This window comes from Antechinus flavipes, chromosome 1, assembly GCF_016432865.1.
Source record: "Antechinus flavipes isolate AdamAnt ecotype Samford, QLD, Australia chromosome 1, AdamAnt_v2, whole genome shotgun sequence".
Lineage (NCBI taxonomy): Eukaryota > Metazoa > Chordata > Mammalia > Dasyuromorphia > Dasyuridae > Antechinus > Antechinus flavipes.
This window is the reverse complement of record NC_067398.1, coordinates 615,973,129-616,045,217: the sequence shown is the minus strand read 5'-3', so window position 1 is coordinate 616,045,217 and position 72,089 is coordinate 615,973,129. Positions and strand designations below refer to the sequence as shown.

The window sequence follows — 72,089 nt, the reverse complement described above, 5'->3', positions numbered from 1 at the left end:
TCCCACTCCTAGTCACAGAGGTTGGTGTTTGTCCTACATTCTGGAAGAAGACCATGAGATGATATCACGACGTACAAATCCAAATATGGGGCTAGGGACTGAATCTGTTTCATCTATTCAGGTTACTTCCTGATGAATAAACTCCCTCTACTGATGCAGATGACCATATTCTCCGCAACTATGAGTTACCTGGAACGCTATGAAATTAAGTGATTTACTCAAGTCACACAGCAAGTTTGTTAGGCACAAAACTCAAATCTAGATCTTCCCAGCTCTGAGGATACTATAATAGCTAGTATTTGTTTACCTTGTTTGTGGTTTATAAAAATATACTTTATTTATGTTAACCTATTTGATCCTCACTCACAACAACCCTATGAGGTAGAAACTGTTATTATCCCCATTTCACAGATGAAGACACTGAGGCTGAGGGAAATGTTGAGGTTCATACTCACCCCCCTCATAAGTAGATTTGAATTCAGGTTTCTCTGATTCCAATACCAGTGCTCTATCTACTACGACATCTACCTATACTGACTCTCATGTAAATATACACATACACACACACACAATGTCATTTCAACTTCATAGTTCATAAAAATTCATATTTATTCAGTAATGAGAGTGTTAACATTCTCATTTTATAAATGAGATTCAGAGAAATGACTTGTCCACAGTCACACCACCAATACATGTAAGAGCCAAATTTTTCCTGACTCCAAGTCTAGTGAATTCTTTCCACTATGACACAACTGTCCTGATCTTCAATTTCTCCAAAATTCCTTCTCAAAGACTATTAGTATTAGTTTCCTTAAGTCAAGTATTGATCTTTCCTATTCCAGAGATTTACAAAGCTCTCTTGACTCTTCTTGGAAATAACATGTAAGACTCATAAAACTCAGACATGCTTTTGAAATGCAAATGCAAGATTATCTAACAATGGTCAATAATAGCTTTATTATTGCTACAGGTACACCTGCTAATGTACCCTCCTAATTGGGCTCTCTGATTGCTCTTTCTTTTCTCATTAATCTTTTCCACAGCTGTCAAAATATCCTACCTACATAGTTCTGCAGGGCTTATTTCTCTCTTTCTACTTGTATCTCCAGTGCCTGCCTGACACATACTAAGCACTTACTATGTGCTTGATAACAGACTGACTAATGTCACTCCCTTGCTTGAAAATCTTCCATGGCTCCCCATGGTCTCTAAGTTAAAATAGATATTCATCAGTTTAATGCTCTCCGTGACCTATCTCAAAATTCCCTTTGCAGGGTTAATTCACATGATTCCCTTTCCCAAATGCTATGTTCCAACCAGCCTAGATTTTTAATTTTTCTCTGAAGTTAACTTTCCATTCACTGCCTCTCTGTGTTGACAAACTTCTTCCCCCTACCTGGAATAAATGTACTCCCTCCGTCCTGTCTGTCAGCATATCTGTCATCCTCATCATTCACATGCACACACACATACACATGGATGAGACCAGGTGAAGTTTTCTCAAAAAGTCTATGAGACGAGTAGATCAGACCTTAGGCCTGAGACACATGACCCCTATGCCCAGACTTATTCTGGAAGGTGGGGCCTCAGGCCCAGGACACAGGAAGTCCCATGATCTCACGGCCTCGTGTTCTCTAGGCAAGAAAGGTCAGAACCTAGGGTTAAGCTTCAGAAAGTGACAGAAAGTGATGGGACTCACAGGAAGCAGACATTGGTGACCGTTGGTTACTTCCTTTTTAGTCCATCCAATGAAAGGACTTGGGTCTTTTGCTAGTTAAACAGCTTTTCTATTTCTGGCTTCCCAGGTCGAGTACATGTGGGGAACTGGGATGTCTCCCAGGTGTGTCTGGGCCTGTTATGCCACAGTTCTCAGTTTCCATATTTATCCTGACCCAGTCCTGACTCAGTTTCCCTGCTTCTCAGTCCTACAAAACCTCCCCTCCTTCTTTATCAGGATATTTGATAAGGATAAAAGATCTTATATTTTAGAATATCAGAATGTCTCTCCTCATCCCAAGGTATCGAAATATCAGATACCATCTTATCAAGCTGTCTCTCCCCATGTCAGGGGTGCATCCCCCTATTATGTTATCCCTTTCCTGAGGCTCACCCCACCCTGTCAGAGTCTCATTCCGGCTCTCAGTACCCTGACTCTGCCCCTACCTCAGTATACCCCCTGAGTCTGAGCCAAGTGTTTATATTGAGAACTCACATTGTTGGCTGGATTCTTGGAGACAATAGTCTCATTCAGCCCTGGGACCAAACCATGGAACCATTTGGTCCCAGTAAATCTCTCCCTTTCAAATAAATTATTAAATACTCTCTAATCTCTATCCTGCCTCAGTTTTTTCAGCATTATAGGCCTCTCCCTGCAGGGACTAAATAAATGCTTTCTCTTTGTATCTGAAGATGTCTCTGATTAATTAATTAGTTAATAAGAGGATCTAGCACCCATCCCCTCCCACATACATATATACATATACACACACACTATGCATACATAGTATTATACATATATATAATCAGTTTAAGATTTGCATTGTTCTTTTCCTTTTCTCCCTAGAGTTTCAAAAGTTAGCACTGAATTCTCATCTTATCACCTGGCCCTCTTCCTTAAAGCTCTTTCAGAGCTCTTTCTCAGAAGAAGGGAGGGAAGAAGGAAGGAAGGAAGGAAGGAAGGAAGGAAGGAAGGAAGGAAGGAAGGAAGGAAGGAAGGAAGGAAGGAAGGAAGGAAGGAAGGAAGGAAGGAAGGAAGGAAGGAAGGAAGGAAGAAGGGAGGGAGGGAGGAAGGAAGGAAGGAAGGAAGGAGGAAGGAAGGAAGGAAGGAAGGAAGGAAGGAAGGAAGGAAGGAAGGAAGGAAGGAAGGAAGGAAGAAAAGGAGGGAGGGAGGGAGGAAGGAAGGAAGGGAGGGAGGAAGGAGGGAGGAAGGAAGGAAGGAAGGAAGGAAGGACGGAAGGAAGGAAGGAAGGAAGGAAGGAAGGAAGAAAAGGAGGGAGGGAGGGAGGGAGGGAGGAGGAAGGAAGGAAGGAAGGAAGGAAGGAAGGAAGGAAGGAAGAAAAGGAGGGAGGGAGGGAGGAGGAAGGAAGGAAGGAAGAAAGGAAGGAAGGGAGGGAGGAAGGAGGAAGGAAGGGAGGGAGGGAGGAAGGAAGGAAGAAGGAAGGAAGGAAGAAAAGGAGGGAGGAAGGAGGAAGGAAGGAAGAAGGAAGGAAGGAAAGGAGGGAGGGAGGGAGGGAGGAGGGAGGAAGGAAGGAAGGGAGGGAGGGACAGAGGAAGGAAGGAAGGAAGGAAGGAAGAAGGAAGGAAGAAGGAAGGAAGGAAGGAAGAAAAGGAGGGAGGAGGGAGGGGAAAGGAGGGAGAGAAGGAGGGGAAAGGAGGGAGGGAAAGAGGAGGAAATGGAAAGAAAGGGAGAGGGAGGGATACAAAGAGGGAGGAAAGGAGGAAGGAGGGAAAGAAAAAAGAAAGTAAGAAAAGAAAGAAAACATTCAATATTAGAAATTAACTATTGAAAAAGTCTGACAATATATGCATATTCCATGCCATGGACTCCTACGTCAGTAAGGGCAGGTCCCTTCCCATATCTCTCTTTGTGGCCAAACTTAGTCACATTACTTTATAATTATAGTTTATATATCCATCTCCAGAAGATTTTTGAAAGTGTTTTGGAAAATACAAGTTATAAAAAAGAGATAACAGAGAAGGGAAAATATATCATATAACCTATAAATTAGTCTTCCTAATAGAAAAGAGACTGTTCCTGATCAAATGAGAAGAATAATGGGGAAAAAAAGCAATGAAACAAACTAGGGAAAGAAATGCTAGTTGTCTTCAGAAAAACATCCCTCTAGGAACCAAATGTCAAAGCCCCAGGAACATGATAGTCCCAAGGAAAATTCAACCTTCTATGTTCCAAAGAGAATTTTTTAAAGGCAGTTGTCTGGTGCTGAAGTACAGAGCTTGAGTTAAAGCTCTCATGGACTCTTTAGAGGAAAGTCTAATATAAAACACTCCTACATACAACAGAACAAACTATGTCCCTAACCAGTTTATAGCCAATAAAAATTTCTCAAGTGAACCCCGGGCCAACCTCCTGCTTTGAACCAGATAAGGCACATTAACAAGGGCGTCTGAAAACCAGAAATGTATTCATTCCCCCAGAGCCAACAGGGAAGATGTTTCCATATCTGCATGGCTCCTCAGTTCAAGATGAGATCTCTAGTTGGAGCCCTCATGTCCCTGACTCTTCTTGGAGGATCAGAGCTGGGGAGGTCAGAAGAACAAGCTTGACGGTCATGGAGTTAAAGGGAGAGGAAGAGACCAGCCTAGAGGGAGGACTCCTCGATAGCTTCCAGTGAGAAGAAAGCTAACAGGAGGGGCGCTGGCAGGGGGAAGTAGGCGATCCAAAGTGGCAGAGCCGGCTCTGCCCCCATGTGCCAGGCTGAGGCACAGAGCAGGGGACTGGCCTCTCCCCAACTAGACACCTGGCAGGTTCACGCTGGTTCTCGTGTACCTGCCAGTCTCCACGTGGACGGTATTGTGACTATGATTCTCCTAGTTGGTGATAGTCATCTGTGCCAACAGGTGTGGCTGAACCAGTTCTATCATCCCTTTTGTTCTAAGATATCTGGCTTTCAAGGATCTCAAAGGGCTTTCAGAAAATCCTGAGATCCCCTGGAAAGGGAGAAAAAGAGCCTGATAAAGCTTAATGGGAGGCTGGGGAAATTGAGGCAATGAACATATTACGGTTTATCTCTCTCATCTGTAGATTTCAAACTAGAAAACAAGGCCCTGAGTGAAGTGTTTTTCCTATTCTACCTGGTTTGAGGATCCAAGCTGGAAGGAGAGGCTTATTTTATTTTATTTTTTCAGTTTAGGAATAAGAAAGAATTGTTTGTTTATACACAGGTGCCATCCCAGAAGGGTGCCTAAATCAGATGCTGGCAGAGTGACAACAAGGTCATTGTGTCATCCCTCACAACGCGGTTCCAAAGGCTTATTATATGCTATATTCCTCTTAATGCAAGCTGGATATTAAAGAGATAGTTCTTCTTATTTCTCCTCCTCTCTTCCCAGAAGAGGAAGGGAAGGGAATAGGGCAGAGTTCAAATCTGACCTCAGACACTTCTTACTGTGTGACCCTGGGTAAGTCACTTAACCCTGTCTGCCTCAGTTTCCTCATTTATAAAATGAGCTGGAGAAGGAAATAGCAAACCACTCCAGTATCTTAGATAAAAAAAAAATGCTGAATGGAATCACAGAGAGTCAAACACAACTAGAACGACTCAACAATAACATAGCACCTACTACATGCCAGGAACTGTGCTGACAATTTTTTTTATTAAAGCTTTTTATTTACAAAACATATGCATGGGTAATTTTTCAACTTGATACTTAAAAAGCCTTCTGTTCCAAATTATCCCCTCTTCCCCACCCCCTTCCCTAGATGGCAGGTAGTCTAATATATGTTAAATATGTTAAAATATATATTAAATCCAACATATGTATACATATTTATATAGTTATCTTGCTGCACAAGAAAAATTGGATCAAGAAAAAAAAAAACTGGGAAAGAAAACGAAATGCAAGCAAACAACAACAGAAAGAGTAAGAATGCTATGTTGTGGTCCACACCCAGCTCCCACCGTTCTTTCTTTGGGTATAGATGGCTCTCTTCACCACTGAACAATTGGAATTGGTTTGAATCATCTCATTGACTAACAACTTTTTTAAAAATACAAATATTTTATTTGATCCTTAGAGGTAGATGCTGAGTTTAAGTGACTTGCCCAAGATCACATAGCTAGGAAGTATCTGAGGCTGGGCTTGAACTCAGACCCAGTAGTCTATCCACTATACAACCAACTGCCCTTTTGGAAGGTCTCCTTTCCTTCTAAGTTCAGTTCAAGCTTTACTCCCTATAAGAACTTTTTTATTATTTTTCCTCCATGAATATATTTCTACCAAATTACTTTGTATTTACTTTGAATGTATTTTGTATGTATACATATTTATTATATGCATATACAATATTTATAGCTTAAATATATGCATGCATATTGTGTATTTTATGTATTTAAATATAAATGTGGGTTTATATATAAACACATGTATATAGTATGTGTGTGAGCAAATGAAATCATCTGTCCAATTCTTATTCCTATAAGTATATATGCTACTTCATCTAAATGAAAGTAGGCTCCCTGATTACTAAGTCCCTTTCATTTTTGTTTTTTTATTTCCAGTGCCTAGCATATAGTGGGAGCCATAAATGCTTGTTGCTTATCAGTATTTAATTCTCCCAGAAATTCTCCGTTGGGAATCATTCAAAAAAGCAGTGTGTTACAGAGCTTTTGTACTCAGAGATGGAAGTAGTACAGGAACTTCAGCTCATAGATTTAAAGAAAAGTCTCTCACAGGTCATTTGTGAAGTCATTACACCTAATAGAAACCATACTGGACTCATTCAGCCCTATGAGATCTGGGTTCAAGTCTAATAATAATTATTATCAATGCTATTATTAATATTACATAGGGTGTTATTTATGATTTACAAGGCATTTTATAAATATTTTTCTCATTTTATCCTCATAACAACCCTGAGAAGTAGGTGCTCTTATTATCCCCATTCTCATGTAAGAAAACTGAAATAGGGTTTAAAGTTTCTTCCCAAGGGTCACACAGCTAATAAGAGGCAGAAGCTGAATTTGAACTCAGGGCTTCTTGACTCCAGGTCCAGTGCTCTACCCAATCTGTCATCTACTTGTCTCTAGTGTAGATAAGGACACTTAAGTAATCACTTTCTGAGTTTTATTTTCCTAATCTGAAAAAAGGAGCTAGGTAGCAATATTTATAATATTGATATGAGAAAACTACTTGTGATATGTTATAAGAAAGAACTACACAGATGTGTACTTTTGTTCCATTATCTCCTTAGCTATATTTTGCCATTATGAAACCATTAAGCAAAATAATAATAGTCACCATATAACTCTTACTATATGATAGGTACTGTGTGAAATACTTTATGATTGTTATTTCATTTGAACTTCACAAGAACTTCAGGAGACGTAAAGGCTATTATTATCCCCATTTTACAGATGTAGAAATTGAGGCAAATAGAGGTTAAATGACTACATAGAGCCATACAACTAGTATGTGTATGGGACTGGATTTGAATTTAGATGTTCCTGACTCTAGACCCCAGCTCTCTGTCCACTGTGCTTCCTATCTGTCCTTATCAAAAGATAAAACAACAGTAATCAATTAAGTTCTGAGTAAAAAAAGAATATTTGTAAAAAAAATTTTTAAATGAGTATTTTTTTTTTTACTGAACTGAGAATGGAGACAAAAGATATTTTTTCCTAAACATATGAATAATATTTATGAATATATTTATGAAGCCATGTATCAATAAAGGGGAATAATTCCTGATTCCATTCATTTAATACTTTAAACTCAAAAACAATTTTAATATGCTTCTGGCTAGTGGTATGGAGCATAAGCATTATTACCCCACTTAAGAGATGGGAAAACTGAGAATGCAAAAGATTAACCAGAGCTTTTGACTCTACCACCAGCGCTTTATCCACAACATCATGTTGCCTGTCCAATTATTTCAAACCAGATCTGGGTCTTTAAAGTTTCCCAAATTATATACCAGATCAAAATCAGAAAATCAAGTTTTCCAATATTTCAAAATCAATAAGCAGTTATTAACATCATAAGCTATACTGGCTATGGAAATACAAAGACTCAAGTGAGATGGCCACTGTCCAAAAAGCTTTTAGTATATCTATCCATATTATTTTCCTCGAATTCTTTTATCTATAAGGAACAAAGAAGATTATTATTGGACTAGAGATTTTTTCCTAGTTGATGAATTTAGCAGTTAATTTCATCTTACCTTGTTTTTTCTGTGCTAAGGGCTTAGCTATGAAATGGGAAATAATTAAGTTGATCTCCCTTTTGGGGGTTACTATGAGCTAAGAAGATGGATTATCTATAAAGAGATCTATAAACATTTCTTACAAAAAGGAAGATTTAATACTTCTGCCACACAACAGTGGGGCAGCTAAGACCAAAGTTCTGGGCTTGGAATCAAAATACTCATTTTTCTGAGTTCAAATCTGACCTCAGACATTTACTAGCTGTAAGACTCTGAGTAAGTCACTTAACTCTGTTTTATTTCAATTTCTTTATTTGCTGAATAAACTGGAGAAGGAAAGGGCAAACTATTCCAGTATCTTTGCCAAGAAAGCCCCAAATGGGATCACAAAGAGTCAAACATGACTAAAAAACAACTAGTGCAAAGCAGCATGGTGAATAAAGTGCTGTGCTTAATTAAGGTCAAGAAGATTTGTGTTCAAATCCCACTTCTGATATTTAATAGCCATGATTCAGGACAAGCTAACTTGACCTCTGCATGTTTATAGTAAGTAAATTTTGTGGTGTTCCAGACTGCCAAATCCACTTCCAGGCAGAGTGGAAACAGTATTGGACCTAGAGAAAGAAAGACCAGAATTTCTATCCTAACTTAGACACTTTGTGACTGTGACATTGGGCAAATCACTTAACCTCTGCCTCAATTTTCTCAAGTATGCAATAGGGATAATAATAGCATTTGTGAGAAAAAGCACAAATGAGTGTCTGGAACATAGGAGGTATGTGATAAATGCTTGTTCCCTTACTCTTTTCTTATTAAGTTATAGATGGGTTTCAGTCTGAATTGGTGCAGGGAATCCTCCAAATTGACAAAAGCAAGGATTCTGCCTACATTTGAGCCTGGCAGCAAGGCACTAAGTAGAAATGTTCATGGTTTCCAGAACCCAAGGCAGTCATATTTCTTGCAGAAATCATGCTTGACACAAAGCATCAAATTTGATAATGTTTATAAAGAAGCTATGAGGATCAAATGAGATATTTGTAAAGCACTTAGCATGGTAATTGCCATTTTGTTGTTATTCAGTTGTGTCCCATTCTTCATGACCCCATGGATTATAGGATGCCAGTACTGTACATGAGGTTTTCTTAGCAAGATTTTGAAGGACTTTGCCATTTCCTTATCCAATGTGTAAAAAACAAAATATCTTATCAAAAATTCAACTAACTCACTGATGAATGCAGGAAAAATTCTATTTTATATTCTTGCAAGATTGAGTATCTAGGTTAGTATACACATCTTTGAAACTCCAAAGGCCACATTTTATTTCCTATGCTGAAGCACAAGTCCCTCCCCTGACTCCTCATTAATTGGATGTTACAGAAGTTACTTGACATGAATCTCCACCCCTCAATACACAGCCAGTCCCTGCCCCAAAGAAACTTACTTTTAAAAGCGGGAAGATAACAGAGGAGGGCTAAGAAAAAAGAACAAAAGATTTTTTTTTTCAAATCTCAGGTCACTATCCCCAATTACAAAAGTCAGTTCCTGCCCCCAAGGAGCTTACACTCTTTTGTGGGAAGATAACCTCTCCCGATGATTATTCTTTAATGTCCTTGTGGGTTTCAGTTTTCTAATTTAAGTTTCAATTCTCAGTTTAATTTAATTATATGCCCATCCATTTCCCACGAGTGAATTAAGGCAAACAGAGGTTAAATTACTTATCCAGGATCATACAGCTCAGAGTTGGATTTAAATTCAGGTCTTGCTGGCTCCAGCTACCTAGTTGTCTCCAACTGACACGGTTTTTGGTTGTTGTTGTTGAGTCAGAGTAAGTGCTTAATAAATGCTTCTTTCCTTTCCCTACAAAGGTTTGGAGGAAGAAGAAGGGATGGATCCGGGTTTCTGGAGCAAGAAGTAATGAAGAAAATGTGCCTTGAACTCTTCTCAGAAAGAAATCAGCTGCTTCGAGAGCAGGGCTGCTGCTTGGAGTGCCCTCATTTAGTTCTAGGAAACCAGGTTGGATGGAACAGGTCAGGTCAGGTGTCCTGACTTGTGCTTCTCCTAATTCTTTTATAATTAGACCACTCAGAAAGAGGGGCATAAATAATTGAGCAGATGTTCAATTTCATCAGTGGTCACGTTGCATATACAGCCCAAGACAATCTGAGTGGATGCCAATCTGGGAAGGCGAGGGCATTGGAATGATGCACGAGACATTTCAGATAAATATGAGTTCCAAGAAGGAATCAAAGGGGATGAAGAAGGAACAAGTGGGGGTGGGGGGGAGGGAAAGGAGGGAGAAGAATTCTAAACACTGAAGATTTTATTTCAGTTAAGACTGACCAACCCCTCATTTCAGAAAAGCAGAGGGTAAAGAGGAGCCAGGTCAGCTCGGGGGAGTAGCTGGGGAGACACCAGGCTACCACTCCACAGGCCATGTAAATAATATCAGCCAGGTTCAGTTACTGTGGAGAAACCATATTGCGGAAGAAATAACCAAGAAACTGGATGATGTGGCAACCACAGAGAAAGTTAGAGTTAAGGCTCAAGCTGGGCCAAGTCACTCAGTAAAAAGATAGTAAATAAGGACATTAAGTACTATGAGAGGAGCTGCTGTCATCCAACCCAGAGGATAGATAGATGGTATATGAAGGTTAGTGACATAACTATTTTAGGTGCAAGAAATGTTTGTTGCGTCCCAATTCAGTTTTATTAGAGAATTTTCCACCTATCGAATACAATTGATGTTGTTTTATAGATATTATATTTGACTTTTTAATAATAATAATAGCTAGTATTTCTACAGTGCTTTTAAAATTTTTATGTAGTGCTTTTGTTTTTATATAATATTTGCATATTCATATAATATGTTTATATAGGTTTATAAAGTATTTTACATATATTATTTGATTTGATCACTACAACAACCCTGGGAGGAAGGTGGGATTAGTATACCTATTTTACTGAAGAAGAAATTGAGATAGAGATTATGACTTGCCCAGTGTATCACATATAGTAAGTGTCTGAAGTTGGATTTGAATTTCAGATCCCAAATAGAGTGCCCTATCTACTGTACCACTTATAAGTACTATGTTCTAAATCACAATCATAAGCCAAGAGAATTACTTTTCACCACACATGGGTATTATTTATATTTCTTATAATTATGGACATTTTATAATTTACATAATTTTTAATTTTATTTATAATTGAAGAGCAATTCCAGTTGGTCTAATGAGATGATGTATGTAAAGTACTCTGCAAAATTTAAAATTCCATTGAAAGACCAGTTTTTGTTACTTAATAGAAGCAGAATCTGGGGTGAGAGCAATGCAGGCTTCTATCAGCCCTGAGACATTATTTCAGATTTTCAGGTGAAGAAACTAAATTGAGGGAGCAGGCAGGGTGATTTTGTTAAAAAAAAAAAAAAAATCCTGGATTTGGAGTCAAAGAAGTTCCTTTTGAACGTTGCCTCTGCTATCTTTGTAACGTCAAGCAATTTATGTAATTTCTTTGGGCCTCAATTTCTTGTAAAATTGTAGATTAGAGTAGCTGTAAAAGTAAAAGTAGATTATACTTAAAAGTAAAAGAGTAGATGATCTCCAAGGTCCCCTTCAAGCTCCAAATCTGTGATCCTGTGACTTCCCTGAGGCCACATGGTTATTTTAGAGTTTGGAGGCCTCCTGACTCACTCCCAGACAAGATTGGAAATTTGGTCAGTAAGGGGAATCATCATTTCTGAATTCTTTTATGTCCTCCTTATCAACCAGTACAGAGACGGGCATGTATTAAACTAATCTTTAAAGGCTTCTTTGAAGGAATGAATCAATGATTCATTGGAATCAAAGGAATGCAGATGAAAAACATACAGGTACAAAATTCATAGCCCCTTATTTCCAATCTATTGCTTAAAGCTCCATTGTCTTCCACACTGATGTGGTGAGGTGGGGTGAGAGAGATCAGCTTTCTCGTCATCATTTGATTGGCAAAGAAACTGAGTTACAAATGAATTAACCAGTGGATCCCATATCACAGGTAGTGAATCAGATCCAGAGCCCTGGAGAGAATTCTTAACTCTAATACTTCTTCATCTGTATTAACCACTTTGCCACATTCCTCTAAGAAAGATCAGCGTTCTAGCCATAATATTTCAGCTCAAGTATCAAAAATTCATCATGTCATTCACAGAATTCAAAAGCTGCCCAGATTGTAAATTCGGAAGAGATTTAATAGTGCAACTCTTCGCATTCTCAGCCCCAGATGGCACTGGCTTCCTATGTTACTATTGCCATATTGGCAGAGAGGAGATCTGAACAGGAGTGGGAGAACCCTCCAAATACCACAATGACCTTTTCTTTCAAGATTTTATAAACAAGTTTGCATGGAGAAAATAGCAAGTGACCACTGCTCCAGCATCATGGATTTCCTTTCTGTCCCTTCATGGTTCAAACTCCTTATCTCTTGAAAGGTATTTCCTTTCTCTGCATCCAGATCTTATGTTTTAACCACCCCTAAACTTGGTCATCTGCTTTGAGAGTCTTCCCTGAAGGTGAAGGTGTGAGTGGTATAAGAGAGATGAATGTGACCAGAGAGGTGGATGGGAATTAATGGCCCCACCCATCCACCAAGAGCACTTCACTGAGGAAAGAAAAGATGAGAAATATAAGGGCAGCAGCAATTAAGACTTCAGATGATCGAGAAAAAAAAAAGAGAAGAGATCAGGTATGAAAGGGTGAAGGTGTCAAGGAGGGACATTTAGGAAGTTAGGAAATAGAATAAATTCTGGCAAAAATATTTGGTCACTTTGTATTTTATATGCAGTAAGGATATTGATTATCAAAAAACTAATAATGACATAATTTTAATGTCATTAATCTTAATATTATTGTTCAGTCATTTTTCAGTCATGTCTGATTCTTCATGACTCCATTTGGGGTTTTCTTGACAAAGATCTGGGAGTAGTTTGCCATTTCCTTCTCCAGCTCATTTTACATATGAGAAAATTGAGGCATTGGGTTAGGTAACTTGCACACAGCCAGTAACTAACTGCCCATAATAGATCAATCTTAATAATCTTAATAATTAAATTATCTAAATAATAATGAGATATCTCTAGAAGCCTGATCTTATATTGATTTATTAAGTAGCTTAGTTTGTCTTCAATCCTTCCTTCTCTTCTTTTTCACTTTCTTTCTCAAACACAAATCACTTTAGGAGCTGCCCTATTGTAAAACTGATTTTCCTACTATTCAGGAAATTGTCAGTCAGCCAGCCAACAAGCATTTTTTAAAGAGTTTACTATATACCAACCACTGTGCTAAGTATCTGGGTTACAAAGAAAGGCAAAAATACAGGCCTGGTCCTGGAGGAACTTATATTCTAGTGAATTTTCTAGAAAGATTTTCTCTATATTGTTTATAAGTTGTCTTTATTCTAGTGAATAAGACAACTTATAAACAATTAAATATAGAGAAAATCTATAAGGGCAGTTAGGTGGTATAGTGTATAGAGTGCCAGGCCTGGAGTCAGAAAGACTCATCTTCCTGAGTTCAAATCTAGTCTTAGAAACTTACTAGTTGTGTGACTCTGTGCAAGTCACTTAATCCTATTTGCCTCAGTTTCCTCATCTGTAAAATGAACTGGAAAAGGAAATAACAAATCACTCCAATATCTTTGCCAAGAAAACTCCAAGTGGGGTCATAAAGAATTGGGCACAACCGAAATGACTGAATAATAAGAAGATATATACAGAATAAAAAGTAATCTGAAAGGGAAATTTTCACTAGTGTTGTTGCCTATACACTAGTTTTTCCCCTAAGCACCAAAGTCTAGGCAATCTGATAAAACCATGTTAAGGTGAGATTTAATTAAAAACACCTCTAGGTAAATAGGTGAAGATAAATAATGATCTCCCAATAGTAGCCTTCTGAAAACAATGTAGCCCTACTACCCTTCAGTCCTTGTTGTCTCCCATTAGTGGCTCCAATGGGAGGAATTTGAAAGCAATTAGGAGGGTAAGTAGAGCTTGACATGGGCAGAAGGTATGTATTAAATCAAGCAGAGGCTTTCCTAATCTTTGAATTTCACTACAAAGCTGAAACCCTATTTGAATAAAGCCAAGTGCTCATGATTCTTTGGACTACTCAGCTAAGAAAAAAGCATAGTGTGTAGCAGGGGTCCTCAAACTTTTTAAATAGGGGACCAGTTCACGGCCCACTGTTGGAGGGCCAGACTATAGTAAAAACAAAAACTTTGTTTTGTGGGCCTTTAAATAAAGAAACTTCATAGCCCTGGGTGAGGGGGATAATTGTCCTCAGCTGCTACATCTGGCCCACAGGCCACAGTTTGAGGACCCCTGGACTGTATAGAGAAATGAAAACTGAATCTGAAGTCAAAAGACTCAGGTTCAGGACTGACCTCAAACATCACTTTTCTGAAACTCAGAAACTCTCACTCCCTACCTCATAGGGTCATTGTAAGGAAAGAATTTTGTAAACTGTCAAGCACCATATATCAGTTGATATGATGCTGATAGGGTCTGAACTCATGATTTTACTGATTTAAGATGATCTCTGGTGAGGAAACTCTAGGAAAAAAGGAAACAAGTATCTACGGTGTACCAGGTACTGTACTAAGCACTATACAAATACTCCCCAATTTGATCCTCACAACAGCTCAGAGAGGAAGCTGTCATTATTCACTTCACTTTACAAGTGAAGAAACTGAGGCAGATTACGGGTAAGTGGCTCACCCAAGGTCACAGAGCCAGTAAGTGTCTGAGGGTTGATGTGAGCTTTCTTGTCTCCAAACCCAGTGCTCTGATCATGTTTTCTCTAGCTGTCAGTGCAGTGAAGCATCTGAAGTGGCCAGCCCAGGGTCATTAAGCCAGTGTGTGTCAGAGGCAGTATGATATTATGATATTATGATGATGATTTTAATTTCTCAGCCATTATATCTGTCTCCTTACTATTACATTATGGAGCACAATCCGGTCATGCTTGAGAGCTCCAATAGCAAACCAACAGCTGCCCGAAATACAGTCCCTTATGTGATTCTGCCTTTAGCTGGAATGACTCACTTTTCCAACCATGGGGAACTAGAGAGAGACAAAGGTTTCCTTCAGGCCCTTGAAGCTAAGAGTAAATGGCTGAGAAGACAGTGAGAATAAGGAATCTATCTTCCAGGTGGGTTGCCAAGCTCTTGCTTCTAATTATGACTGTTCCTATTACTTAATACCTTTGAAATCTGACAATACACTAGGTGTTGTGTAGAATGTTTAAACAGACCTGCTTCCTGACTGTTGGGCTCATCGTTCAAATGCCACAGCCTGTGCTTGCTTGTTTTTTGGAAGGGAAAGCAAACCTAGGGGACTCCCCACTTCCTTACGAGAGAGCCCAGGGGCTTTGGCAGAATAGCCTAGGAATGGGGATTACCAAATCCACTACCTTCTCTTTCCTCTGATTTCCTGTTCTTCTTGTGGGAGGAATGGTCAGGGAGAGAAAAAGACCTGCCAAGAGTTGAGTGGAGATAAAATGGGGAGGAGGATATGTCTGTTTGGTTCATGAGTATCCCAACCCCTGGGGCTTTTTCACCTATAATCCTATGTCCTTCTGGTTGCTCAAGAAGGCAGGGCACATAGTCTATTGGAAAGAAGGAAGCCTGCATTTAAGACTAAGAGTATCTCATTCCAACCCTGGCGTTGCTATTTAATTCCCTACTGACCTTATTATACTGGGCATTCCACTTCTCTGGTCCTTGGTTTTCCCAAAATGCACTTGGAGTCTGCAGAGAGGGGCTTCAAATTGTGCCATTTCTACTTACTGGATATCTAACTCTAGGCAAGTCACCTGACCTCTAAAAACTTGTTTTTCAACAAGATGAGAACATTAATAATAGCTACAGCATTTATTTATCTGTGTTTAAATGAGCATCAAATGGGATGGTTTGTCAAGTGCTTTGCAAACTTTAAGGTACTTTTTAAATGCCAGTAATCATTATTACTATCATCTGTAAAATGAGGGACCTAGATAAAAGATCTGACCTATCCCTGAGCAGGAATATTTTCTACATATTCAACAAGTGATCATCTATCTTCTGCTCAAAGTCTTCTAGGATCATAATTAATGTCTATTCATTATTAAAATGAGTCAGCAAGGTATAGATTCATTCATTTATTTTGGTTCAAAAAGCCTCAGATGGCATACCGGAAAAAGCGTAGGAATACCTGAATTCAAATTCAGCCTCAGACATTTACTAGCTGTGTGACTCTGAGCAAGTCACTTAATCCTGTTTGTCTCAATTTCCTCAATTGTAAAATGAGCTGGAGAAGGTAATGAATGGCAAATCACTCTAGTATCTTTGTCAAGAAAACCCCCAAAAGGCTTCCCAAAGAGTTGGACACAACTGAAATGATTGAACAACTAAAGAGCTAAATGCAAAAGTCATTGATCAAATTAGAGGAAATACTTTTATATATAAAAGTATACATATGTATATATATGTATGTATGTATATTTATACACACACACACACACACACACACACACACACAAGCTCTACTCATCTAGAAAAAGTACCGGAATGAATAGCCAAAAAGAATCACAGTGATCACATAAATAAGGCAGGAAAATAAAGATCGACAGTAATAGGATATAAACCTGGATTATCTGAGACATTCACAGGAGTTTGTAATAGATAGAAAGAAGGATGCTGAGCCACTGTAAGGATCTGGACTGAGGCATGTGCTGAAGGGTGCTATATCTATATGGTCTGCTAAGAGAGAGAACCTTGATTCAAGAATGAGGTAAGGGAATTAAGGATCAATGACAACAACAAATTAGGGAGTCAGGGCAAAAAGAAGGATGTATCCCCCCAAAAAGCACAAAACACAGAGCCATTCTGAGAAGGCACAAACCTTTTAGGTTTTGTTTGTTGGAACCGTGAGTAATGTGGGTTGTAGAGACCTTGGTGGCAAAATCTACTAAAGAACAGAATTGCTTGATGCCTTCTCAAATAGGGGGGAAAGTTTTCTGGAGTATTAAAAGATCAGAAGATCATAGATGTAGGGGTAGAGAGGAGCTTTCTCGTCCCTCTACTTTTACGGGTAGAAAACAGGAGTTTAAAAAATGATTTGCCCAAAGTCATGAAGGCAGAAAGCATGAGAAATGCAATTGGATTCTAAGTCCTTAAGATAGAACCAATATTCACTCTTTCCAAAACATGTTTATAGGGATAAATAAAATAATTCTTTATCTGATGCCTTGTTATTCTGAATTCTTACCAAAAAACTGAGGACTTTTAGGTGGGAGGAAAGAATAAGGTATCCACTGAGAGTTCCAGAGTTTCCCTGGATGGGCACAAATTTAGAGAGATTTATAGAGACACTGTGAAAAATTGTACCTGCGTCCTTATGCCAGAGGCGCTTTTTGAAATATGAGTTACAATCTGAGGTTGATTCTCAAAAAATCTGACTTGTGTCCTTCCCAGGAAAACCTGAAATAATAGATTTTGTCTATATGTCCCGACTTATCCCATCAACAACACATCTCAGACTAACACAGCATCAGATATAGATTTGATTTAACTGTTCATGCTCTAAGGCATTCCACCTCATTAATGTCCTACTATACTGGCATACTTGCTCTCTCTTAGTTTGAGCTCACAAGAACAACCCAAAAAAAGAGTCTTCTAGTGTAGTGTTTTCCAAATGCTGATTCAAGGCAAATTTTTACCAATCCACAAAACTTTTATTACTTTAAGGATTGCTCTTCTTAAAACATAAAAAACAACTCAACCCAATATGATTTGCTCTTCTGTTCATTTCCATGTCTTTATCACCCCTTGCCCCATCCCAGCCACTGAAGGGCTGATGCTACCCAAAATTCCTCAGTGGAAAATTTTTATATTTTGCCAATCAACGATGTAGTTTGACTTGGAAAACACTTCTAGTGGTCTGAGGGAGTTAATTTTCCTCCCCATTACTTATCTTGCTATCAGCGAATGATAGTAAGCCAGATTCCCAAGGCCCAGAGGAGGAAAATAAAAGTTCAAGGCTTAGTATTATTATCACTGACCAACTGGGCTGAAAGAAGGGTAAGAAAGTATCCTTGATCATATTATTTAATTCTGCCCCCTCCCTACTTTACCCTCAAGCTTGATCTAAGACAGAGAAAGCTGATCTTTGGCATAAATGATATATGAGATCAGGACTCAACTGGAAGAGAGGAGGAGGGGCGGACTGTTCAGTTAAACCAACAATCAACTCTCTGCCATCCTTGCTTCCCTGCACTCTTCAGAAACAAATGAAGAGTTTTTAAGGCAAAATAGTGAGGGGGGAGCGTGTGATCATTGGGACTATGGTAATCTGTACTACTAGCCTAGTAAGAGACCTCTTGTATGTTATTGTGTCTCTGAGGAGGGTAGCCAGGGCAATGCTTGAGATGCAAGTACCATGGACCCTCTCTGTTATTGTTGAGAGGACAAAGTCCTTGTTCAACTCTTAACAGTACAAATATATAGACTACAAAGACAACACACCCACAGAAACAAATTCACTTTATAAGAGCTGAAGTCCCTTCCCCCAGCTGTCCAGGATCTGGCTGACTAAAATGTCCTATGACAGCCCCTGTGTTTTGTTTTTCTCATGCAGCTCACTGGGCAGAGCCAAATTTCTGCTGGGAGGAGAGAAAGACCCTCCAGTCATGAGAAGACCTTCACAAGTGCCTCTGGAATGCTTTTGTGTAACTTCATGAAGGAAATCTCTTTAGTGAATCTCCACAGCCGTGTTTTGCTCTGTGAACAGTTAAGAGAGCCGCAGATACTCAGCCAGAGTGGAGGAAGGGGAGAAGAAGAAAAAGAGGAGGAATACGCCCAGAGGACAAGGGATACAAGTTTGGTTTTTTCCCTTTCCTTCTTTGTTGTAGTCAAACCTCATGTTGACCTGGACTAGTAGAGTATCCCTCCTTCAGAACTTCTTGGCTCAAGAACATGAATAGAGAGAAAAAAAATGCACTATAATACAATCATGCTCATGAATGTCAATCAGCTCATCCTCAAAAACTCTGTGAAGGGGGGGAAGTCTCTCTGAATTTACTTAAAAGGGCAAAACAATAAAAAGGAGCAGCTGCCAACTTGGCTAGCTGGTTTTTCTCTGCATCATGTTTCAGGGCTCAAACAGCTCTGAGGAGACCATAATCACTTAGTCCCAGCTTCTGGCAGCATTCCTTCTCAAACGCCAAGCCTGAGGAAGTATACTGCTGAATTATTGAGCCAGAAAATATTAGTGCTGGAGGGGTCCATCCAGCCCTACACCCTCATTTTATAGAAGCAAGCCCCGAGACCCAAAGAAATTGAGACTTTGCCCACGATCCTCAAGCTAGTCAGTGGTGGGACTGGGCCTAATACTGAGGGATGCAAAGGGGGGTAGCATTTGCTGTGGGCATAGGAAAAAAGGCTTCATTCCACCAGTAAGCCAGCCAAAGTAAGCAGAAGGCCAAATTAGACCCTGCACACCAGGCACGATGAGGAACTGATAATTTAAAGCAAGGCATGGAGATGGAGTGATGTGAACTCCCAAGTTATGATGGTCAAAGTGAAGAGTGAGAAGAGTGAGTTGGTCTCTCCTCCACCCAGAAGGAAGAGGGAAAGAACCGAAACTCAGCCATCAGTTCTGTTAGGGATGTAAAATAATACCAAGACTGGAGACTGGTTAGCCAGAAATATTCCCGCTATCCGTTCAGGCTCCCACACGCTCAGACCCAAAGCTAAAAAGTCTTCATGACAGAAACTAAAACAAACATTACAAAGTCTTCTGGGACAGCTATTTTCTTTGAACAAATGTGGGCTGTTTGAGATTACATCTAGGTGACAGGAGAAGCCTTTGGAGTTTGTGGGGGGTCTGTATATAGGGAGCATGTGCATATGTACCTAGGCACACATAAATGTATTGGTAAAGGCGGGGAGAGAGTGTTATAAAAAGGGCTGCCACAAAGTAAACACTACGGTTTTTTTGTATCTCTTCTTGACATCTAAGTGTTGAACAGGAAAGCACCACATGGGCTAGCCAACAGCATGAAGCCTTCGTTTCCAAAGGATTTGTTCCAGCTGGTCAGTGACTGGTCTCTCTTCCAGGAGTGGTTGGAAGCAAGAGGGGGATTTCAAAAGGCCCAGTGAAAAGAATTCAGAGGACATGCCATTATTAATGTTCCTGGGTTAGGGATGCTTAATGCAAATTTACTCCCAAAAGAATATTCTACCTTTTCCACTCAAAGCCAAGTTCAAAATGACACATTCTCTTTACTATGAGCTGAAGGTGAAAGGATAGTTTTTGAACAGAAGGGAAACTGCTTTTTCTGATATCAAGCCCTAGAGTGATGATATAAGAGGTGGAAGACCTTATTCAATTTTTGCTCTCTGATGTCTGGGTTAAGCATTTAACCTCCCACTGTCTCATTTGTGTTCTTGATAAAAATAAAAGTCTTAGATCTGGAGGTTGATCTCTATAGCAGGCAAGGGGGGATTAAAGTCATCTAATATAGTCTCATTCTATCTCCATGCCCCAGGAGAGTTTTCCACTGCTGTGCATGTCAGTCAAACTATCTCACTGCAGTAACTATTAACAGTATTCCCCAGACACAATAGGAGCAAAAGAAACTGTCCACTCACATTGCAAATCCTAGGCCAAAGAAAAGGTCTTTTGGCAGGACAGCATTATATGACATGGCTTAAAGATTCCCTTCGAGGTCCATGATTTTAAATAGACATAAAAAGCCTGTATTAAGTAGCCTAGGTCATATAACATTTTAGCTGAATCCCTCTATAAAGTGGCAAAACCTAATTGTCACATTGGTCAGTCAACTGACTCTAATAAACATTATTTTGCTAAATCATGTTCTTACAGAAGCAATTAAGTTGGTAGGGTATTATATATATGGCTTCACACAATTGTGTGTGTGTGTGTGTGTGTGTGTGTGTGTGTGTGTGTGCCAAGAGTAAGCTTCACAAAACCCCACCAGAGTGAGTAGCATGAAAATTGCCTTCATTCAAATTTTTAGGGCAAATTAAATTGGGTGTAGAGTAGGAAACCAATAACCCAGGATACTGATCCCTATGGGGAAGCCATTGGGGGAGGGGAACTCACTTGTATCTCAATAGGGCATGGTATGGGAGAAAGTTGTATCTGGTTCCTATTTTAACTTTTTAAAATTTCTTTTTCATTATGAACTTAACATGAGCAAATAAACGCAAAAGGATCATGTATAAAAACCATTTTCTTACTAATTATTCTTGCTAAAAAAAAAAAAAAAGGTGCTAAGCTTGTCAATTTCTACACTAAAGTGCTGTCAATACTGCCTAAATTTGATCCCCGTGGGAACAGCTCCAGTTGCCCTTCCTTAGTTATGGTTCTATCTCGATAATCCATGATGACAACAATAATAATAGAAATAATAATGATGACGTCCTGGATGGCTGGGTGTAGTTGGCAGAGAAAGACTGAAGTAAGTATTGCCCTGAGGCAAACAGGGAAGGCAAACTGATGGGGATTGTTGCCTTTTTGCCTCACCTTGCTATGTCCAATCAAGAAATCCAAGTTATGTCAAATCCCTGAGGTTCACCCTCTGTGGAGTTTCCCCTCACTCCTGTATCCAGCCAAGAAATCCCAGTCATGTCCCTGATGTTAAATTTCTCCTATAAAATCTGTCCTTGGCTTATGCCAGCCTTGCCGAACCTCTTGGGTCAATCCACCATGGCACTCTGCCTTGTGGTGTCTTTCCCTTCACCCCTCCCCTTGTCACACGCTATCTCTCCTATCATCCTCCCACTATGCTCTTCTTTCATTCCACACCATGTTTTATGGTCGCTTTTTCCTTCTTATAGCTAATTCTTTTAAGATCTAATCCCTTTTAGGATTTAGCCTGCCAGCTAAGAGCATGCCCCAAATTCATGGGGCATTTCCTTTCTCCTGGCTAATAGTGGGTTCCACTAGGAAATTTTCACTTTCCATCATTAATTGTTAAAACTTCTTTCTTGCTAACTATATGCTTTCCCACTCTACCAATCTGGTGTCTATTGTATCCCTTCATTTTGTCTGTAACCTCTTCTCCTAAATAAAGCTACCTTTTGTCTAAGAGAATGGCCTTTATGAATTCTTCACATACCCACACCCCAACATTTGGTGTTTCTCCTAAAGCACATCATCTGGTGACACATCATTTGCTACATCAGTCACATCAATAATAGCATTTATAATAACACTTTGACTGTATTACTTCTATAGCTACCTGAAACTCCCTCCACCCAAATGGCACATATTTTTTCAGCATTTTCTTTTCCCCATTGTCTCCATCTTCAGTTTATCTAACAAAAGCAGAAACATAATACAAAAAGCAAATTCATAAAAAATTAATAAGTTTGTCAAAGGCGAGTATAATATAATAAAAATTATGAGGTCAGAGTAGCAATTCTTAGTTGTTCAAAATAAAAGTTCAAAATAGTTCAAAATAAAAGATGTGATAAATTCACAAGGATGTTCTCTTTGCCAGAAGATACTCTTATTTAAGAGAAGAAATTATAAATGAAAAGATAAAACAGGCACCAGGAATGGTAAACATGAAATAGATTCAGGAGAACAACAGAATTAGCAAGGAAAGGGGTTTGAAAGAAATCATTAAAGGAATATGCTACAATGGTGATTTTGACCATTGACTGGCAGAATAAATCCATAGAGGAATTCAGCAGATTAACCAACTAGCCAATTAGGAGAAATAAGGAGAAAGACTCCATTAAAGGGAAGGCAATATGCAGAGGAAGAGTATCTCTCATAGCAGGCTTAGTTCTAAAAAGGACTTAGTAAAAATTTCATCATGAGCACATCTTTTATAAAGGAAATAAAACCTTGGGGGTTTCTGAGGGGAGTAGGAGAATAAAGGCAAGAATAAGGTTGTATACTGAGATGTTGAGATTGCCTTGAAGATATTAACAAAAGTAGTCTGGAAAAACCTGGGTTTTCATCATAGGTATCTTAAAGACGCTGATCAAAGATGCTAATCAAGGCAGTCTGGGCAAATGGAGGTTGCTTAAGGTTATAAGACAGTCTAGGAAACTGTCTTAGAATAAGCAGTTTAGCATTTCCTGAGAAAGGGGAGACAATAAGCTTATTTTGATTCACATCAAAAACCTGGGAAATTGAGGTCAGCATTTACTGGGTTTGATTCCTGACTCTATAACTTATTCTGTGTAGCCATGAACAAGTTGTTGAATCTCTGAGCCTCAATGTCCTCTTCTATAAAATAGGGATAATCATGAGTACCTCCCTCTTGGATTATTATGAAGAAAGCACTTTGTAAACTGCAAAGTACTATAGTAAAATTTACATTACTACCAACCTCTAAAGGTAGAAATGAGGAAAGCATTGTGTGAACCATAGCGTCCCATATGAAAGTACTGCATGTGTTGTTGCTCAGTTGTTTGACATGTGTAGAGGGCTGAAACTATTGGGATGCACTGAGATTGGGACTGCTGAGCACTTGAGGCTAACTTCTGAATGGACGATACTCTATGGGCATATGCTTGGAAAATGGTCCTTTCCACTATCCATACTGGCTCAATGATTGGTGTATCTCAGAGGATTGTAGGAGGGACTAAGGGATGGAGTGAGACTGGTCAGGGACACACTCTCGGTGGTAGATGAGGGAGAAGGCAGTTGTGGAGAATCTGCTTCCATCCTGTTCAATCCTGAGTCTAAGACTAAGAATAAAGATGGATTTTTGCTTATTCTAACTCCAGCTGATTTTGGGGTGTCCTGGGTGCTAGCGTGGTCGTTACAGACATGTCTGATTTTTCATGACCCTATTATAGGTTTCCCTGGCAAAGATACTAGAGTGGTTTACCATTTCCTTCTCCAGTTCATTTTACAGATGAGGAAACTGAGGCAATCACAGTTAAATGACTAGTCTAGGTTCACAAAGCTCAAATTTGTAAACAACCTATAGTATAGTTCCATATAGGGACAAAAACTTAGAGAAAGCTCACATCAGCTGACTATGGCAATTATACAAAACAAGATACTGAGCTGCTGTACTGATAGATATTTCATTTGGCTTTTATTAAGCATTCTTTAGTACAATTAAGAATACTTAATAAAAACCAAATGAAATATCTTCATTCATTATGCCTAAACTTTCCAAAAGGACATAAGGGATCTCAAAGACATTGCCACCAGGACCATTGGGAAACACTCATCTCACTGGTTCCTCAAGACAGCAGTTGCCCAGTTTCCTTCAGTTCTGTCTTTTCTCAGATTCACTATCCACACTCAAAAGTTCAGTGCAAAGACTCTTGGAATATTAGATGCTGAATTCAGTCTAACAACTGAACACTTATCAAGTACATACTAGTGAATAAAGTGCTGTCAAGTCCTGAAATAAAAAAAAAAAAAAACCTGAGTTAAAGACTACAGCACCTTTAGTTGAAATAACAGGATACCAAATCTACCTCCCTGAGAGGTGTTCAATAGATTTCCCAACCAAAGAGACCCATGAAAATTTTTTTTATAATTTTAAGAGGAGAGCAAGGGGAGAAGCCATGAGGTAACAGGACTTGGTCATGAGACCCTAGCAGCCCTTGGCAATTCAGAAAAGGAGAGCCATTTCATTCTGGTTATTTTGCACTTCATGCCATGAATCCCAATGGAAAGGGGAAAGAATAAGAAAGATCTAGATCCAGTTTGAGCCAAGTTTACCCACAAGATCTCAGGATGTGGGGACTAAAGGTATGATTCAGCTCAACCAAATCAAGGATAAATATATTAAGAGTAGGAAGTCAAGGATATTGCTAAAATTTTGACATTTTAGGGAGAGACAGTCCCTAAAATTTGGCATTAGAACGTTCTATCATTGCTGAGTGAAACATGCAGAACCAGGAATGCATTGTACATAATAACAACAAAATTGTGCGATGATCAACTATGAAAAACTTGGTTCTTCTCAGTGGTTCAGTGATCCAAGGCCATCCCAGTAACTCTGGATAAAAAACACCATCTGCATCCAGAAAAAGAACTATGGAGATTGAATGTAAATCAGTACATGCTATGTTCACTTCTTTTTTTCTTTTTCTCTCCCGTGGTTTTTCCCTTTTGTTCTGATTTTTCTCTTCCAGCATGATTCATAAGGAAATGTGTATTTTAAAAGTTAATATACATGTATGACTAGAAAAATAAAACAATTATTTTTTTTAAATTTCTATTGTTAATAATTATATTATTAATTTGGGGGGACCCTGAGTTACACAGTGGATAAGAACACCAACCCTGGAGTCAGGAGGACCGAATATTTATCATTTCCTAGCTGTGTGATCCTGAGAAAGTCAACCTCAATTACCTCACACACACCAAAAAAATAAATAAATAAAAAGGAAAGAAAAGAACAATTTTTTCAACACTATGCTAAACAGGTTTACAAAAGTGGAAGCAAACTGGTTTCTGCCCTCAAAGAGCTTAAGTCTACTGGGACATGGAGAGATACAACATGTTCACAAACAAGAATGTGCAAAGTATACACAAAGCAATTTCCAGTGAGAAAACAGGCTAATCAATCACTGAGAGAATGACAAAGGCCTCAAACCTGGGTGCACCTGAGCTGGGCTTTGAAGAAAGCTGGTGATTGGAAGCCCTGAAGCCTATTTACAGACTTCTCAAATTCCCAGGCACTTTCAGGAGAAGGGCCTCAGGATATTCCAAGGGGGCAGCAAGGTCTTTTATAAAAGAGAAGCTTCATCTTGGGCTCTATTTTTATTGATGTAAACACTAGCCAGCAAAACATCCCCTGGGCATGCGTGCCTCATGCCAGCCCAGCTCAACTTGTTGCAAAAGGCAACTGGAAAGTCACATGTGAGAACAGTGGAAAGTACATATGCAACTATTCTTAGTCATGGAATGTATACAATGTCTCTCTGCCCAGTAGTTCTTTCACAAAGCTCCTGAAGGCAGTGAAAATAACGTCAGAATAAACAAATCCTGAAATCGCCCTGTATAAATCACTTGCCAGCTGAAGGAAAGTCTTGGGTTTACAATTTCACTTATGTCCTAATGATGGAAAATCTCAAGGGAGCATAAACGGCTCAGGAGTCAGTGGATGCCGGGGGCAAAAAGCAAAAGGTAAATATCTCTATCGTTCAATTACCCTGCAGGTAGAAACTGTCAATTGTCACCAAAAACATCAAAGTCTTTTGTTATTTATTTATCACATTAGCCAAAAAGGGAGTTTGGGGGTGGGGAGGCAACAAGAAGTCATGATTTAAAAAAAAAAAAAAAAAGCAAGGTTCTCATTTAATTTCTTCAGTGAGTTTATCGTTACCGGAGAGCAGAGTTGCCAGCATTACATGTTTGGGGAATGATTAAGACCCAGGAAGAGATGCATGCATTTGCTGGATGACAAATCTGTTGAAAACCATGAAAAAAAAAAAAAAGTACTTCTAGTGTGCAAGATGAAATTAACTGTTACCTTACTGTGGGGAAAGAGCCTTAGGGTTTGGAGTCGAGATATGTATTCAAGTCATGGCTCTACTACTTATTGTCTGTGTGACTTTGTACAAATCACTTTCTCTCCCAAAGCCTCAGTTTTATCCTCTGTTAAATGAGGAAGTTATGATAGATGATCTGTACATTCTCTTCCAACTTTAACGTTCTATAATTCTGAGATGGTTTAGATTAACATTTTAGCCCCAGGCAGTCAAATAATTGGCAACTTGTACATTTTTTTTGCCAGATTAGCAGAAGACCCCAGCTTCCAAGTTCTGATTGATTTGTTCACTTTGGCTATGACAATAACAAGCAAATAACAAGAGATAAAAAAATAAACCAGTAAATTTCAGGGATTTAGACACAGTGTGATTTTTATTTCCCCATCTTTGCTAATCAATATTTATACTGAAAACTACAAGGCTCAAGAGATTGAGACAGACATAGATGGTCTGCCTTGATTCACCCGCAGCTGAATATCCTAGGCAAGATATCAAGACTCGACTTTGTAGCAATCCATTGCTTTAAGATGGATGGGGAGTCACCTGAGGGTCTGCTTTTCAAAGATGAGGACTACTCCTCTGATCTCTTGAGGCAGCTGAATATCTTAAGACAAAAAAGGATCCTGATTGATGTGACTATATGCATTGGGAACTGTGAAGTCCCCTGCCACAGAAATGTCTTGGCATCCAGCAGCCCTTACTTCCAGGCAATGTTCTGCAGCAACTTCAGAGAGAGTACTCAGGCCAAAATTGATCTGAAAGGCATTGATGCTAATACTTTGCACCAGATCATCCTGTATGTGTACACTGGGGAAGTTCACATCACTGCAGAGAATGTCCTACATTTGATGGAGGCTGCATCCATGTTGCAGTATCTTAGACTTTTTGAAGCCTGTTCGTTATATCTTCAGAAGCAGTTAACCCCTGACAACTGCCTTAGTATGATCAGACTCTCTGACAATTTGAGTTGTGAGAGCCTCAAACAGAAAGCCAGATCAATGGCTCTAAGGTGTTTCCCAGAAGTATCCTTATCAGAAGACTTAAAGGAGCTATGTCCCTTGGAACTGAGTGACTACCTGGGAGATGATAAACTCTGTGGTGAGGAAGAAGAAGTGTTCGAAACATTGATGGTCTGGATCAGGCATGACCTCCAGGCCCGGAAAGAATATATCCAAGAACTATTCAAGAAAGTCAGGCTTCAATATGTCCACCCGACCTTCTTCTTCCACTTCATTGTCAACGACTCTCTCCTTCAGTCTTCACCAGCATGTCAAGCCATCCTGGAGATGGTGAGGAGACAAGTGTTCTCTTTGTATGGCACTGGCAGCCCAGACCTCAAGCCACTATGGCATGTCCCCCGGAGAGATTCTCACCGGGATTTCCTCATCCTGTTGGGAGGTAGAAAGGACAATCAGCAAACCACCAGGGAAGTTCTGCTATACAACGAGAAGACTGGCCAGTGGCAGTGCCTTGCCAAGCTGCCAGCTCGCCTTTACAAAGCCTCTGCAGTCACCTTGCATAGCACTGCCTACATACTGGGGGGCATGTCTGTGGGAGTGGGGAAGCAGCAAGTCAGTCACAATGTTTACATCTTCTCCCTAAAACTCAATCAGTGGAGGCTGGGGGAACCTATGCTGGTGGCGCGATACTCCCACAGAAGTGCAGCCTATAAGAACTACATCTTCTCCATTGGAGGAATTGGCGAAAACCAGGAGACAATGAGTTCCATGGAGAGGTACAATAGCATCTACAATGTCTGGGAGACCGTGGCCAGCATGCCTGTAGCTGTCCTTCATCCTGCAGTAGCTGTGAAAGACCAAAGACTCTATCTTTTTGGAGGAGAAGACATTATGCAAAATCCTGTACGACTCATACAGGTAAACTTATTCTTAGCAACTTTTATAAATACATGAGACATTTATATAGCACCTTAAGGCTATATATATAAGCTTTATACCGAGCCTTACAAACTTACATATACTACTTCAATTGATCCTTACAAACTGTCCTACGAGAGACTGTAAGTACTGAGTATAATCATCCCCATTTTACAGATAAAAAAAATTGAGACTTATAATGACTAAGTGACTCGCCCATACTCACACAACCAACAAGTATCAGAGACAGGATCTGAACCCAAGTCCCAGTCCAGAATTCTGTCTACTACAAGGCTCTATATTTATTTTTCTAAATATCATTTGATGTCACTAAAAAAAAAAAGACTTTTGCCTTTCAGTGAGTTTCAATCAATTTCACACACACACAAAGCACTAGTGGCTATTGGGGATGAAAAGTAGCATAACATAGGATGCTTACCCTCAAGGAACTCACATTCTAATTGGAAAGACATCAAATATGTTTATAGCATATATGATATAATCACCTCTCTATGCCCTGTATATGTGTGTGTACACATTCACACACACACACACACACACACACACACACACACACATACACACACACACACACAATCTTCCCAATCAGATTACAAGTTTTTTGAAGGCAGACACTGATTCCAAATTCAGTGTCTCCACTGAGTTTCAAAGTGAAGATTATATATGTCTTAAGTTCATAGGCTTGAGCTACAAGGAATCTTAGCAGTCTTTGAGTCCAACCCCCTCATTTTATAAATGAGGAACTGAAGCTTAGAAATATTAAGTGTCTTGCCCAAACTTGTAAGTGTCAGACATGAGATCTGAACTCAGATATTATCTCCAAGTCCAGTACTCAATGTACTACACCATGAAATCTCTATCAGCACATTTAAAAAATCTTCCAGGGAAATCATAAATTCCTTGAGAAAAGCCATTGTATCATATGCTACTTTGTATCTGCAACTCCTATTAACACTTTGTACTTAATGGGAGCCCAGCACATAAATATATATTAGTGGGTATATAAAGTGATACAAGGACATTCTCAAGTTTTCTCTGAAGAACTTTGGATTTGATTCCACGACATGGGAGAAACTGATACAGGACAGTCCACCTTAGCATGCCCTCATCAGAAAAGGAGCTGTGCTCTGAGTAAAACAGAATTGAAGTAGCCCAAAAGAAATGTGAGATGCACAAATTTAGAGAATCCACCCCAATTGTTCCCATGGACTATTTGTGCCCAAACTGTGGTAAAGTCTTCTGAGCTCATATTGGTCTGATCAGCCACAGTCGGATACACTGTATCTTGACTAAGAACAAAAGAAAACAAGCAACCAGATATACCTACATATATGGCAAAAATAATTAGCAATATAAGACAGCCATAAATGCCAAATAATAAAGATACCTAGTATTTATAGGGTTCTTTAAGGAGGGTGATATGCTTTTCATATTTTGTTTTATCTTCACAACACTGGAAGGTAGGTACTCTCATCTCCATTTTGCAAAAGGGGAAACTGATGTTGAGAAAGGTTAAGTGACTTGCCCATGTAGAGTTTAAAATTGTCCAACCTACAATAAAAAAAATTGATCCATTGGCATTTTATTAAGGAGTCCATTTCCCCTTCTAATGAAAAGGACCTTACATCTTCCTCATGAACTGAAATAACCCCTTCCTCGAGACTTGATACTAGATGTGATACTTGAAAGGGGCTTCACAAAATACAGGATCCCATTGGTTAATAGATATTGCTTTGAGGGCTAAAAATGATGTATCAACCAAAAAAATGGCATATCAGTAGGGGAGTCTCCAGTTGGATGGAATATCTCCACTGACTAAGTGATCATACGATGATCTTTTGCTCATGTTGGTCAAGAGAGAGTGACCCAGAGATATAAAAATAAGTTGGGGGACTTTCCATGTTATTTAGTCACCTTTGCCATACTGGGCTTGGTCATCATAACAAGGAAGAAAAAGGGTAGAAGACCTCTAGTTAGCTTCCTGTAAAGTAAACTCACAATCTACAGTTCAGGCTCTGGGGCCTAATTATAACTTATAATCACTACCTCTATGGAATTATAACAAACTGACTGATACTGATTGGAGAGAAAGGGTCAAATGAATCATTTCTCACACTCAAGGCCAAAATTAGGAACTATCTGAAACTGGATTTGAACTTGAGTTTTGCTGACTTTAACCCCAACACTCTATCCATTGTGTCACTTAATTGCTTCTGAAATCTACTGATAATAAACGATGAAAAAGAAATCAGTTATACATGGATTGAGAATTAGATCGTCTGGTTCAACCCCTTTATCTTCCAAGTGTAGAAACAGACCCAGACATTTTAAGGGACTTGCTCAAAATCATACAGGAAGTAACTAACTAAAAGCCAGGTCCTTTACTTTCAAATTCAATTTTCTTTCCAGCATAGAACATTCAGTTCTAGGCATGGTAGTTAGATAATACCCCCAAGACTGAGATTTGAAATGGGTGATAAAAGATTGTTCTTACATTAACTGCCATCAGAGAAGATTAATTAATAAAGCTAAAACATTTAGAATGTTAAAAGGTTTTTTCTCCCCATTTTCCATCAGCATCTTTAACCATTTTTTTTATTCATTAGAAACCTAGGCTAATCAGATACAAACTCAGAAACTAACATTATATAATACTTTATACTTATAAAATGCTTTCCATACAATATATCTCCTTTTATCCTCACAGTAGGCCATTAAAGTAGGAGATATAATGATTAGCCCATTTTACAGGTGAGGAAACTGAAGATGAGAAGAAGTGAAATGACTCTCCCAGGATCAAGTAAATAACAAAGCCTGAACTTGAACCCAAGTCCATAATTCTTTTCATCCTACTGGGTGTAATGACTTAGTTGATTGAAATAATAACTGACACTTTCTCACAGTCTAGGTTGAATTTCCTCCCTAACTTCTATACTCTAGTGAAATGTCAGGAACACTTAAGCTGGAAGCGATGTTCATTTCTATTATGTTCACTTCTCCTAATATCAATAATTCAAAGAGGGGAGATGGGATTATCCTTTTGGGGCTTTCAAGGATTGAGGATATCAGCTACTGTTGATGATTTGAGGATGACAATGCTTCAAGAAACAGCTAAGTGTATGGAAACCCATCTTTTTCCTTTGAATAATATGTTTCCTTGTTAAAACTTTCCTAAATTGACTACTTTCATAGCCTTGGATAGACAAAATCTGTTATGCATCATAGCTGCCTGACATATCTCGTGGGAGCCCAATCAAGTCAAGCAAAATGAGCACCTCAAGAGGATAGAGGATGATATTCATACACCAAAAAACTGACCAGATAGACATTATCACTATAGGGTCAGGACAGGAAATTCACACAATCACAAAAAAGGCAGAAGCTTTGGGGCTACAGGTTGAATCAAACAAAGTTACCTTCTTCGGAATCTTGCATGGATTTTTGCTCCAATAACCACTTTCCTGCGTTGGTTTTTACCCCTTTGGATTTGGGCATTTCAAAGGAGCACCAGCACCAACCTTGCCTGGTCTCATGACTTTTCTCAATTAGTATCCTCAGCCCATCTTCATCAGCCTCTCCAACCCTGGTGCTCTTCCTAACTACAGCACTGGCAGCAGGGATATTACAGGTGGTCAAGACCCAAAGGCAGAGAACCTATGGCTGCAACATTAGAGCCATATTGAAAATTCTCTGGTAGGAGATTCCAGAGACTCTGGAACTTTGGTGACAATACAGTTTTCTGAGGAAATGGCTGCTCTGCAAGATGCATCTGCCACTTTAAGGAATTGGCTTGAGCTGTATCGGTACCAGTTTCCCTGACAGTTCCTAGAATGCCCCAGGTTCTTTCAAGAGATGGGAATGAGGATATTCCAGGGTTCCTTGCTTATTTGGACCTCCTCCCCTGAGCATTTCCCAAAGTCCAGGCCAATGGAGTTTTCCTGGTAGCATGCCAACAGGGCAGAATGCCTGCTGGGTCACTGAAAATAGCCCTTTAATGGACAATTTTGAGGGTTTCCTTTAGGAATTCAGAAACACTCCCCATCCCATATCTGTTTAGACCCAAGATTGCTAACCAATGACTTGACTCCAGCAGAAGAAGGAATGCTGATAGAATATGCAACTCCTTCTTGACTCTAAGTCAGTCTTCAGCAGTAATCCTCTTGCCTGGGTAGGTCAGTTTTTAGATGATTCCCTCCCCAATCTGAAATGAATCAATAGGAAAAAGTGTTGCTACCAACTTAGCCCCGGCTTATATGGGAATGTGTATGTTTTAATATCTGCATTTAGTGACAGCTGAAGTCCTTTCTACTGTCTATTCCAGTCTATCTTTGAGAGTCCATTTAACAGTGGAAGAGAACTGAGATAAATCAATGTGTATCATATCCCGTTCATTCCTGCCGCTAGAAGAAGGGATAATAAGATCTCTCATTGGAGTCATGGATCAAGAGCTGTAAGACTGTAACCTTAAAGGCCATCTAGTATACCACCCTCTTTTACAGATGAGGAAAAAAAGTTCCAAAAAGGTTAAGTAAGTTGCCCAAGATCACACAAGTAATAAATGGCAGAGCAGGCCACTCCTTCAAGGTCTTCTGTCTCCAAATCCATTACACTTCCCATTAAGCTGTACCATCCCTCATCCTAATATCCTTCCCAACACTTAACTATTTCTTACATTTGAGATCAAACTGTCAGGACCCTGGAATATTTAGGACCCAGTTCTGCCATCAGTTATGGTAGACTTAAGGGTCTTTTTGAATTTTATGAACTTTATTGTGGACCAGAGAAGATAAATATCCCAAATATGATATTCCAGAGAAGATAAATATCCCAGACTTCCTATTCTGTCCCAGTGGTTATGGAAACAATCTGAGAACCTATTTCATACTGGACACAATGAGTGACCAAGAAGACCAATCCACTGCAGATCTGAGTTGGAAAAAGTCAGGTGTTCAACCCGGATAGCCCTCATTTCTCCTCTCTTCCCAATAATATTGAGAATCTGTTGGCTGCCATTAAGCAATATATCCCCCTGCTCCTTAAGACTCCTAAGTCAGGCTCCCTCCCTTGTGGCAGAACCATTAAGATATGTTTAGTTTGGTTACAAAAGAGAAATTATCCTTACATATTCCATTCAATAGAATGATCAAGTTTACTTCTAGGAGACCCAATCACAGCCAGCTTGATCACTGACCATTCCAGATCCCTCTTAGGAATTTTGAAAACTAGAATTAGACAGCTAATAGGTGAATCTGGTGGCATTCTATCCTAGGTCTTTCTGGCTCTTAAGTCCACAACACAACAATAATTCTATTGTCATTAAGTCATTTCAGTTATGATCACTGTTAAGGGTTTTCTTGGCAGAGATACTGAGTAGTTTGCCATTTCCTATACCATATAATAGTAACATATATATATATAATAATTTACCTATATTATCTCATAAGATCTACCTATTTCATCAGTAGCCAGAAATATAAAACAGCAGAGATGATGGTACATAAAAAAATTGCACTTCTACAAACTACTCTGGATGCATAGAGAAAATGAACAGAAGCCAGACTGTCATTGATATGGATGCTTCTTGGTTTGTGCATTGCCACTTCTTATTAGTGTAAGTTCATGAAATTGGTATTTTAAGATTTCCTCAACAGGGAGTGGCAGCATGTACTCATGCATATACTCCTGGGTTCCTGCCTAGCACTCAGAATTGATCTAAGCGATTCTCTTGCACCTAACACCACAAGCAACTACTTGCCAAATTGAAAAAAATGCTGATTTCAGAAGAAGGTAGAGTTCCTAAAACATGTGATAGTTGCCAGAGAGCACAAACAGATTCTTGCAAAGTAGATTCATTCTGCAGTGAGGGAGAGACTCCTGTCTCTTCAGAAGCTCTTCTGTAACTCTTCATATTCAAGAAGCTCCATCCTATCTATTTCCAGGCTTTCCGACCTAACAGAACCTCTATTTCTGGTATAATACAAAAGCTCTCCAATAAATTTCAGAGGCAAAGGAAGGTACGTTTAACCCAAAGAACTAGTTTATCTCTGTTCCTACCTATATGATATACTGAGAATCATAGAAACTATTCCTAGTGGGGACTACTCCACTGTATCTGATGTCATCATATGGGTCTTACAGTCCATACCACCTTCCTTTGTTTTCTCAGCCCTGCACAGACATTAACCAACCTATAGTGAACTATAGAAGAAAACTATACTCACTATATTTCTCTGTGCTCTGCTATATTATACTATGCTATACTCTTCCATTACTATATTGTAGCATGCTATACTATTACATCTAGCCTCTCAGATGGGTATCTATGCACCAACTCTTCCACTGATGAGGGAGTCATTAATTATTATTGATTGATTGAGAGAAAGGTTGGCTCAGAGTTAAGAATGCCTTTGAGGTTTGGAGACACTTTCTCAGGGAGAGTGGGATCTCATCATTGCCCACACTGAGTACAACAACCTAGATAATTTTCAGAATCTCCTCCTGCCCATCAGTGGCCACATAAGTTTGTGCATTCTTTGCAGCAGGTCATTGTTATTCTTGGTCTGTGGGCAAGACACACTATCACTGAATCCTAAATGTATATAACGGTCACTTCTTCATCTTAACAAGCCCTTTTAAAAGACTAAAATTTCACACCCTGAAATCTCAGACCTCCTGAAGCTGATCTTCCAGCAATAGGCCTCTGACAGCTCTAGTGAGTTTCCTGTCCTATATGAAGGCAGGATGACCTAAACTGGGGAAGAGTCGGTGCATTTACATCCTTCTGAGAGGCTAGATAGACCATGGACACAGATCTGAGAATAAAAGATGGGAGTCAGACCATAATTATATACTGGAATTGACAGGAACTTTCCATTTATATCATATCATAGCCTAAAGTTCTGGTGAGAAATTCTGAGGAGGGGGATGATGTCCAAGACCACAACCTGACAGTCTTAGCTAAATCAGAAGGAGATATGGAAGAGCCAGTTCATGTACCTCCAACCTATCAGCATGAGTTGGGAACTGGAACGTAAGCAGTTCCTATGAAAGGTTTAGAAAAATAGGTCAGGTCCCTCTTCTCCCCTTGTGTCTTACCTCCTGACCCAGTGATGGCCTCGAGCTCTATTTTTTATTCCTCTAGCTGATTTTCTGCTTCAGACTCTTTCAACTCTTTGAATCTTGATGTTTCAAAGAAACTCAGTTCTGACACAGCCTGATCTTTGGATTTAACACTTGCTTGAATGTCATTTCAGTCCCCATTTTTCTGAGAAGAGATTCTCTTTTCCTAGTGGGGTGTTTGCCCTAATCACTGACATGTTTGAACCCTGCCTGAGTAGCTCATTACATATCAAGTTGAATCTTCTATTAACTACTCTGCAGGTAGACCCTGTCCTAAAAAGCTGAATTGCCTATAAGTACATTGTCCTGAGCTACTTAAGGCTTCCCATTCTATCACCTGCAAACCCAGTCAAAGCTTTCAAAAATGGCCTTGGGACCCGGCTCCTTTATTTTCCCCTATTTCCCCCGTATCACTAGTAAGTCACCAGTAAGACCATTCAAGACCAGGGAAACACTTTACTATATCTATGAATCATTAGGGAGCATTGACTATATGCAGATAAGCAAATGAGTCCTTTCCCAGCCAAGGTCTTTCTCCCTCTGGTTCCTCAGATTCAATTAATCAACTAGCATTTATTAAGTGCCTAATATGTGTTAGGCACTATGCTAGCCTCTTAGGTGACAAAAGAAACATGAAGTCTCTAACTTGATGAAGCTTACATTCTACTATTGGGATACAGCATTTACTAGGGAATGATGGCTAAGGAAGAGAACTTTGTCCTAGACAGTCACAGAGAGGATGAGTGAAACTGGAAAATGGCAAATGGTCATTTTTTTCCAGTTGTAGTTGTATGGATTTGATTTCTGTTCCTGGATAATAAGTAGAAAGATGGGTAAGAGATAAAACTGGTTTCTCTTCCTAATTCTTCCTGTTTCTACCTTCATTTTTTGTGAAATCATACAGACCATTCAGTTCTGTTGTTTTTATTCTTGTCTCTGTGACCTCATTTGGGTTCTTTGTGGCAAAGATAATGTTTGCCACAATAGTTCATTTTACTAATAAAGAAATTGAAGCAAACAAACAGGGGGACGTGACTTGCCCAGACCACACAGCTAGTAAGATCTAATATGAACTCAGGAAAACTAGTCTTCCTGACTCCAGGCCTGTCACTCTATGCACTGTGCTATCTGGCTGCCGTCCATAGATCATAGAATCATAGATTTAAAGCTAGAAAAGACATTAAATGTCATTTAATTCAAATCCTTCATTTTACAGATAATTTTTACAGACTTGGCAGTTGAAAGGACTTGCCCAAAGTCACACAGCTAGTAAGTATCCAAGCCATGATTTGAATCCAGATTAGCTGACTCTAAATCTGGCACCCTTTCCACTACATTTCCTCTTAAGCTTACCAAGAGCTTTTTCCTTAGATTATCTCTAAATTTTGACTTTTGAGAAAACAGGTATTTTTAAAGCTTCTTTTCCATCTCTCTCTTTCCCTTGAATTCACACAACTGAAATCCCAGTCAGTTCCCTAACAATCTGAAATGATTGTTCTCTCTCCCTGGTTCTCACATAAGGAAGTCTGTCTGAATGGGTTCTTCATAGGTGCCTATTCTAAGTTCACCTCTCCGAAATGCTCCCCTCCTACTCTTGATCTTAACTAACAAGCTTTATTTTTCTTATTACTCATACTTTACTGACTCATCCTTTGTCTAGCCTGTTCTTAGCTAATCCTCATGCTGATTACTTCCCCATTACCAACAGACTTTTACAAACTCTGTTTCATTTAGATGAACAGATGGCATCACCTCTGGTTTTCTCCAACCTGTAACTATAGAAGGCAGGTGTAATGAGGAATTTTTATCCCCTATTCATGGCATCCCATGCCTACGTGATGCCATGGGAGTCTGAAGGGCACCTCCTCTCATAGCCAACCCATTCCCTTTGATCATCCTTCTTCCCCTATTCTGTTACTTTCCCACAGGGAGAGAAAGAGATTTGAGATTTGGTCTTCTCTTTGCTCAGCAAAGAAGAAAAGAGCACAATATCACCCTGAAGACCTCTGAATCATCCATGCTACCCTTTCAAAAATTAAATGATACAATCAAACAAACCACAGGGCCAAGAAGTATAATGCATGTGGCTGTTTTCAGTTGGAGTAATGGAAAAAAATTTTAAAGTAGTAGGTTCAGATGCTTTTGTTGGCTTCTTAGCCCTGGCTCTGAAATGGGAATTTCACTCATTCAAACATATTGAAGATGAATGTTTAGAGTTACTTGATGAAGCAGGTTGGGATTTTTAAGCACAACTGTGGGGTTTGGTTTGGGAAACAGGGTATTGGCCTTCAAAACTTACATTGAGTGGGGTTTGCTATTCAGATTCCTGTCATATTAACCCAAGCTTTGCTCCTGACTCTACCGCTAGATGCTCTTGCTAAGTTCCACATGGGAAAATGGCTGACACTATAAGGTTACAGGATCTCAGAACTGGAAAGGACCTCAGAGGTCAACTACTTAAACTCTTACCTGAATAAGAGACCCAGTTATGACAGACAAGATCAACGTATGTCTCTTCTCTGCTTGAAATCCTCCAGTGCTAAGGAATCCCCCAAACAAACAAACAAACACATAAATAATAAATGAAATTCCTCTTCCCACTTGATAACTCTTCAAATACTAGAAGACTTATAATTTCCTACTTCTGTTCTTCAAGCTAAACATAGTTGACTCCTTCAATCAGTTTTTTATATGACATGATTTCATATGCCTCAGTCCGTTCATCTGTAAAATAGAGGTAATAATAGTACTTACTTCCTAGGGTAATTGGGAGGATAGAGTGAGGTGATATTTGTAAAGCATTTTGTAAACATTAGTGGGAATAACGAGAGTAAGGATCCCACCCTAAATGCCCTCCTCTACACCTTCTCAAACTAACTGACAGCCTTCTTAAAATATGGCACTCAGAATGGAAGCATATTACCAGAGTATAGCATGATTATTACCCCCTTAGTCTAGACACTAGACCTTATATTACATTAGCTTTTGTGGTAGCCACATGGTCATAGTGACTCTTTTTGTGCTCATAATCCACTCTAATTTCCTCTACAACTTCCCTAATAGCTTCTACTTGATGACTTCCAATAATAGGTAACTCATCTCCTTCTGACAAAGTTCATCTATGTTTGAATAGTTCTAATTGTTAATGAATCTGTCTTTCTATTGAGCCCAAATTTGCCTCTCCATCTTCTACCCAATCTCTTGGTTTTGCCCTCTCAACACAAATGGAAATTGTACTGTCCCTTTTCCACTTACCAGTCCTTGACTATTAAATATAGCTATTCTATTTCCTTCAGAATCCATGACAAGACTTCTCTTCTTCAGGGTAACTTGTTACTTACTTTCCAAGAAATGGTTAAAATTGTCCAGAAAAAAATATTTATTCAAATGAGAATCAAATGAGTTAACATATGTATACCATTTTGAAACCTTAAAAAGCTATATATATTTATCATTAGTATGTTCATGAAACTGTATCCAATACAGTCTCAGAAAAAATGATAGGGCAGCATTTACTCACCTGGGTAAAATACAATCTAGATTAACTTTTCCTAAGAGTATTTTGAAGTCTTCTCCAAAAATGATTAGCAACATTGTGGTTTGCCTTACTACTTTTGCAACTCTTCTAACACATTATTACTTTCTCAATTCATTGAATCAAAAGGTCAAGAGAAAACTTCTGGAGTTCCATCCAGTGCATATTCCTACCTTCAGATGGGGTCTTTTTTATACAATCTTGGACTAACATGAAATTATTCTATCAAGTCTTCCAAAGAGAGAGATTCTACTTGTAAAATATTTCCATAATTAAGTGTATTCATATGAAAATTATAACATATTGATAATCCCCAAGTTGCCATTGAAACTATTGATGGATTCTCTTCAATTTAGGATTCTTTTTATGGGGCATTTGGGTGGCTCAATGGATAGAGTGGGACTTGGAATCAGTAAGATGTGAGTTCAAATCTGACCTCAACACTTACTGGCTATGGGACCCTAGGCAAGTCACTTAACCTCCATCTTGCCTCAGTTTCCTCAGCCGCAAAAATGGGGATAAACATAGCACTACCTTCCTTGTTGTTATGAAGATCAAGTGAGTTAGTAATTATAAAGTGTTTAGCACAGTATGTAGCACAAATTAAACACTATATAAATATTACTTACCTTTGTTATTTTAAAAAAGGAAATTCACACTATAAAATTTATATAGAGAATAATTAGCTAATATAGTATTTCCCAACTGCTGTGTTGGGACACTATAAGCATTATATCTCACAGGTGTGTCTAATAACAATGTAGAGGAGGAGGAGAGTTGACATGTATATGGCACTTTAAGGCTTACAAAACCCTTTCCACATATTATCACATCACTTTAAGGCAATTGATATTATTATTCCTAGTTGCCATATGAGGACATGGAGACTGAGAAAGGCTCTAACTCTACCAGAGCTCTCACTTTTACCTTACATGGAATCATTGCTAAAATATTGCCCGTCTTCTCTTTTTTTCTCTTGTATTCTTTTCTTTTCTCTTCATTTAGTCAGAAAAAAACTTTTTCTCAATAAAAGTAAAAACTCCTCTTATCATTTGTAAGTGAAAATTTGGAGAGAAGTTTAGATTTGTGGTACAAAGAGCCCCGGTTCTTAAGGTGAAGGACCTTCTGCTTCTGAGATTATGTCATTACATCATTTAACCACTCTCTATTTCTATTTCCCAACTGGAAATGGACTGTGTTAAATGGCCTCTGGAAACCCTTGAAGCTTCAGATTGATAAACTATAAGAATACTTTCAGTTGTACCCAACTCTTCATGATCCCATTTGGGGTTTTCTTGGCTAAGATAGTGAACTGGTTTGTCATTTCTTTTTTCAGCTCATTTTGCAGATGAAGAAACTGAGGCAAACAGGATCATGCAACTAGTGTCTAAGGTCAGGTTTTAACTCAGGTCTCTGTTTTCCTCTGGGTGCTCTAAGCACTACACCCATCTACCCCAAAGTGGAATGAACTACTCCAAGAAGCAGTGGATTCCTGTTCATAAAAGGTCTCCAGAACAAGGCTGAGCACTCATGTTGTAATGAAGATTCTCATTCAAGTACAGGCTAGATTAGATGGTCCCTTTTAGGAGCCTTTTAATTTTCAAATTCTGATTTCAAATTAACTGGCTCAAAGGCCACCCCATCTATTTTATAAATAGATATAATAATAATAGAATAAATAGAACTCAAACTATCTTTTTTTGCCTTCAGGGTATGTTGAAAAATGAGAGGGACCCAGCATGAAGCTGGTAGAAAGACTGACCTAGAAGGAATATATGTCTTTATACTTCCTATTAAAGAGGAATGCATTCTTAGAAATAATTCATAACTTTAGCAAAGTTGCAGGATACAAAATAAAGCCCCATAAATCCTCAGCATTTTTATACACCACTAACAAAATCCAACAGCAAGAAATACAAAGAGAAATTCCATTCAAAATAACAGTTGATAGCATAAAATATTTGGGAATCTCTTTACCAAAGGAAAGTCCGGAATTATATGAGCAAAATTACAAAACACTTTCCACACGAATAAAATCAGACTTAAATAATTGGAAAAATATTAAGTACTCTTGGATAGGCCGAGCGAATATAATAAAGATGACAATACTCCCTAAACTAATCTATTTATTTAGTGCTATACCAATCAGACTCCCAAGAAAATATTTTAATGATCTAGAAAAATGTAGAATGTGGTATAAAAGGGAGTAGAAAACAGTATAATACTGGGCAGGAGAACAGGACAAGGAATCAAGGCCTCTTGTTCTATTCTAGCTCTAGCATTTGCCAAGTGTGTCAACCTGAGCAAGTCACTTTACATTCTGGGCATCACTTCCTCATGATAAAATGAAGGGACCTTCAAAGTCATTTCTAAAGAGAGAAGAAAATATTGGGGGGGGGGAGGATTGTTAGAAAGAGAAGGGAAGAAAGAGAGAGGGAGGGAGGGAAGGAGATGACAGAGAGATGGATTATAAGGAGATGGTTAAATAGGTAAGTAGATTAGCTAGAGATAGTTGATAGATTAGATAGAAAGATAGACAGATATAAATATAGATAGATAAGTGAGTATTTACTGAGTACTTACTATGTTGTCTGCTAGCACTGTGCTAAGTGCTAGGAATATAAATAGGGACAAAACTAAAACCGTTCTTTCTCTCATGGAGTTTATCTTCTAGTGGGGAAAGACAACACATAGAAGCTGAAAAGTTGGGTTGGGTGAGGAAGATTTAAAGAGGAAGAAGAGTCAAGAAAGAAATGAGTATGACTGCTTTGGGTTATCTCTTCATCAATCAAAGGAGGAAATAACAGAAGCAAAGGCATCTCTAGAGTGAGAAGGAAGCTGGAATGGAAGCAGAAAAGAATAGAGAATCAAGAGTGAAGCTAGCATCCACATTTATATTTGTACTTGATTTTGGAAGATTAGGGTAGGATCCCCATTTCTGAAACTTATGTAAGTTTATTTATGTAAGTCACAAGTTTCTGAGTTGTGACTGGCCAAATATTAAAAATGAAAGAGTTCAACTATACATGATCCAGGTCTCAATTCTATAAAATCTTGTTATGCAGAAATATTGGACTATTTTTAAAAACTCTTGGCCACATCAAGATTAAACTTTAAGTATCATGGGATCATCCTGGAATCATATTACCTCTGTTCTTTTATTCTGAATAAGAAATATACTTCAATGAGTTAAAAACAATGCTGTGTTCTGATTGCTATGATCCTGACATATTTTCTTACAGGTTTATCATATTTCCAGAAACACATGGTTCAGGATGGAGACCAGAATGATCAAGAATGTCTGTGCTCCAGCAGTAGTGCTTAGGGGCCAAATTATTATTGTTGGAGGTAAGTTTGTATGTACACCCACATATTCATACCCAAAGTCTTTGGTTATGAATCTGGATCTTCCATTACAGAATAGTAATAGAAGAGTAATATTAAAAGGGTTATCCCATTCTAATTGATCATTTATCTTTCTTATAAGAAATTAGAAAGAGCACTAGCCTTGAAATTCCTGCCTGACACATACTTCCTAGAGTTCCCTCATCTGTATCATGAAAATAATAATACTTGCAACACTTTTTTAGAGGGCTTTCCTAAAGATAAACTTTAAAGCACTATATCATGTTAATTTGTTTAGTTTAGATTTTAAATTTTAAAGGGACTTCTCTCTCATTACAATAACGAGCAATCAAGGAGATTATTAAATTGCATTGATGAGAAAACACCAGCTCCCTGTTCTTGAACAGATTTAAGTGTGTCAGTTCTAGGTGGTACAGTGAATAGAACATCAGCACTAGAATTAGGAGGGCCTGTGTTTAAGTCCAGCCTTAGACACTTAGTTGTGTGAGCCTGAATGAGTCACTTACCCCTGCCTCCCAAAGCAAAAATAAATAAATATGTCAGAGTTAAAAAGATATGTTTATACTTTAAATAACCAGAGCTAACTAACCATCAAGTACTATGTTTACTATATCCAATGGCCAGAAATAAAATCCTTTAATAATTATTTCAATCCACTTGAACTTTTACCACTGACTTAATATACCCCACAGCCTGCAAGGCGCTCTTTTAGGTGACATGTCATCAAGTAACATATATTATACATAGCAAGGCAATGAACTGTGGTTCTTGTCCCTTAAGAGCTGACACTTTAGAAGAAAAAAAGTAAGAAATCAAAATTGTTTCACTGGCCATTTGAGCTCCTTAAAGCCCTCTCAAATGGAGACCATTTCATATGAGCAAGGTTTTGGAGTTAGCTCTTGGTCCTTGGATCCATGTCATTTCCCTGACTGCTCTCTATGATCCAGCCAGACAGGCCTAGAGCCTTCCATCTTTGTCTCCTGGTCCCTTGCTTTTTACAGACTATTTCCCAAAGCTGGAACGGATTAAGATTTCCAGCATTTCAGAATTAAAAGGATTGTCATTTAGTACAATTCTTGCCTCCAAAAGAAGGCAAAACTACAAAACACCTGACAAATGAGCAGTCAGATTTTGCTCAAAGACTGCCAGGGATGAGGAACCCACCATCTCCCAAGGCAGTGTCTTCTAGGTTGGGCTAGCACTAATTGTTAAGAAGGGCTTTAAAGAGATCTTACATTAGTCTCTTTGTAGCTTCTGATCTTGGTTTCTAATTCTGCTTTCTTGGGTCAAACAAAAAAAGCCTAATCTCTCTTCTACATGCCAGCCTTTAGTATTTGAAGAGATCTGGTACACCCATGTCTCTTTCTAAGAGAAGATTTTTTTCTTCTTTTTCTCTTTTCTTTTTTTTTAACCCATATTCCATTCATGCAATCCTCATATGGCACAAATTCAAATCCCTTCACCATTCTAATTGCCCTTGTCTGAACAATCCATAGCCTATCACTGTCCTTCTTAAAATGTGATAACCAAGACTGAACAACAGAAGAGATAGGACTATTCCTCCTTACTCTCGAGAAATGTTATCTTAATACAGCCCAAAAGTATTCTCCTGTTTCATTAGCCTTTCTGGCTACAGAGAGATAGCATGGAGTGGGAAATAGCTGTACTTAAAGTTGGGAAGACCTAGATTCAAATCTCATCCCTGATCCATACTGGACTGGGGGCCCAAGCATGGTGCCTAAGTTCTCTATATCCCAGACAACTCTCTAAGCCTTTAAGTTGAAGAGTGATTGTCATTCCACATTGACAAAGGGAATTATTCCCTCACAGGGAAGCTCTCTATACAACTAAAAACAAGATTTATACCAAAAGAACCAAAATCACACTATTGACTCAGACTGCATTTATAGTCACTGAAAACCCCTAGATCTTTTTCAAACCGCTGATTAACCATCTGATATTTTTGAAGTCAATTTCTTAAACTCAAATATATGACTTCATGTCTTTCCCGATTGAATTTCAGCTTAGTAGATTCAGCCCATTGTTCTAGCCTGGCAGGATTATTTGGGATCCTGTTTGTCCACCATGTTAGTTACCTTTCCCAGTTTTGTGTCATGTGCAAACTTACTGAGCATGTCTGTCTTCATCGAAGTCGTTGATAAAAATGGTAACACAAGGCTGAGCACAAAACCAAGGTAACAATGCATTACTCTATTCTCAGGTTATACAAGGAGGCTCCTTGCCTATGATCCTCAAGCCAACAAATTTGTGAAATGTGCTGACATGAAAGACAGGAGGATGCACCATGGGGCCACGGTGATTGGGGACAAGCTCTATGTAACTGGAGGTCGGAGGCTCACCATGGACAGCAACATTGAAGACTCAGACTCATTTGATTGCTATGACCCAGAGACAGATACTTGGACATCTCAGGGGAGATTACCCCATACACTCTTTGATCATGGATGTCTCACTCTCCAGTGCCTACCTTATCCTTCTGAATCTCCCTAAAAAAAGCATTAGGTTTGTGGGTGGAAAGAAAGAACAAGGAGGTTCAGAAGGGACAGTAGGACCCTTGTACCAATCATATCTAAGCTTGCCACATGAAAAAAAGGGCTAGTTTTGTGTTCTTCTGATCTTCTCACCTCTATATAGATGGTCTGGATCTGGAAAAGTCCAAGCATGACAAAAACGATAGAATGATAAATTCAGGGCTAGAGGACTTTACTGGTACTCAGATGCCATCTCGGACATACACTATATATGTAGTCATGAGCAAATCAGTTAATTTCTCAGTGCTCCCAAGCAACTCTCTAAAATTAAGGTTCCAAGAGTGGCTAGATGGTTCAGTGGATAGAGCACCAACCCTATAATGAGGAGGACCAGAATTCAAATCTAGCTTCAAACACTTAATACATATAAGCTGTGTGATTCTGGGCAAGTCAATTAACCCCGATTGCCTCAACAATAACAAATAATAATAATTTAATTAAATTAAAGTTCTAGGGGAGCTACTGCTCTATGGCAGGAGAGGTAAAGGAGTTTCCCTACCAAAGGTTTTCTATTTAATCTTAATTCCTATGTACATCACTCTCTGTGCATATTAGAACTCCAGAGGGCATGTGGAAGCGTTGAGGTGCAGTGAAAAGGAAGCGGAGAATCCCAATCTCTGAAACTGACTAACTATATGATTTGGGAGCAATTCTCTAACTTCATTATGTTCTTCTGTAAAATGGGGGGAGGAGTGCCTCCCTCACTGAGCTCTTGTGAGGATGAAATGAGATAATGTATGCAATGTGTTGTGCAAACCTTGAAGCATTATGTAAAAGTTAGCTATTATTATTAGATTAGAGAATCTCTAAGGTCTGTTCCAGCTTGAAATTCTATGAACCTAGGAATAACATTTACTGGTACCAAGTGATGTTTTCTTCCAGCCTAGCATGAACTGTAACCTTCTGATTAAAATCAGTAATTTTTTTTTTGGAATCACGCTAAAAGAATTGTTCTTTGGGGGGAGCAAAGAGCCAGCAAGTTTTTAATGAAATTAACTAACACAGCTATCTTCCATATGCTGAGAATGCCGGCTATTTCTAGAATTCCTTTCATCTTCAACAGCTTTACAAATTGGCAATATGACTCAGGGTGTGAATGGGTTTGGAAATTATATCTCTCTGATACTCTCTTACTTTACCTGCTGCATCCTCACTTCTTTGTATAGTGCTGCAACGTCCTGTCACATCACAAGAGCAGGAGGGAGCTTTGGGAAGAGAGATGCCCACTGCCCACTGTTTTGACTATATAACCATTTGATTAAAATTTTCACTTTTCAAAAAAAGAAAAAAATTCATTTTTTTTGGTTGTGTTTTTCAGACTCTGACTTTGGCTTGAATTTTCTTGTAGTACAGTATAGGGAAGCTATACTGTAAAAGGGAAAGAATATAAAATTAAGAGTTAGAAGATCAGACTTAGAACTCAAAGAAAAGTGATCTAGTCCAAACATCCGTTCACAAATGAAGCCACTAAAGCCAGGGAAAGTTAAATGACTTGTCCAGAATTGTTCAGAAAGTGAATGTCTGAGATAGGATTTGAACTCAGGATTTCCTGATTCCAAGTACAATCTTGAAAATTGGGATTCCTATGCAGACTATTTTATTTACTAGCTTAAGTAACTTACCTCTTTAAGTCTCAGTTTCCCCATGTATAAAAAGAAAGGGTTGAGCTAGAGCAGGGCGTCTTAAGTTTTTTCCTAATCACATGCTTATCAATTGGGTAATGGCCGAATAAGTTATGGTACATGAAAATAATGAAATATTATTGTTCTATTAAAAATGAAAAAAAAAGCCAATTTTAGAAAAGTGTGGAAAGATTTCATGAACTGATGCTGAGTGAAACAAGCAAAACCAGGAATGCACATAGTACACAGTAACAAGAAGATAGTGCAGTGATCAACTATAACAAACTTGGTTCTTCTCAGCAGTTCAGTGATCCAAGGCAATCCCAACAAACTTTAGCTAGAAAATGCCTCCACATCCAGAGAGAGAACTATGGAGACTGAATGTAAATCAACACATGCTATTTAACTTTTTTTCTTTTTCTTCTGTTTTTTTTTTCTCTTGTGTTTTTTCCTTTTGCTCCAATTTTTTTTCTCCCAACATGATTCATAAGGAAATATGTTTTAAAAAAAAAATGAATGCACATGTATAACCAAAAAAATTGTTTTTTTACATGCAACTTGGGAAAAATTTTTTTAATAAATTTTAAAAAGTTTTCTACTTTGTGACCCCTTTTCACTTGAGAAATTTTTTCATGAGCCCAAGTATATAGATACATAAAATAGGTAGAAAAATCAAAGATTTACTGATAATAAGTTAAAAATTTTGCAACCCCCATATTCAGTTATAGGACCTCATATGGAATTGTGAACCACAATTTTAAAACTAGGATATAGATGATCTTTTAGGTGCCGGTAGGTCTAAATAGATATAAAATTAGTGCCTGGGCCTTAATTCCCCCACCTGTAAAATTGGATGTCCAAATTAAATAATCTTTATATTTCTTCTATTTCTAACTCTATGATCTGTTAGGATTCTTACAAGGTGCTAAGTAAGTGGAATTGAGGAGACAGTGATTAAATCTAGTTTAGCATTTATTTAATCCTATAACAAATAATGGTTTCCTAGCGATGTAATGATTAGTTTGTACTCAGTGTACAGCATATAAGCAAGAAGCTCTCAGGGCCAAAAAGGACAAGCACACTAGAAGCTCTCAGAGGCTGAGACAGGTTCATTCCATCTTCCACTTTTGTTGTGGCTGGAGACTGAAGTACAAACTTTTGGATTCTGAGATATTCAGAGGAACCTAGAGGCAAAAGCTGGCAGAGGCAAAGAACTAGCGGCAGGAGCTCTTGGAACCAAGGAAAGAGATAGGTCTTCAAGAAAGCTAACTGGGCACAAGGAAAAGAGACAAGACTATGAAGGAGACAATAAAGGATTTGGACTTTAACTCCTGGCTGCATTTGGGGTGATTACACTGAACTGAAATGAAGGCTGCCTCCAGAAGCCCCGCAAGATATCTGCTCCCAGAGAAAATTACATTTTAGAGAAGAACATTATAATGATCCTAAAACAAATAAGAATTGATTTGTGCTCCTACTAATAATGACCATAAAACCCATCTAGAACATGTTGCCAGAGATTTTTCTTATACCATTCCTATAAAGGAGGAAGTGAAAATTTATTATCCCCATCTTACAAATGAGTTTCTGAGTAATTGCCTATTGTCACAAAGCTAATCTGAATGGTGTATGGTGTAGTGAAGTAAATGATGATTTGGATTCAAATCCTGATGCCTGAAGCAGGATTTGAATGTGGTTTTCCTACTTCCAAATCTAGCATGCTTTCTACTACACTATGGTCATTCTGGTCCTGTTTAAGCTGTAATATGGTTAAAAAGCGGTATGGATTTGGAAATAGAAGTCCAAGCCCTACTGCCACATAATAGTTCTGTGACAGTGAGCAAGTCCCAACTTCTCCAAGTTTTGGTTTCTATATCAGTAAAATGAAAATTTTAAGTGCAAAATAGGCAGCTAGGTAACATACTAGATAGAATGCCAGGTCTGGAGTCAGGAAGATTCATTTTCCTGAGTTCAAGTCTGGCCTCAGACACTTAATAGCTGTGTGATTATGGGCAAGTTACTTAAATCTGTTTGTCTCTGTTTCCACTTCTGTAAAATGAGCTGGAGAGGGAAATGGTGAAACAGTCCAGATTTTTGCTGAGAAAATTCCAAACAGGGTCATGAAGATTTAGACATGGCTGAAAACGACTGAGCCACAACAACAAATGAAAATGATAATATTGTACATCCTACCTGACTCATAAAGTTCAAAAGTAGCATAGGAGAGTAAATTATTATTACTGCTCCTCTACTTGGAAGCAGGCAAATCATTGTCCCACTCTGCCAAAGAGTAAGCAGAGGGATATTCACTTGTTGGGAGCCTTTTTTTTTTTTTGGTAGAAAATGTAATGAGAGAGGAATCTCACCCAGAATCCTATTATAAAGACACAATAAGATTTGACTCACCAAAAAAAAAAAAAAAAAATTGACTCATCTTGTAAGAAAAATAAAGTTGAGAGTGTTTACTGAATACTCATTACCCAGAACTATGAGTCATTCCATACTTAGTCTTTATTATCCATGCTTTTCCAACAGGAATAGTTTGGGGTTTGGTGAAGGAGTTTGGGGGAAAAGGAGGGAGGCCACATACAGTGGGATAGAGCACCCACACTGTAGTCAAGAGGAATTGAGTTAAAATCTGACCTCTAATACTTACCAGCTATGTGACCCTGGACAAGTCATGTAATTACAATTTCTTGCCAAAAAAGAAAAAAAAAACTTAATTTTCCAATATTAAGTCATCCTTTAAACCAGAAATGAGTTCCTGAATATGAGCTTCAAGTGTCTTCAAGCCTCTGACTTTGCAGTTATTTTCTCTTCCATTCCCCTTTTTATTACATCCAATCCTCAGCCTGCTCTGACAAGTCTGAATAGACTATGCAAGGTGAGAACTAACAGGGGGAGGTATGTGAGATGAGACTGAAGGTGGTGGGGGTGGAGTGGAGGGGAACAATATCGGAGGAAAGAAGGTCTCTCTCTGTAAGAAGATAAACAGTTTGAAGTAGGAATTTAAATTCTTTGTTATGGGATATCTCTCTTAGAGGAAAAACAGGGAAGAGAAAATTTAGAAAATATAAATAAAGATATCAATAAAATTTTTTAAAGAAATGGAAACTTTTGTAGTCTGGAGACTTAGTAGCATCCAAGAGTCTTTCTGCTATTTTCATTCTAGGGCCCATAATTTTCCCCTCCTTTTCCCTCCAGCATCCATATAAAATAAGCTGTAAGAATTTGTTTCTACCCAAAGCCTCACTGGAGACCCAAATAATCTCTTTGAAGAAGCCCCAAGATTATGAAGAAGAATGACCCAAGAAGCAGACCACAAACTTAGAAATGGCTCATTTTGCAAGGTACCTTTATATGACAAAGCATCTATGCATTTGTGGCAGAAATCGACACACCTGAGCTTCCCATCTACCAACTAACTTCTCTATTTAGCACAGAACTGGGAGGCTGGGAAGACTGAGTAATCTTTGCCAATCTGCTTAGGTTCATCGCGGTCCAGAAAAAGGGGAGGTTTTGGCTCAGGGCAGCCTTTGGCAATACTAGCTGAGGAGGAGGAATGGCAGGTCACAAGTGAGGTCGAAATATATTTAGCCAGCACCAGTTAAGCCCAACGGTTTTAAGTAAAAATGTCAAACAGTCCAGCTAAGCATCTCAATAGACAACAAGGCAAAGGGTGGAAAATGAGCTTAAGGGAGAAGGGTTCACATTGATATCAAGCATTTCATTCCAACTAAAAACCACACAAAAGGGGAAGGAATAAATGAAATTTCCTTTAAGTCCTAGCCCCAGAGCAGCCAATATGAGCACAGGTGAGAGGCTGTACCAAGGATAGCTGGAGGTGAGAGTGAGTTAAGGGGAGGAAAACTGGCAGCCCCCTGCCTGAACTCCCATAAAGCACCTTGGTACAGTGCCTGAAACCCACGTTTCCCTGGCCAGACAATACAGCGGTGGCTCTAGTGGGATCAGCGCAGTCCTAGCCCCTGACTCAGCATTAGAATGGTCAGGGGCAGAGGCAACAACATGGCATCGGAAAGGTTTTTAACCACTCGCGCCAGCCCCTCCCTGCCAGTGCCCTTTGGCCTACCCCACTTCTCAAGGCAGCTAATGTTTAAATACAGATTATATGACTTAGTAGAGAGAACACCAGACTGACAGAAATATCTGAATTCAAGTCCCACTTTGGATATTTACTTCTTGTGTGAAAGGCTCTGAGCTTTCTTTCACCATCTGTCAAAAGAAGCCAAAAATAACACCTGCCTCTCAGGGTTGTTGGGATCATGTGGATGATGGACTTTGTAAAGCTTAAAACAGCTACGGATTTGAATCAATCACAAATGTTCCAAAGCTCCCACTCTGGGCCAAGCATTTCAGCAAGGAACCAGGAATGATCATGGAACGAACACCATGCAACATGATTTGGAGATGAGACCTGGGTTCAAATACTGATTCTGCTGCTTATTATTTATTCCCTGGGAGACCTCAAGTTAGTCCTTTCACTTTGAGCCTAAATGTTCTCATGGCTAAGATGACACAGTTGAATTCAGTGATCTCTGAAGACCAATTAAGTTCTGAGTCCTATAATCTTTTTTTTTTGGTCCTATAATCTTAAAAGTAAAACATGCCCCCTACCCTCAAGAAATTTGCATCCCAGGAGAGTTGGAGCCAAAGAAGTGTTCAAATAGATGAGAAACTTCAGATGCTTCTCAGTTCTCTGAGATTATTTACTACCTTTATATCATGATCACCCTTCTCATCATCATCATCATCATAGTACATGGCATTCATATATTTTATAATTATATTACATATATATATTATAGCATTTAAGAGTTTACAAAATCACCTTACATATGTTATCTCATTTGATCCTTATGATCCTACAAGGTAGTTGCTATTATTATCCTCATTTTACAAATGAGCAAACTGAAGCACAAAAAAAAAAAAAGGTTAAATGACTTACCTATGATTACACAACTAGTTCATATTCATGATAGGATTTTTTTTAGGCAATTAGAATTAAGTGACTTTCCCACAGTTACACGGCTAGTAAGTATCTGAGACCAGATTTGAACTCCTGACTCCAATGCTGGTGTTCTATACACTGTGCCACCTAGCTCTCTGCCAAGATAACTTTTTAATTTAATTCTTCCTGACTTCTAGTCCAGCTTTGTTCCATGAATAACTAGCAAGTTCAATATGGCTGGACTTTATACTCTGCCTAATCACACTATTACCTAATTCAATGCACTAGTAGAACAGAAATAGTGGAATGCAGAAATTGTGCAAACAGTCTCAGTTTATTCCTTGCACTGTGGTGCATATTGTGGTAGATTTTTAGGAGATATTACATCTGATCTTTCTCTGCTGTGTAGTTGTCCCAATGCAGGGTTCTTGAAAAAGTGAAGGGTAGAGAATTAAATTCTAACCCTCTTTCCTCCAGTGATTCTATATTCTAGATTCTATTATTGCTGCTATTGACAAATATATATATATATATATATATATATATGACAGGACACATGTCCAAGGAGCTTCCACTTTAATGCAGAACAATGTTGGAACTGGAAAAGACCTTAGAGATTATCTAGCCCAACTGCCTCATTTTACATGTAATAGCATTCCAGGATTACTTCCCCAACTCCTACTAGGACTAGCAGGTTCAATTCTCAAAGGCCAGCTTAATTTCCTTCAGGATTTTAAAGTTAATCCTGAGCAGTTGGAATTTTTAATACTAGTGCTTACAAGTCCCCATCACTGTTTTCCCTATTAATTATCAGAATGAAATCACTTTTTTAAGATTCTATCTTTTTATTCTTTTTTTTTCCCCGAGGCAATTGGCGTTAAGTGACTTGCCCAGGGTCACACCACTGGAAAGTATTAAGTTTCTAAAGTCATATTTGAATTCAGGTCCTCCTGACATCAGGACCTGACTATCCACTATCCCACCTAACTACACTAAAGTATTATTTTTCTAAGCAAGTATGGCAAGAATTATTGTTACAAAAACATCTCCCTTACACTCACAAGGTTCCTGAGAAGAGTCGGTCCAAACATAGAGATCCCTTATATACAAAAGATAACTTTATAGCTCCCAACCACTGAAGTCTTTTTCTCCCTTTATCAAAAAGTCATCATGGATTTCTACTTAGGTGTAACTCTCTACTGGGCTCTGAAGTCCATTGTAGAATCCTGAAGCTGCCATTCTTCATTGTGTCTAATTTATTCTTATTTATGTCTTTCATGTTCTGATACAGATCCTACCATCAACCACTATGGATGTTGCTGCCTGACAATGAAAACTCCAGATCTTTCAATCTTTTAAAGTTTACAAGCTTATTGTCACTTAGAAAATTTCCTTAATCACAACTCAACTAGCCAGCTGCCAAAAAGATGCCCTGGTCTTCCTACCCCCTAGATTTGCTCACTCCTTTATCCAAAACACCCCCATAGTGGTGCTACCAATTGCAAAATATTTCCCATAGAATAGTATATCTTTATATCGGATAGTCAAAGAGCTTCACTCCTCTGAAATCAATTAAGAAGTTATTTATACCTTTTATTAATTGATTTCATTAAGAAATCTAGATCTCACATGTATTACCTGTACTAGGTTGTTTACTCTCTCAGGGAGGAGACAGAACAGGGAAAAGGGAATAGAAGTTGAAATTTAAAACTTTAAAAAATATTTTAAATGATCTTAATATGTAGTTGGGGAAAAATAAAATATTTAAAAATTTTTAGAAAGAAAATTTTTAGTCTAGATCTGTTTTGTCATTAATTGGGTTGAAGTAAAAACTCCTGTGCTTATATGCAAATCAATTATCAGTCAACATTTGTTCATTAAATAGCAGACACTCTGCTAGTCACTGGAGATTTGAAAAAAAATTCAATAGTTCCTATCCTCAGAAATTTTATAAGAGGAGACAACATATATAAGGAATATATAGGGACAATATATACAAAAGAAGAACTTATGGGGAGGAGGACAAAGCATTAGCTTCCTGGGATAGGGGGAATCAGAGAAGGTTTCATCTCAAACTAGCAGAATTCTAAAAGAAATAGAAATTGCAAGAGGCACAAATAAGGAAAAGATACATTCTAGATGGGAAGGGGACAATCAGTACAAAAGCATGGAGATAAGAGATAGAATCTAGCAATATGAGGAATAGTAATAAGGCCAGATGGGGGAAACTGAGGCCCAAAGAAGTTAACTGACCTTCCTGCAGACCATAAAGGCAGTGGCAAAGAAGAAAAGAATGTGTTAATCTGCAGAGACTGGTATAGTTTTAGATAGTAGTCAATCAACTCAGATGTTAACAGAGCAAGTATGTTACAGAGCTGAAACTCAAACTGAGCTCTCCAGGACTCCAAGGCTAGGACTGACAAATATACAGCCCTTAGTGACCTAGACTGGTTGGCTCTTGATAAATGTTTATTGAATTGAACTGAATTGACATTTGCCAAATGCCCACCATAAAGAGAGCACTTGTATGTTTTATCCATATGTAAAACCCCAGGGAAATGCATGAGAAACTGTTTAAGAAAAACGATCTGTTATCTCGGGGTCACAAGTTATGCCCTGTTCTCAGTCCAGCCAACACAAATTCTTGGGGTGATGTAATCAAAAGCTACATGTTAAATAAAGCAAATCTTCTGTGGGGGAAGGGAAGAGTAAGAAAGGGAGGAAAGAAGGGAGGGAGGCTGTTCGCTCCAAAGCCAACTCTCCTACAGTCTTATAGGAATTCTAGGCTTTCATTCAAATGTCTCTCCATCCTCTACACATGTGGCGTTTGTTTCCTTCCCCTAAATATATTCATGACTATTTCTTCCCCTTTGCATTTATTTTAAATGTCAGGACTAGGACTCAAAATTCTCAAATAGTAGCTATGAAAAAGAAAATAGTCCTTTAAGAAGACAGACAGGTGGGTGAAAGAGTCTCAGAGTCAGAAAGATAATGGGTTCAGATCCTGCTGTAAACAGTTACTAGATAGATATATGACTGGTTAGGTCATTTAACTTGTGTCTGGCACAGGGTCTTCATCTGTAAAACAGAGAGGCACCTGCCTCCCAAGGTCATTGTGAATAAAATGAGTTAATATTCATAAAATTCTTTGCAAACTTTAAAGGGATATGTCTATCTCTCTATATAAAGCTTATAGCTATAAAAGAGGGAGATAATTACAAAAGAAGATCCAAACACATAGTGTGATAATTCTGTTTAGGCACATGGCCCCAAAAGGGAGACTTTCTTTTTAATCTCACCAACTGTCAGCACTATCCAATTCAGAAAGCCATTAATGGTCAAAGAAAGTCCAAAATGGGATGTAAAGAAGAAGATAGGGGTACTGATAAGTCCCTGCCCAAACAATGAAACCCATTAGTAAATACTTCTGACTTTTAAGAACTTATCTATGATGAGACTGAAAGGCCTAGGAGTCCAGAAGAACTATTTCTCCAAGTGTTTGTTTACTGGTTTTCATCAGAGCCAAAAATGCAAATGGTTTTGAAGGGTTCTGAATTTCTGTGATTTGGTGAGGCTGGAAACAAGCATTTATTAAATGGTTCCTATGTGCCAGACATCGTGCTAAGTTCTGGGGATACAAATCCAAGCAATGTCATTTTTCAGCTCTCTTATTTTAGAGATAAGAAAATTGAGACCCTGAGAGGCTTACCGAAAGACACACAGGCAGTGGTCAGAGGAGGAAAAAGGTGAGTTGTAAAAAGAGGATGACATGAATAATGGAATGCACAGGGAATTCACCAATCAACTTACATTTTGAAAAGACACATAATGAAAGTGGAAACGAGGGTAGATCACAGAATGTCAGAAGAGTTAAAGTCCAGAGTTAGATGAGGCTAGTGAAAAAAAATGAGATCCATAAGATTTTGTTTGGAGGTTGTTTGTTTATATTTTCTTGAGTTGTACTAGGGAAAAGAGGAAGATTGAAGAAGAGATGGAACCTTTACTGGGTTTGAATAGAATGATGGTAATAGAAATAGGGAAGGCATAGATAATCAACTTTGATTTTGCTATAAAATAGAAATGAAAATAGCATTTACCTCCAGTTTTTTTGCAGGATAAAGTGAGATATTTACAAAACACTGCAAAATTTAAAGCTCTCTTTAAGTGCTATTTTATTATTACTATTCTTATCAATATTATTCCATATTAAGAATGCTATCACAAGTAGAAGCAACTAAAACTACTAAGAGGGGTTGGTAGACAATATAACTAAGAAAATAGTAGGAGAGCACCTGGGAGCTCTTAATGAGTTCAAAATCCTTGGTAGACACTACACACCTGTCAGATTGGCTAGAATGACAGGGAAAGATAATGCAGAATGTTGGAGGGGATGTGGGAGAACTGGGACACTGATACATTGTTGGTGGAATTGTGAATACATCCAGCCATTCTGGAGAGCAATTTGGAACTATGCTCAAAAAGTTATCAAACTGTGCATACCCAGCAGTGTTACTTCTGGGCTTATATCCCAACGAGAATTTAAATAAGGGAAAGGGACCTGTACGTGCAAGAATGTTTGTGGCAGCCATCTTTGTAGTGGCCAGAAACTGGAAATTGAATGGATGCCCATCAATTGGAGAATGACTGAATAAATTGTGGTATATGAATATTATGGAATATCATTGTTTAGTAAGAAATGAACAGGATGATTTCGCAAAGACCTGGAGAGACTTTACATGAACTGATGCTGAGTGAAACGAGCAGGGCCAGGAGATCATTATATACTTCAACAACAATACTATATGATGACCAATTCTGATGGACATGGCTCTCTTCAACAATGAGATGAACCAAATCAGCTCCAATAGAGCAGTGATGAACTGAACCAGTTACACCCAGGGAAAGAACTCTGGGAGATGAATATGAACTACTTCATAGAATTCCCAAACCCTCTATTTTTGTCCGCCTGCATTTTTTTTATTTCCTTCACAGGCTAATAGTATACTTTTTTCAGAGTCCAGTTCTTTTTGTACTGCAAAATAACTGTATGGACATGTATACATATATTGTACTTAACTTATACTTTAACTTATTTAACATGTAATCTGCCATCTGGGAGAGAGGGTGGGGGAAAGGAGGAGAAAAGTTGGAACAAAAGGTTTTGCAATTGTCAATGCTGAAAAATTGTCCATGCATATATCTTGTAAATAAAAAGTTATAATAAAATAAAAAATAAAAAACAAATTCTTTGGTAGAGATATAATTTATCTGTATTGAAATAATTAAATGATGCTTGGTCACTATCCATGATCTTTGAAAGTTCATAGAGAAAGAATGTGAAAGGTACTACAGATTTGGAGAAAAGCAAAGATTCCAATTTTGAAAAAGGAAAGAATGTAGTCTGCAAACTATAGACTTTGAATTTGATTGCTGGCAAAATCCTGGAACCTATTATTTCAGGGACATCAAGAAAAGAAAGAAATGAACACAAAAAACAAGTATGGCATCAATAAGATGAGACCATTTTAAACTAATCTCATTTCCTTTTTTATCCAAGGTTTCTAGTAAGTAGGATCAGGGGAATGCTGTGGAAATATTTTAGCAAAGCATTAGACCAAACCTATCACAGTATCCATGTGAATAAGATGAGAGACGTGAAGTAAATAATTAGGTGGACTTGGAATGGGGTGAATGGCTGGACCCAGGGTAGACACTAATAGCTCAGTATTAAATTAGAAGGAGTTTTCCAATGTACCCAACCCTACCTTCTATATATAAACACAGACGTGCATATGTAGAAACTGCAACCTTGGGCAAACCTCCATGAACATTTTCCCATGACTCTTTCCTAGCAAATAGTAGTCTCCCATCAGATCTCATCATGTTTTTCTTGTATTTCTCTCATGCATTTGTCTTTTTCTAGTTTCTAGTATTATATTTACTTGTGTATATGTCTGACTAGCTCTACTGGACTATGAATGCCATGAAAACAGAAAGGCTTGTCTTTTTAATCTTCCTAAGTATTTAACAGTGTGAGTCACACAGAGTCAGTGCTTTGGGGTGAATGAATGAATTCAGAATGCATATTTAAAGTCTAAATAACTGCAGCCAGTTGCCCAAATTCACTCTTATTTCCAAAGCAGATCATCCTTTCTCCAGTATACCCTGTCATCTGAAAGAAGCCACACTCCCCCCTTAATTCTTCCCTAGTTCCAACAGCCAACCCAGGTCAAGCTATTACTGAGTTTCTCTTTTGGGGGGCAGCTATAGATTTCTTTTCATTTCCACTTCTATTCCTAGCACAGACTGAATTATACTCAAACAAGAGGTCTTTTCTCATGACTGGCTTCCTCTGGACTAAAAAATATTTCTTCTCAGATTTTCTCTATCTTTGCTCTATTCTTCAAAAGTATGCTAAATTGTTCTGTTCCCATTCCCACATAGAGAGCAACCTGTATTATTTTCTGTGTATCAATTAACATTTAACTATATTTATAATCAGATTTGTGTTGAACTTGAAGACCATGGCAATCCCTTTTCAATTATTCTTAAATTATCTCTTCTGGATCTTATTTTTCAGGTCTTGTGTTTTTCCTATGAAATATTTCACACTTTTTTCCATTTTTCTCTAAGTATTTTTATTTTGTTGTATTATTTCTGGATGTCTCATAAAATTACTAGCTTCCACTTGACAAAATCTGATTTTTAAGGAGTTATTTTCTTCAGTACCTCTTTTCCCAAGATGTCAATTGTCTTTTCACAATTTTCTTTGATTGCTCTTATTTCTTTTCTATAATTTCTCTTCTGTTGCTCTTATTTAATTTGTTGTTGTTGTTTGTTACTGTTGTTGTTGTTTTGGTGAGGCAATTGGGGTTAAGTGACTTGTCCAGGGTCACACAGCTAGTAAGTATTAAGCATCTAAGGCTGGATTTTAACTCAAGTTCTCCTGACTTCAGGGCCAGTGCTCTATTCACTGCATCAACTAGCTGTCCCTCTTATTTAATTTTTAAAAACCTTTTCCTCTCTCTTTTTAAAGATTGCTTTCTTTAGCTCTTCTAGGAATTCTTGTGTTCTATCTGCATTTTTCTTTAAGGCTTTGCTTGTAGATGTTTTCAAATCATTACCTTCTTCTGAGTTTGTGTCTTACACCTCCTATCACCATTATTTTTTTATGGTCAGGTTATTTTTTTGTTGTTGTTATTTATTCATTTTTTCCAGCCTATTTCTTGACTTTGGATTTTGTATTAGAGTTGGACTCTATTCACCTCTGGGAGTTGGAAAAATGTCTGATATAAGCAGTTTTCTTTTATGTTATTTGACTGCTTTTACAATTTAGTAGGATCCTGTAAGTTTTGGGTTCTTCCAAAGTGGATATTATCCAAAGAGAGATTGCCATTATTCTCCTGGTCTGCACTCTGTCTTTACACAGGTAGGACCTCTTCTCCCTTACAAGTGGGGTCTTCTAGTGGGGTCTGACCAGATTTTTAGCTCACTGCTCCTACTACTTCTATAGCACAGAGCTGGTGCCACTTGGGCCATTCAATGATTCTAGTCAGTCTCCATCCCAATATCCATAAACCTTTCTTTCTGTCTTTCTATACTACCCTAGACTGGAAAATTTATTTTCTGTGACTTTCTATTGAGCTTTCATCTCAGAATTTAGTTTGGAATGGTGCTTAAATTGTTGTAGAATAGGTGTGTGTTATAAGAGCTCAGTAAAAAATACTAGCTTCCCTCTGACACCTTGCTTGTGTTGCTTGAATCCCCTTCAATCATGAAATTCTGTGATTCTATAATGGTTTGGTGATGCTAAAAAAAAAAAAAAAAAAGCAATGGATTTCAATTCAGATCTGACTTCAAATCCCAGGTCTGGTCCTAAGAAAGTCTCTTCCCTCCTCTGGGTTTGGTTTCCTTATCTATAAGTGAGAAGGAAGTAGAACAAGATAATCCTTATGGTTCATTTCAGTTCCAATCCTCCGATTATAATTCCAGATTCACAAACTATTTGCTAAAGTTGCATAGTGGTTAGAGCATTGTACTTAAGAGTCAGGAAAATCTGAGTTCAAATTCAGCCTTGGAGGCTTACCAGTTGTGTGACCCTAGGCAAGTCATTTTACCTTAGTCTGCCTCATTTTTCTTATCTGTAAAATGAGAGTAATAATAGCATCCACTTTAGAAAGATCAACTAGTCAAACTATACAAGGGTCAATAGTTTGTGTTATAGAAATATATACCTACTCTAGCTAAGTAAGACAGTGGAAATAGTACAGGACTTAGAGTCAGGAAGACCAGAGTTTAAATTCATCTCAGGTATTTAGTAATAAAAGGATCCTGGGCAAATCATTTAACTTCTGTCTGCCTCCAGTTCCTCAGCTATAAATTAGAATTATTAATGGCATCTACTTCCCAATAACAAGAGATACAAGAGGGGGAAGAGACTTCAAAGGTCATCTAGCTCCAGCCTCTCATTTTGTAAATGACCCAATTGAAGCCCAAGGAGGCTGTGACTGTTTTACCTCCCTCACAGATTTCTATTGAGGATGAGATGAAACAACTCATAAGGTTTTTTGTAATGCTACATTTAAATGTTACATTATACAGCTACAAACATTAGTCCATCAAATAGCAATTACACTGATAAAAGCTGGTGTGATTCATTCCTTTTCCTTAGAGGGAAATAGAGGATATTATAGGAAAAATCATGGAATGGTTAATGATTTTATGCTTTTCTGACATGCAACTACTCCCCCAACATTGGTATATTCATAAAATGTTTTTGGTCTTCTTTTCTCAACATCAAACTTATAGATTCTAGATTCTTTGGGCCACTCTGAACTGGTCTGTAGCTTGGATAGTTAATTTACTGGGTTATACTTCCATCTGTGGCTTCTTTTCTCAGATTCAGACTAAGACTGGAACCCAAAAGTGACAGTAAAGTAACACGTGCCTCCTCAAATCCATTTTTAATGTGAATGTTCCATGAATGGTCCAATAGAGGTTTGTTATCTATTAATAAGTTATATAGAAGTGGCTGTGACTGCCTGGAGTCCTGCTCCTTGAAACCTAGCTCATGCCCAAACACACACACACTCAGGGTTTTCACCCTATGTCTCCATGTTCTGTTACCCTGCAATCCCAAAGGAAAATCAGAGAGATGTATGAGGACTAGCACTTCTGCTGTGAGGATTTGCCAAACCTTTTTCAGGGCTGCTCATCTACCTTTAGTGTCCACGCTCACCTACAGCTCCAAGAAATTGTAGCATGCACACAGCTACACCCTGGAAATACAATCTCAACAAATTGGCCAAATCAGGTTGAGCATAACCCATAGACCCCTAATCCTTTGGTGAACCAGTAGGGTGTCTACTCTACAATGTGAAGATTTCCCCCATTGAAACAGCAGATGAGAACAATTTGTTCCAAAATAGCCATAAAGGTGACTAAAGCAGCTGCTCTGGAGGGCTTAGAGCTTGGTCAGACATCAAAGACACCAAGATCATTCACTTCATCCTGAATCATCACCAGTCATCTTGACTTTTGCCTTGTCATTGGACTCAGATGACTCAGGAAAATAGAATGGAGCTGATGGCTTTGTGCAGTTCTGCCTCACTTAAATCCAATTTACACGCAAGTCAAGACATCAAAGACAAAGGAAGAACAATAATCCGAGGGGGAAAAACTTCCCTTGAACATCCATTTCAGCTCCCTGAAAAATGTGAAGTAAAGTATGGGATCAAGTTAAGGAGAAAAAGTGGGCGACCTATACATATATCCTTCCCCCCAAAATAAGTGCCCATTGTGTACAGAGCTATCACTCTAGAGGAAGGAGAAACTTTAGATAAGAAAGACATCGTACCTACCCTCATATCACTTGTCTAGGTAAAGGACAATACACCAGCCCAGATAATTTTAATACAGAATATTAGATGACGAGTACCTTATGGAGATGCAAAACAAATATTGATGCTTGACTTGGCAGTTCAACCAGCTGACACAGACTTTTCTGTTCAGGAACCTATCTCAATCCTTTCAGCTGGACTGCTGATTTCTTACATTATTCAGTGTCTACAAATTCACACAATTCTGTGGTTTCATCAAACAGGCATCATACACAGTGCCATGTGGTCATTTTAGAATCTGGCATAGACTTTCCTTGCTCAGAGCTCCTAAAGAGTCCTCCACCCTACCCCCACCAAAGTTTTAGAGGTCTGAAACATGATCCAAGTTTTAAAGCATAATTTTTGCCCTGTTAATGAAAACCATCACTTTTAAAATACTATAATTAGTAAAGACATCTTTTTGTAGCTAAATGATAAGTTATACTTATGAAAATAATGAAAATAACTATTTGAAAAGAAATTCTCACCCTCCTTATCACTAGCTAATTCCTCCTTATCACTAGCTAGTATATGATATACCCTTTGAGTAGTTTAATTTTTTTAAGCACAGGCATCCCTTTCAGAGCAGAATTTCTGGCTTTAAAGTGTAAAGATTTTGTTCAAAGAAATTGTTCGAAATGAAATTGTTCAAATGAATCAAAGAATAGAGGAAGATGAGATCTGGATAAAATTAAGAATCCTAGAGTGAACCTAAGGAAAGGCTGATGAATAAATAAGTGAAAGGAATATGGTCTTACCATCTCCTGACATGGTGAGTCCAAGAGAGGGAAGGGATGTACATCTAATTAGTGCCAAGAGGGACGATAGATTTAAAGGGGATAAATAATAACAACAATGATAATAACTCACATTTGTATGTTGCCTTAAAACTTATAAAATGTTTTCCTCCCATCCACCCTATTTTACAATTGAGGAAACTGTTTTTCTTTGTATTCTTAGTGCTAAGCACAATGCCTGGAATAAATACTTAAATATTTGATGAATGACTGAGAGACTGTTAAATTAAGATTGATCATTTAATCATCATCATCATAACTGTATATGATGCTTTAAGATTTACAAAGCACTTTGCATATACCATTTAATTTTCACAATTACTCTGTGAACTAAATGTTACCGATATAATTTCTATTTTACAGATAAAGAAACAGAAAGATTGAGTGGCTTGCCCACAGCTACACAATAAGTGTTGCATTCAGGATTAAAAATCAACTCCTCTGACTGTAAACCCAGAACTCTTTATTACCTTATCTTAATTCTTTCTTGTCTTAGCCTTCTGAAGACATTAAGAACATGCATCCCCAAGAAAATCCTCTATATTCCTGATAACAGCAATCAAGTCATCCATTAGAGTTCTCTTCCTTAAATTAAGCAGCCTAAACTCTTACTTTATCAGTGCACAAGCTGTGAAACCAGAGGATGGTATTTAGAACCAATCATGTTGAAATGTATTATAAATGGAAGCTCTTTTCCCCTTATCTTGATCCAATTATAGCAGATTCCTACACTAAACAGTCAAGATTTTGTATCTCAAAAAAACTCTAAGAGTAAGTATTTCCTTGTGAGTTACACATTAAGAACAGAGATCCAAGTGGAAGAACAACAACAACAACAACAACAATAACAAAAAAAAAAAAAAAACCAAGAGGAAAAGAATGAATCCATTCTATATAACAAAATATGATTAATCCTTCTAAAGCATTGTTTTCATCATATCAGTACTCAAAATTTACTTTGGCAACCCAATGCAAAATTACAGAATCTGAAAGTTAAAAGCTATTGATATACTAGTAAATATTTAACAACCAGCTCTCTATAGTTGTGCTGCAATTTCACCCCCTTTCTCTCCTCCTCCAAGCTCTTTAATTACAGTAAATTCTTTTTTAGTTGAGTTGTCCAGTGGCTAATGCCATCAGGTTTTCACAGTGGTTGAGTAAGTAGTAATGATGTATTCAAAGATCCACTCACAAATTGTGAGAACATATTTTTAAATGATCCTTGTGCTATATTTTTGAAAATGAATTAACTGTATCATACTAATATTGTCCTTAATATAAAACAATAAAAGACACATATGTATTATTTTTGAGGACTGACAAAATTATAGAATCTAAACTCAACTTTGCCTTAGATGGCAAAGGATACAAATTGAAGTATAAATAATTTCTCTTTATTAAGGGTAACATTAAAATAATGATTTTATGTGAAAAAAAGTACCTACTCTCTGAAAAAGTAAATACACAATGTTCTTTGAAGTTTAATCTGCATTATTAACATTTTTTCCTTGACTTCCTTAAGTCTAGACAATCAAAACAATAAATCAAGCCTTAATTGGTAGCCTTTGCTGATTTCAGAGGTGTAAATGCTCACACTGAAAACTTAACTATAGACTCTTATGAGTCTATTTAACTGGCTCCAACACACCTTTGTTTGAAAGGAGCCTCTAAAACCATCTAGTCCATCCTAGTCCCTATCAAGAATTCCTTCTATCATTTCTTCAAAAAGCAGTCCCATAGCTTTTGCTTAAAGACACTCAGGAGGGGAAACCCACTATCTCCAAAGGCAACTCATTCCATTTTGGAATAGTTCCAATTGTCAAGAAGCATTTTCTTATATCAAAACTAAATTTATCTCTTTACAACTTTAATCCATTATTCCACATTGAGCCATATCTCATGGGGAACTTATATTGAGTTTCTAGTCCTCTAAAAAGCTCCCATATCTTTTTCAAGAGAATTGGTATGTATCTAGGATCCCATGATCCTATGACCCTAGGTCTAGAATTCTTTCCTCTGGTCATTAAAGTTCATCTAAGTTTGGCATCTTTTAATGTTTTCATTTACATTGCTGTAGTCATTGTGTAGATTGTTCTTCTTACTTCATTAGGCATCCATTCCAAGTCTCCCCATGTGTCTTTAAATTCCTCATCCATCATTTCTTTCTGCACAGAAATATTATTACCTAATATCTCACAATATACTTTATATCCTTGTGATCTTTTTTTTTAACTCCACTTTAAGACTTTACATTTATATCTTTTCAAAGTCACCTTATTAAGGTTAGCCCAATATTCTAGTTTTTGATTGTTTTAAATTCTTAATTATCATTTAGTATGCTAATTATCCCTCCTTTGTGTCATCACATAATCTGAAGAACATTCCATCCATACCCTTACCTAAGGCATCAACAAAGATTCTAAATATCACAGGACAAACATAAATCTTTGAGTCCCTTCACTGTGAGAAAAAATGATTATTAATAACCAATGATTTGAGGAGATCCAGAGTTTCCCTCTTTATCTAAAGTCTTGATTTTAAAAGTTTAGTCTCTTAAATGACATTTCTGATAATAAGACTGAACTTTCTTATTCAGACTCCACGTAGGTGGAGAAGTCATTGTGTTCCACTCAGGCTTTGAGTGGGGCATAAATTCTTTGACTAGATTGCCCAAGACTAAGCATGTTCTGGATATAGAGATAGTCTCTCTGTCTAAGGGTAATAAGATGTCACTCTCAGTCCCTCATTGTAATATCCATTCTCTCTTAATTATTGATTCTCATGCTGGGGAACAATTTCTCTTCAAAGGGTATCTAAACTGTGAGCCCAACTGCTGTAATTGTCTGTGATTTAAGAGAGACAGCCAAATGACCATCTTTTTATTAATAAACTTACTGATCTTGTTAATAAAATGATTAAATTACTCAGAAATTTTGTTTCTAGAACCTTTTTAATCACTACAATTTGAGGGATCCTTCCATGTTGACATTAAGCTATCAGTGACTATTCTTGGAGTGTTGTTATGATACTGACAAAAGATAATGTGTCAAGCATTTTTTGCAAATTCCAAAACCATTCAATGAATTTTAGCTACTGTTATTTCTCCACATTATCCTCACAATAATTTGTGAAATAGAGTCAATAAGTATTATCATTTACAAATGAAGAGAATGATACAAAAAGATATCAACTATCTTTTCTATGGTCATTTGGTTAATACCTGGAAGAACAAATAGAGGCTCAAACATCAGTTCAGGCCTCCTTTTACTGTATGATACTGTTTATTCATTTATCCAGTTTCAGGATTGCATTTTGTTCTTATTCCTTGGTCATTTCTCCAAGCGTACAGAACTCTCCTTGAATATCAAAGAAAATAATTTAACCAACTGACATCAAAAGGCTGATCTGACTGGGTGTATCAGATTCTATAACAGTAATACCCCATCTCTTTTCTACAGAGAGAGAGATGTGTACTTCATCATCAATTTTCCAGAATTGAAATCAATAGGATTATGGAATCACAGATCTAGAGCTAAAAAGTTAAATGACCTCAAAGGTCAAAAAGTCCCACCCCCGCATTTTCAAGATGAGCAAATTGAGACCCCCAAAAGTCAAATAATCTGTCCAAGACTACAGAGAGAGAGCCAGTATCCCAACTCAATTTAACTCCTTTCTCTTTATCAGCATGACCTCCAGAGAGTCATTTAATCTTCCTTTTTTTCCTCAAGTGATAAAAGAAGTAATTCAACTTGATGGCACCTGAAGTCCCTTTCAGATCTCATTTCTTTTCCCAATTTTTCTTCTGCCTCTCTCATTTGCCCTTTAAAATCTTTTTTGAGCATTTTCAAGAAACTTCCTTGGACTTGAGACTAATTCATATCACTCTTTGAGATTTCCCCTGTGGGCATTTTGTTTTCATCTGAGTTGGTGTTTTGTTCTTCTCTGTCACTATTGTAGCTTTCTATAGTTAAGGTTATTTTCTGTTTCTTGCTCATTTTCTTTTTTCTTCGTTTCCAATTTTGTGACTTTTATGGTCAATCTCCGCTTCTGGGGTACAGAGGGTGTTGTCTCAAGCTTCTTGTGCAGCTGTGATTCTTGGATTTGAACAGAGGGACCTTTTGTTTTTGATGTCTTGTTTACATTAGGGGCTAACCCTACCTATGTACTCTCTCCAAGCAACAGTCTGATTTCCTGGGCTGGTGATTTCTGAGCTGAGACTGGAGGCTGCCTCACTCATCTGCTATGCTACTGAGCCAGGACAAAGGATCTCAGTTGTTGATCTGCTGTGATTAAAACCCTCTCACTGGCTTTCCCAGCTACCATCTAAACTGGGTTGAACACCCCTCTCACCTCAGTGAGACTGACCTTTTTTGAAGTTCTTCAAATCTGTTTTGAGCTGGAGAGGGGTTTCTTCCCATCAGACTGTTCAGACCACTATGAGGGGACCACATCAATTATTACATAGACAAATTTTATATGATGACTTTATTTTGATAAAAAGGCAAATTCCCAAATAAGGCAATCATTTGACTAATAAAGACTATTTCTATTGTACCCAAAGGTGGACTCTTCTGTAGAAGTGCCACAACAGGAAATAACATGTATACATGGGCATAGTACAGTCATACAAAAACTCAAAATGAATCTTAGAGATGGAGGCACTTTCTGAGGTCATCCCATCCAACCCATATCTAAACCATGGACACCATCTTTCATATCCATACTAGGCAGTCACTGTGCTTTTACTTTAGGACTTCCATTGATGAAGAATTCAGTATGTCCCCAGGTAGTCTTCTTGACTGCTGGACAGTTATGATTGGCAAATAAGGAATTCTTAACTCATATTGAATTGAAATATATCTTTCTGTAACCTTTACATGTCTGTTCTAGGTCTATTATGAGGTACCAAGGAGAACAGATCTACCTTTCTTTTACATAAAATTTCCCTGTAAATATTTGAAGACAGTGTTCATGCATGTTCCTTACCCCAAGTCTTCTCTTTTCCAGGGAACATATATGCTGATTACAGAGATCCCATTTTTAATTTTTTATTCTTTCTTATTGTGAACTCATCAACAAAAACAAATATTTGAATATACACTAAAAAACTGCAAACTTGTTATGTACAACTTTTTTTTCTTTTTTTTAAATTAAAGCTTTTTATTTATAAAGCATATGCATGGGTAATTTTTCCAACATTGACTCTTGTGAAACCTTTTGTTCCAAATTCTCCCCTCCTTATCCCCATCCCCTCCCCTAGCTGGTAGATAGTCCAATACATGTTAAATATGTTGAAATACATGTTAAATCCAATATATGTATACATATTTATACAGTTATCTTGCTGCACAAGAAAAATCAGATTAAGAAGGAAGAAAAAGAAAAATGTGAGAAAGAAAACAAAATGCAAGCAAATAACAATAGAGAGAGAGAGAGAATGCTATATTCCACCCTTTGTTCTCACAGCCCTCTCTCTGGGAGAGATGGCTCTCTTCATCACTGAACAAGTGGAACTGGTTTGAATCATCTTATTGTTGAAGAGGGCCACGTCCATCAGAATTGATCATCATATAGTCTTGTTGCGGTGTATAATGATCTCCTGGTTCTGCTCATTTCACTCAGCATCATTTCATGTAAATCTTTCCAAGCCTCTCTGTATTCATCCTGCTGGTCATTTCTTACAGAACAATAATCTTCCATAACAATTCTATACCACAGTTTACTCAGCCATTCTCCAACTGATGGGCATCCACTCAGTTTCCAGTTTCTTGCCACTACAAAAAGGGCTGCCACAAACATTTTTGCACATGTGGGTCCCTTTCCCTCCTTTAAAATCCTTTTGGAATATAAGCCCAGTAGTGACACTGCTGGATCAAAGGGTATGCACAGTTTGATAACTTTTTGACCCTAGTTTCAAATTGCTCTCCAGAATGGTTGGATCCGTTCACCACTCCACCAACAATGCATCAGTATCCCAGTTTTCCCACATTCTTTCCAACATTCATCATTATCTTTTCCTGTCATCTTAGCCAACCTGACAGGTGTGTAGTGGTATCTCAGAGTTGTCTTAATTTGCATTTCTCTGATAAATAGCTATTTGGAGCATCTTTTCATGTGACTACAAATAGTTTAAATTTCATCATCTGAAAATTGTTCATATCCTTTGACCATACATCAATTGGAGAATGGTTTGAACTATTATAAATTTGAGTCAATTCTCTCTATATTTTAGAAATGAGGCCTTTATCAGATCCATTGGATGTAAAAATGTTTTCCCAGTTTATTGCTTCCCTTCCAATCTTGTCTTTATTATTTTGTTATGTACAACTTATTTTTAAAAGTATGTATATATGTGCAAAACTTCTCACTTTCCTCCATCAAAAATTTTTTCTCTTGCATTTTAAGATGTTGTATTGAATTTTTTTTTGCATCTTTATCACTGACCATAATTCCATATCCCCATCATCCCCCACCTAATAGAAGAGTCTTTCACTGTTACAAATAAAAAATTTATTAATGTAATATAATATTATTATTACAGGAATCTCAAATTCAAGGAAGTATGACAATTTGATAGAGTCCTACCACTCCACTCCTATATTCATACATTAACTTCAAAAAATTTTAATCCATGATTATAATCTACCCTTCTTGAGGATTCCAGCCTCGGAGATATAAGACAGCACATTCTTTTCACAGTTGGAATGAAACTCCAACACAGGGAAACAGAGTTAATGTCCCATAAGTTCAATGAAAACAAATCTTGGAGATTTGTTCTACAAAAAAGAAACCATGGAGAATCACAGAGATGATCCTTTAGGGTCATCCCTCCCTTTTCCTTCATATAGAGCCACAAATGATTAAACCAAAGAAGAATCTTATCTACTGGGAGAAGATTCCAGGGAACTGGGGTCATTAAACAGTCCAGAAACTTCTCCCCACAGCAATAAGGAACACAAAAGGCCTGTTGACAATATGGCTTTGCCCTCCAAGGAGGAAAGGACAAAGCCTGACATGTCCCTGGGTGTTTGGACTCCTTTTTCTCATTCCTAAAAGCCAGGACATGGAACTTATTGAGAAACCTATTCTTAAAAAAAAAGAAAGAAAGAAAGAAATTCCCCAGGGTATAATGTCCGTAAGAAGCCAGAGTTACTCAGGGGTAATAGCAGGCTTGGACTGCATCCCAAACTATGTACCTACTTGTTTCTCTTAAGGAACACACCTACCTTTAGAATAGAAATAGCTGTTTTTCACTTGCTTGGCCAGAGTGTCTCTTCCACAGGCCCAGGAAGTACATGCATGGGCAAGGGGTTGGATTAAGCCTCTCAAGCTCCTTCCAACTCTTAAGAATCTCTGAATCTCTCAGCCCCTGGGCTCAGGGCCAGGTAGAATTTCCTGGGGAGAAAAACAAATTCAGGGCAACAGAAAACCATAGATTCAAAATAGTAAAATATCTTAGAGGTTACAAAGCCTAAACCCTGTTTTAGAAATTAGTAAACTGAGATCCAAATACAAAGTCAAGTGAGGAGGGAAGGATTTAAAGCTGACCCTTCTATCTTCCAATGCAGTTTTCCTTCCATTGGACTGAGGCAGAGTTTAATGGAAAAGAGATCTAACTAAGACTCAGAAGATCTGGGTTTAAGTCCCTACTCTGTTCCTTGCTTGATGAACTTCTCTGGGCCTCGGTTTTCTTATCCGAGGATAAGTGACTAAATCAGATTCTCTTTGAAATCTCTTCCAGCTCCAGTTACAAACTAACCTAAAGTTAACCATGCTGAGAACTCCAACTTATGACACTGATGTGGACACCAGAAGTTGGGGTCCAGTCATGTGAAGAATTCACAATAGCCATTCTCTTTGGCAAAAAGTAGGTTTATTTATGAAAAGAGGTTACAGACAAAATGAAGGGATACAATAAATACCAGGAATGGTAAATATGAAATAGAATGGGAGATCATATAAAAAACAAGTTCCTAAATGGAACTCTCAAATACCTAGGAGAAAGGAAACACTCCATGAGGTTGGGGCATGTTCTTAGCTGGCAGGCTAAATCCTGAAAGGAACTTAAGAGTTTGTTAGCTAAAAGGAGGAGAAGTGGGGTTAAAAAGCATACTGGGATTAAGAGGGATACTATGTGACATGGGGCAGTGTTAAGGGGAAAGACACCAGGAGACAGAATGCCCTGGCAGAATGACCTGAAGGAGGGCAAATGCAAAACAATGGGCCATAAACTCTTTTATATGGAATTGGGTTTCTGATTGGACTGTCTCCAGAGGATAGGACCACAAAACTGAACTGATCTGGATTATCAGAGCCTTCTTCCTGCCTGTTCCAGGAAATAATTTTATCCATAGTTCAATTTCTCTCTGTCCACCACACACACCATTCATGACCTCATCAAAATGATAGAGAAAAGAAGGACTCCTGAATTGCAAAGCTGGAAAGGACCTTCAGCCATCTAATCCCTCACCCTCTTGGTTTATAGATGAGGACATCGAGGTCCAGAGAGGTCATGTAGTTTGCCTAAAGTCAAGCTGAAAGCAAATAGCAGAAATAGGCCTTCTGATTACAAATCAAGGATTCTTTCCCCTGTCCCAGAATGTTTCCTATGAGTTGGAAAGCCCTTTAATGGTTTTTCCTGGAGACTCCATTTTTGTGGAGGGGCTGGGGTCAGACTTTATTCCACTTCTTCCCCTTTCTGGCTTCTGGATTTCAAAATCATGCTCTCCCCACCACCATCTTTCTCTCTCTTTTGTATTCTATCTTCCCCCATTAGACTATAAGCTCTTAGATATCAGAATCTATTTTTCTGTTTTGTTATTGTCATAGTCTTATCCCCACTGCCTAGTGATGTGTTTGAGGTTCAGTACCAAATAATGAGATTGATGTCCAGGTACCAAATGATGTGATTTAGGAGTGCAATTGGCATCAAATGTTGGGGTTTGGTACCCAATGTTAGGGTTCAGTCATGTGATGAATTCACCATGGCCATTCTCTTTGACAGAAGGTAGTTTTGTTTATGATAAGAAAAATTAGACAAAATGAAGAGAAACAATAGCCATCAGGAATGGCAAATATAAAATAGATTTGGGAGAGCATATAGTTAGGACAGTGATTTTAAAAATGGAAAAGTTAAGTTCTCTACTGGAACTCACAATTAACCAGGAAAAAGGGAATGAGCCATGAGGTGGAACTGTGCTATTAACTGGTGGGCTAAATCCATAGGAGTTGAGCAGACTAAGAGTTAAGGATAACAAGGAGAAAGACGCCATGAGGTATGGTGGGGGAATGAGAGGAAAGACACCATGAGGTATGGGGGCAGGGTGAGGAGGAAGAATAAGGTGAACAGCTAACGTAAAGGGGTTCAGCAAAGATGATGTGGACCACAGGCAAATTTATAGGGGAAATTTAATTTCAGGGGTTTGACATAACTTGGCTTTCTGATTAGATACAATAAAGTGGGATGACCCACCATCTCCAAAAGGGGTGGGACTAGATGATTGAGCTGATTCCCATCTGTACCCTTCCCTGTTTGCCTCAGGGAGTAATCTTATCAGTACTTCAGGCTTTCTCTGCCAATCCCAGTGATCCAGGACCTTTCACCTAGCACTGTACACTTAATAAAAGATGCTTGTTTTCTTTCCTTCCATGCCCTGTAAGGGCCTTGAGGAAAAAGAAAAAGCTAGATTCAAACAAAGCTTTCCTGTCATGTCTCTCTCATGGAAGACCTTCTTGCTGGAAAGCCTCTTCTAAAGCTAGAATTTCTAAGAACTACTGCTCAAAAGGAGGTACAATGGATAGAGCAATCATTTCTGCTTTGGTCAGAAACCCTGAGGGCCTTCCCCTTCCAGATTCATTCACTCGTTTATTTATTTATTTAGATTTTTTTGGACTAGGTGAAAGAAGAGATTCTTTGCCTCCATGGCAATCTAGCCTTAATCACTGAATGGTTGCAGCT

The 72,089-nt window shown here is 38.2% G+C and overlaps 1 protein-coding gene and 1 long non-coding RNA gene across 4 annotated transcripts; both read left to right on the top strand.

Annotated features, from left to right (window-relative positions):
* The first annotated feature begins 14,897 nt into the window (after nt 1-14,897).
* On the top strand, nt 14,898-21,145 carry LOC127538993 (uncharacterized). Its single transcript, XR_007947806.1, has 2 exons — nt 14,898-15,063; nt 18,528-21,145. It is a non-coding gene; the product is annotated as an uncharacterized LOC127538993 (long non-coding RNA).
* A 4,652-nt stretch (nt 21,146-25,797) lies between these two features.
* Nucleotides 25,798-46,156, top strand: KLHL38 (kelch like family member 38). 3 transcript variants are annotated; one of them, XM_051971057.1, is made up of 4 exons: nt 25,805-26,030; nt 26,641-28,272; nt 42,190-42,295; nt 44,535-46,156. In XM_051971057.1, the coding sequence occupies exons 2-4, from the start codon at nt 26,923-26,925 to the stop codon at nt 44,822-44,824; spliced, it is 1,746 nt and encodes a 581-aa protein (XP_051827017.1). In that variant the 5' UTR covers nt 25,805-26,030; nt 26,641-26,922; the 3' UTR covers nt 44,825-46,156. The 3 variants fall into 3 exon arrangements, with proteins under 3 accessions (XP_051827018.1, XP_051827017.1, XP_051827016.1); XM_051971058.1 differs by lacking the exon at nt 44,535-46,156 and adding an exon at nt 36,629-36,681 and having other exon boundaries at nt 25,798-28,272; nt 42,190-42,285; XM_051971056.1 differs by having other exon boundaries at nt 25,805-28,272.
* The last annotated feature ends 25,933 nt before the right edge of the window (nt 46,157-72,089 follow it).

What these genes read in the sequence shown, in the direction of transcription:
- KLHL38 (XM_051971057.1), top strand. Translation starts at nt 26,923, where the DNA reads ATGGATGGGGAGTCACCTGAGGGTCTGCTTTTCAAAGATGAGGACTAC. An exon ending in ATCCTGTACGACTCATACAG is followed by an intron (nt 28,273 to 42,189) that starts GTAAACTTATTC and finishes ATTTTCTTACAG; the next exon opens with GTTTATCATATTTCCAGAAA. An exon ending in CCAAATTATTATTGTTGGAG is followed by an intron (nt 42,296 to 44,534) that starts GTAAGTTTGTAT and finishes CTCTATTCTCAG; the next exon opens with GTTATACAAGGAGGCTCCTT.